The sequence below is a fragment of the Labeo rohita genome, unplaced genomic scaffold, assembly GCF_022985175.1.
Source record: "Labeo rohita strain BAU-BD-2019 unplaced genomic scaffold, IGBB_LRoh.1.0 scaffold_425, whole genome shotgun sequence".
In the NCBI taxonomy this organism is placed as follows: Eukaryota; Metazoa; Chordata; class Actinopteri; order Cypriniformes; family Cyprinidae; genus Labeo; species Labeo rohita.
The window spans coordinates 1,227-64,783 of NW_026129343.1; the positions used below are offsets into that span (position 1 = coordinate 1,227).

General features: G+C 34.5%; 3 protein-coding genes and 3 long non-coding RNA genes across 8 annotated transcripts; 4 read left to right on the plus strand and 2 right to left on the minus strand.

The window, feature by feature from the left end:
• The first annotated feature begins 2,789 nt into the window (after positions 1-2,789).
• On the plus strand, positions 2,790-5,595 carry LOC127160684 (uncharacterized). Its single transcript, XR_007826821.1, has 4 exons — positions 2,790-3,587; positions 4,505-4,569; positions 5,132-5,182; positions 5,313-5,595. It is a non-coding gene; the product is annotated as an uncharacterized LOC127160684 (long non-coding RNA).
• A 278-nt stretch (positions 5,596-5,873) lies between these two features.
• LOC127160685 (uncharacterized) lies at positions 5,874-6,717 on the plus strand. Its single transcript, XR_007826822.1, has 2 exons — positions 5,874-5,948; positions 6,381-6,717. It is a non-coding gene; the product is annotated as an uncharacterized LOC127160685 (long non-coding RNA).
• Positions 6,718-27,397: 20,680 nt separating this feature from the next.
• LOC127160683 (uncharacterized) lies at positions 27,398-35,829 on the plus strand. Of its 2 annotated transcripts, none has more exons than XM_051103336.1 (7): positions 27,398-27,615; positions 28,663-28,724; positions 29,757-30,080; positions 30,393-30,455; positions 32,054-32,164; positions 32,288-32,330; positions 35,292-35,829. In XM_051103336.1, exons 2-7 carry the CDS (start codon positions 28,673-28,675, stop codon positions 35,359-35,361), a joined length of 663 nt encoding a protein of 220 aa, XP_050959293.1. In that variant the 5' UTR covers positions 27,398-27,615; positions 28,663-28,672; the 3' UTR covers positions 35,362-35,829. The 2 variants fall into 2 exon arrangements, with proteins under 2 accessions (XP_050959293.1, XP_050959294.1); XM_051103337.1 differs by lacking the exon at positions 35,292-35,829 and adding an exon at positions 33,014-33,455.
• A 1,918-nt stretch (positions 35,830-37,747) lies between these two features.
• On the minus strand, positions 37,748-38,797 carry LOC127160679 (uncharacterized). The gene is made up of 3 exons (XR_007826820.1): positions 38,664-38,797; positions 38,491-38,552; positions 37,748-37,818 (listed from the first exon to the last, which is right to left on the minus strand). It is a non-coding gene; the product is annotated as an uncharacterized LOC127160679 (long non-coding RNA).
• A 3,421-nt stretch (positions 38,798-42,218) lies between these two features.
• LOC127160681 (uncharacterized) lies at positions 42,219-44,165 on the minus strand. 2 transcript variants are annotated; one of them, XM_051103335.1, is made up of 3 exons: positions 43,825-44,165; positions 43,270-43,449; positions 42,219-42,814 (listed from the first exon to the last, which is right to left on the minus strand). In XM_051103335.1, the coding sequence occupies exons 1-3, from the start codon at positions 43,871-43,873 to the stop codon at positions 42,471-42,473; spliced, it is 573 nt and encodes a 190-aa protein (XP_050959292.1). In that variant the 5' UTR covers positions 43,874-44,165; the 3' UTR covers positions 42,219-42,470. The 2 variants fall into 2 exon arrangements, with proteins under 2 accessions (XP_050959292.1, XP_050959291.1); XM_051103334.1 differs by having other exon boundaries at positions 43,270-43,572.
• Positions 42,785-54,975, plus strand: LOC127160680 (SLAM family member 5-like). The gene is made up of 6 exons (XM_051103333.1): positions 42,785-42,846; positions 51,620-51,937; positions 52,147-52,437; positions 52,555-52,671; positions 53,005-53,072; positions 54,549-54,975. Exons 1-6 carry the CDS (start codon positions 42,843-42,845, stop codon positions 54,621-54,623), a joined length of 873 nt encoding a protein of 290 aa, XP_050959290.1. The 5' UTR covers positions 42,785-42,842; the 3' UTR covers positions 54,624-54,975.
• Positions 54,976-63,557: the final 8,582 nt, after the last annotated feature.

Below are 63,557 nucleotides of genomic sequence, written 5' to 3' on the forward strand. Positions count from 1 at the left end.
ATAAACTTAATTTTTATCATCATCACTTCATCTTCTCTTCAGTTCAAAACTTTCAAACCTCAGATGTGTATTATCTATTTAGAAGTGCTTGTGCTTTGGCTGCTCTGAGGTCTTATTATATTGCACCCTAGTCAAAGGGATGTTATTCTTATTGAAGAAGTAGTCTTATGTTGGACACTAGATGGCGCTCTATGCACTCTGTGTAATGAAATGCTAACATGGTCAGTCAGCTCCTGCTGTTAGATCTTGTCGCTACAATTGTAAAGTTATTAAAATTGGCCAAAATTTTAGCCAAACTGAACTCTCTCAAAACAGAGCAGTCTTGGATAACTGTTATTTATTTATTTATTTATTTATTTTCTATTATTATTACTATTATTTTCAACATAAATCAAAATGGCGGACAGGAAGTCCAGGAAACTATGACATAATTTGTATCTATGTTGTCAGCATGACCCGAGGAATATTTTGAGACCAGTTTCATTACAGCAGGCTAATGCAAAAAATGTATAAACAATTTTGGAAATTTCATTATTATTATGTTAAATTAATGGTGTATTACTTCTGACCAATTGGTGACGCTGTTACCAAATTGATGTGGCGTGGTCAGTGTGAGGTGACCATGGCACATACAAAGTTTGGTGTCAATATGTCAAAGCTTTGCAGAGATACAGCCTCAGATGCAGTTTGGCACCTTTCCAGCAAATTTGTTGATGCATTAAATGAAAACCATTTCATATATCAACACGAAATCCATAACTTTTTGCCAGCATGGTCTGAAGATAACCCAAACCAAATTTGGTAAAAAAAAAAAAATCGGACCAATGGTCTAGGAGAATTTCGAATAAGTAGTTTTTTCAACATTAATCAAAATGGCGGACAGGAAGTTAAGTTAAAGTAACTTAATAACTTAAGTTAAGTTAGTTTTGGAAAAAGTATCGTTGTTCTTGGAATGAACCAAGGAATATATTGAGAGAATGTTCATTACAATTGGCCAATTTATTCAAATGTTATTTGCATTTTTTTTTTAATTCTTTATAACTTTTGGCCACAAGGTGGTGCCACCCCCAAATTTTTGAGTACTGTCAGGGCATGGTGCCGAAGACACATACAAATAAGTTTCATAGCAATACGCCAATGCGGTCATAAAATATAGCATTTTTTAGAAATAACTTACAATTTTTTTAGCTGGTGAAAATACTAGTGGCCTACGATATTTGCACAGTACTGTGTGTGTGTGTATATATATATATATATATATATATATATATATATATATATATATATATATATATATATATATATATATATATATATGCATATGCAGAGATACATTATATATATATATATATATATATATATATATATATATAATGTGTGTGTGTGTGTGTGTGTGAACTATCTTCTGGATGCATGCTCTCTGGGAGACAGACATTGAAGAAACTGTCATTGCTGCACTGCCTTTGAGTCAAGAACACAAAAACCCTATGATTTTGAAAGTTACAGACTTCAAAACACTGTGTCCTCAACAATGGCTATGCGGAGAGGTAAGATGTTTTAAGTAAAATACTTGTTAAATAATGAACATCAATCATAACTCTGTTGTTGTTATTATTATCATTTTTTTCAAATGCCTATTCATATTAAAGTGACTACACTGTAAGAAAATGGTACACACATTGTTATTCATATGCATCTATGTACATGTATGTTTTATTATTTGGTACTACTTTGGGTGTAAAAATCAGTACAAAAATTACACTCAACTACACATATTTTTATTGGAATCATTTTAAGTTGTAATATGTAGAGAGAACATTGTGTTTGATCAATAACATAAATGTATGAACGTTTTCAGTAGTCATTTTAAAAATATATTCATTAAGCAGAAGACAATGCAACATACATATTTTTAAAAGGTATCTGTGGGCACACTGTAATGTAAAAATCAGGGCCGGCCCGTGGCATAGGCGAAATAGGCAAATGCAAAGGGCGCGCCGATCCCTATAGGGGCGCCAAAATGAGTGACCTGTTTTTTTGTTTGTTTTTTATCAATTCTATTTAACCCTTTCACACGTAAGTTTAAAATATTCTAGCTGAGCCTCCAGCGTGAGTTTTTTGAGGCGACCGTTATTTTAGAATGTATCCCTTTATTGTTTCCATGGCGACGCGTCGTGTTTGTCATGTGACCCAACGCAGCCACAATAGCGCTTTATGACACATGTATCACTTTTATATCGTTTTTCCCTTTTTATTATTAATATTCACAAACGTTCTCACTGTATTATGAAATATCTGATATTCCGATTCTGAAATGTTTGCAAGTGAATGTATTTGGAGGTTTAAACACTTTTATAATGAGCGTGTTAGTTGATCTATGCCGAGTGATGGGCGCCGCCATTTTAGTTGGCGCTGAATCAGAGCTGTGGGATTTACAAGAGGCAAATTCATCCTCTCCTCCCGAAAAACATTAAACTAAGTCTCTGGTGAGCTGGGAGAAGAGCAGAGTAAACTTTATAGTTACCTACACAATGTGTATATGATATCAATAAAACATGTCGTCAGATAACATTTGTAAGGATCATTATTATCGCTTCCATAGACATCGGCGTGTATTTTGCAAACTATAAATGCATCATTTTACTAGTACTTATGTGTATTTAAATGTCTGGAACCTAAAATAAGCATAGCTAACATTGGTCCGACGGCAACGTCGTGTCCCTGGCCAAAAATAGTCGCGGTAGGACGGCATAAATCCGTACAAATATGTAACACAGAATACTTCCTAAAAATGCATTCAGATACGTTTGTACATATCTACAATTCTCTGTGGTTGCATGTATAATTGTTACTTTTAAGTTTTAGCTTCGTGTAGTTCAGTATATACACTGTTGTGAACCAGTTGTGAGAGGACGTCCACAAGGTGACGTCCTTTACACGTGCATTTATAGTCCATCATGACCCTGTATGAAATCAGTATGAAATATGCTAAAGAAATTGTGCTTACATCTTGATTATTACTGTAATAATTTATTTAAGTGGCCCAAGTAGTTTTAAGAGGCTGCGAATAGACGACCTCGTCTAGTCAAGCATTACCCATTAAAAATAAAAATTAAAAATAAAATGAGTAAGTAAGTAAATAAATAAAAACAGGAAATCGTAATGAAATACAAGTAATTTGTATTTACATCTTGTTTAATGAATATTCACAAAGTGCTGTGTGGTTAAGTGATTACAAAGCCACTGAATTTTAGTCATAATTCTGCCCGTTTTCCTTAAATTGCAATACGATTTTATTATTTTAAGTTTATGCATATACATATAAAACAAATATCTCCAGTCACCATTTGAAGTCTGAGTTGGGTGTAGATTGCCAAAACTGTGCTGCCAAGATGTTGTAACAAATCTCGCGATAGGATAGATCATCTCGCGATAGGATAGATTATCTCGCGATGGGATAGATTAGCTCGCAATACAATACATTATCTCGCGAGAAAACTTTAACACGTTGTTGTCGTTCCATAACCAGGAGGAGAGCGCGTCGTTGTGTTGCAAAGCTTTACGAATTATTAAAAATCTACTGGTGGGTAAGTACATTTTGTAGTTTTTTATTAATGTGGTCGAATTGTACTTGTTTGACACGAAGGAAAAGGAAGAAATAATGCGCACATTGTCAACTGAAACGTAGTTTGAGTTTGGCTAAAATTAGCTAGTGTGCTAAGTTTTTTTTTAAATAATGCTTGAACAACAAATACATAACTTAAGTGCCAAGGGTATGCACAAAATGTTTGTATAGAATAACACAATCAAATGAAAGGACTTCCTAATCCACAATAACTTAAATGTACCGAATAAATACATCGATTTTATAGCTTTTTTTGTTTGTAATCTCCTTTATGGTCCTCTTATAAATATCTAATTCCTTAAGTGCCACAGAAAAAAAAAAAAAAAAAAAGTTTTCTAATTGCTGAATTTTGCAACGATTAGTAAGTAAATAAGTAAATTAATCAAGTGATTGATAATGTAAGCCTCATTTTTCAACGGCTGAGCCACATATTACATGTTCGTATAGTAAAAGAAAGTTACACACCACTTTGTCATTTATAAATCCAGAAACCTCCCACTGTAACCTCTTTGTGTATTGACAGTGCCAGAAAATATGAGGTACCGTTTCTGGGTATAATGTACATAATGAACAATTTACATCTATATTTTCAATAAATCTGTTTACAAATTATCAGGGTAAAATTTGTGCAGTATCTTAAATGAAACTTATTTTATTTTATTTTGTTTGTAATGAGATATTTGTTAGGTAATACCCAAACTTTACTCCAACTAATATTTCAGATAAACTTAGGAGATAACACATTGTTTACTAATTTCTTTTAATTTTCACAGTGTGGTAATGTGTATATAACTTTAAGGGATTAAGGGATCTTTATAAACATCTTCAAAATTCCATAAAGTGGTCCTTTATTTCTATTGCTTTTATTTTTTCCAACAGTGGATGCACAACATGACACCATCAACGTCAACAACACTCGTGGACCCGTGGACACATGTTGAGGTGTAAGTGCTAATGTTTAAAAAAATTAATGATCCGAATGTGTACAACCACAAAGTTGCTTTTTTGCCCTGTTACAGGGCAAGACAAACGCAGTCCTGTCAATTACAGAATAAATGTTAAAAGAACTCCATGTTGCCCTGAAATAACAGCTACAGCATCTAGAAAAATTTGAAGAATATGTTATGAATTTGAATGTCCAAGTGACACTTCTAAGATGTTGTAGTACTAATCAAATGATTACAGGTTAATGACACTTTATTGACACTCCAAGGGTGCAGTTCAGGTCACGATTCCGTTGTCATTGTAAGTAGTACATCAGACCTTAAGTAAACTTTCAGATGATCGTTCCCCTCGTCATTGTAGAGAAAACAAACACTGGGCAGTAGAAACAGTTTTGGTAGGCAGTTTGCTCTGGCTCAGATTTGCTCTGTTAAAGTCTCTAACCACAATGTAAGATTAACATTAGAAGACATTTCAAAAGATTAACTTCTGTGAAATTTTTAAATGCATTTTTATGTCTTTTGTGCTTCATTAATTTACATTAGAGTGCGATTTGTCTTGCAGGGTCACATAACGAACAGCCATCTGTCAGGCCATGTGCCACAACCGAACAAGGTATTGCAATTTTTGTCGTGTCTTTCACATAAAGAGGATGTCCTTTTTAAAAAAAAAAAATAATAATAAAAATAATGTAACTGCATTCAAATTCTTACTTTTCACACTTTTCTTTTTAATGTCTATATAGTATTGTCTCCAGTCCCAAATGCTTCATTGCCATCCCAGTCCCAGAGGACCCCCAGTGTATGTGAGAACTTTGCTGTCGCATCTTATTTTATACACATTATACCTTAATACCAACACAGCCTAATGTATAAATACATACATTTCTCTGAATCAGAATTCATACAGTTAAAAATATAGAGGCTACAATGTCTGTCATTGCTCAACAAGAGCTAAAGTACAGCCAGCTAATTTGACAGTAACTAATGCAGTAAAATTGCACAGCAGCCTTATTACTTTACCTTCACTTATAGCCAACCCTGGTCCTCGAGAGCCACTGCACTGCTTGTTTTCCAGCTGTCCCTGCCCTTCCAGCTTCTGATTGACAACACACCTGATCCATTACTAATCAGCAGTGAGTAAGGCATGGATAGTTGGAAAACAAGCAGGTCAGTGGCTCTCGTATTTTAACATTGCCATGATGCACACTACTGTTAATTTGTAATATTGACCATATGTTAAAATGTTCATGAAGTGAAGTAATACTGAATTATTTTTTTTAGTATTTTTTTAGTATTTTTTTTTATTCCTGTCAAATACTTAAAGGCCAAATGCAGGTGGCCAACTTTCAAAGCTACAGCTTTGTACTATGTAATTTAAGGTAATTTTGGCCTTATGACATTAAAAAAAAAAAAAAATTTCATGTTCCTTGTCCGTTATTTATTTAAGGGCCACCTGTCTTTATCAGAAATGTCCTGTTCATGTTCACACAGTTACACATCTACTTTATTTCAAGAGCACCATAGAGATATTGAAGAGGCAGTGGACTAATGCTGTTTTTATGTACACTAGCACACATCTAATGCAGAAAATCTTTTATTGACATAAGATTATTCTAGACTAAAATAACATATACTTATTGTTTACTTGTTACTAATGCTTCTTTCATGAAACTGAAAAAGTCTTGTTCCATTGTATTTTAAATGTATTTGTATAACCTTAAAGGCATTTTCAAAATAAGTGCATGTCATTTAACTCAATTTTGCCATTTTGTTTCTTAAATATCTTAAATATTCATGCTCTCTTCCCTCAGATGCTCTGAAGAGGTGGAGTCCAACTGCCACAGACTCCGAAATTGATGCATCAATGGTGGAACACCTAAAGCACGCTCCAGGAAGAGCTGGGGGCGGTGGTTATAAGAAATAAGCTGTTTTGAGAGACATTTACATGCGTGTTTACATTAATCCAGTATTTTTGTTTTGTACTTGTTTGATTTATAGCTGTTTAAAATTAATGCAAAACTGTTTCAATTAAAAAAAATGAGTACTGCCACAATAATAATGCTTCTGGAAGAGCAGGTGCTTGTGGAGCAACAAAATGATAGTAAACATTTTGGAATAATGATAAATAAATAAAAGATTATAAATATACATATGTGTTCACTTTTATCCGTTACCTTGGTTATGTTCTTGTTTGAATAATGGCTACTTAAAATTAATGTAAAGCTTTGAGAAAATTGGTGCATGCTTAGAATTAACTACATTATACTATTTCTATTTTCATGTTTAAATAGTAGCTGTTTAACAAATGGAAGACCTTGAAAAAAATGTAATATGCACAAAATATGTTGTAGTAAATTAGAACGGTCTAATTCTTGCTTAAGTCCACAAAATGTTTTATTGTTTGTAATGTACACGTGATTAAAACGTTTTGTAGACGTTCAGGTCTGACTGGACCGACTTTGGACCGTTTTTGAACTTGTAAGTTAAGGTGTCTAAACATCACGACATAACTGATTGCCTTTTCACGATGTTACAGAATGGGTGTGTGATTATTTTATATAGAGGCTTATATACTAAAATTATATTAACACATTAAATTAACACATAGTATAGAGATACAGAAGAAGACCCATTTAGACGTCCAGGGACGCACAGAAAAAGACGTGCAGTTCACGTCCAGATAACGTCAAAGACGTCGGTTCAACTTTCATTTTGGAACTATTTTTCAACCATGACGGGACGTGTCGGAGGGACGTCTTTTCAACGATCCTTACACGTCCAAATGTTTGCTGAGACGATGCATTGTTGTGGAAACGAACTAGGTAGTCACGACTGTTTCCCGAACAAGGTCGTATCTCCGTCGTTTGAACCACATTAGTTCAGCAATGTAGGACCATTGTTAATGACGTCACCGAGTAATAATTTATGCTCTTTAACTTATTAGAGATCTCTAAAATGCAGCTATATTAAACATGGCACCTGGTGACTAATTTACCATTTTTTGTTCCGTGTCACTTCGCTTTATTTGATGTTTGATTCATCGTGGGTTCCCTCTTACGTCATACTCCGGGGTTCCCGTAGGCATTTATGCGCATGCGCACTATGCAAAAACGTCGATTGCGGAGGAAGCTTAAAATTACATAGATTATATTTATATTTAGATCGAGTGAAAGATATAGATTGTACACCCGAAGCGCGCACAAGTACAGAGAAGCGTTTCAGACAGCGCAGCGAGTTGTTTCCTCTTTCACGTCTCCCTGCGTTTAAGGTGCATAAGCATGTGGGTTTGCGGTTTCGTCGCAATATTGGAAGTATTTCTGTTTTAAACCATGAAGGTGAGCCAGTGGATATCAAACTTTGCGCAATAGTTATACCAGTGAACGTCTTAACTTCAGTTTTAACTTTACAATTCAGTGAAGAGTTAAAAAAGTGAAAGTTAAAAATAAAAAAGCCGACGGAGTTTTCTAAAGCTGCATTCACGGCGCATATTCTCTTAGAGACGAATCTACTTCAACATGTGCTGATAACAGTATAATAATCGTAATAATTTTTATTTTAGGCCTATAATCCTCCCGGTCCAAGAGAATATTTTCAAAGCGTAACCGGTCCGTGGTGTAAAAGAGGTTGGAGACCCCTGCTGTAAGCCAACGGTAGTTTCTTACAATTCATGAAACAGTTGCAGCAGCAGCAAAAGTAATAGTTTATATCTAGGCCTACCTTTATATTGTCATTTGTTTCTTAGCAAAATAAACAAACGTCATACATTTTGTTTGTTCTTTGTGTCATGTAAGACTATTGTGAATCTAGCATAATACAATCTGGTAAATGTGCTATCATAATTATTTAAATATATATATATCGCAAATTTTGCACAAATTTTTGGAAATTACCACCACAAAATCAGACATTTGGATCGCGAAATTCCCGAAAAAAAATCGCGAAATCCTGGAGGGACTGCATTAGGTTCAAATGAAAAAAAGATGTAGGTATTTTTAAATTCCATTGTTTGTTGTATTTAATCAAGCTATATATATATATATAGATGCTGAGACTATTTGCAATTGTTTTTAGGAGGTTTTTCCAAATGCGCCACAACATTCTGGGCAGAAAAGATTGGTGCAATATCAGATGGAGGCCAATGAAAGTTAGCCACACAAACCAGCAGGATGGAAGTAGTTGTGGGGTTTTTGTTATGAAGGTGTAGAATTATTTTTAACATAAATGGACAATAAATGGACAAACTCATTCAGACAGTAAGGATAAATATTCTATATGATATAATGAGCTTTTCTGTTATTACTTTTATTTTGGTGGGGCAGTACTCTCAGAATTCCTTGATGTCCCCAACAATATTTCCATTGATGCAAGCCTGGAGGCAGTAACTGAAATTAGGCAACAGATGGCAGCTACTATTTTAGCCTCTTCAGGTATGAACAGTTGTTTATTTGGATAAATACAAAATAGTTTCTTCTTCAGTCATGATTGCTGCTATAAAGTGAACTTTAAAAGTCATCCTTGATTGTGTGGCAGAGCCTAATCAAAGTTTTTTCCAGCTGTGTGGCTGCAAAGAGACACCTTAAAAAGCACTCTGGGTGAGTATTAAGTAATTTCCAGTCTCTCTGTCATATTTTTTTAGAACCATTATAGGAAAATTCTTTTGTGTGAAATGATACATACAATAATACAAAACTTTTTTTTTTTTTTACAATTTCCTTATAAATCAGATTCAGTGTGATACCTGCTTGCTCTGGACACATACAAAGTGACCTGACCTGACACAGACGGATGTAGACTCAGTAACCAAAGATAACAGTCCATGGTTTTGCAAATTTTGCATTGTGTAAATGCATATACACATTATATGATACTTCAATTGAAAGACAATCATTGACCCAAACTGACCTGTGAAAGTTTTCACAAATCAGAATAGTGATGTAAGGGTCAGCTGAACCAAACGGAACTGGTTTCACAAATCTAAATACTTAAGTTAAGGGCTCAGGTACCGGTTAACTGATAACAACTATAGTGTGAAACCTTTATCAGAAAATAAGCCAAGGACTCAAGGAAGGGTATAACAACCAAACGTTTATTGTGAAAGATTACACAAATCACAATAGTCTATTAGAGCATTGTATGATACATCTAATTGCTTGAAAAACCGTTATTCACTTGAACAGCATGTCGCAACGGGAAAAAAAAGATTTCGGCCAGGAGGACAACCGTCACTTAAATTCACAAATCATGGAGATCAACATTCGGTTTTATTTTCATGTCTATGACATCGCATTGTGAATTTATAGCCAAAATAAATCTGAATATCAAACCGTAAACTATCTTTACTGCGGTCCCATACCTTTTACATATACACTGTTGGTTTTGTCTTAATCGAACGTAAACATCTGAGAAAGTGATTACATGCGTATCAATATATTGATATGTGCATTACTGTAGTTCAAGTACAGCAGCCTATTACGATTAATAATATGCTTTTTAATTTTTTCATTTGATTATTATATTTCTAACTTAAATGCTGCTTTTAAGGATAGGCCTACCTATAATCTACCTGAAAAATTTAAAGCAGTTTACTGTATTTTTTATATTTTATTTGTCCAATTCATTATTATTATTATTATTATTATTATTATTATTATTATTATTTATCATTATTTCTTTTATTTTTTTTCAATGTCAATGCTTTTTCCGCGGGTCCTTAAAAAGTTATAAATTTACTTATCAAATTAAAGGCCATAAATAGTACAATGGGGAAGAAAAGACAAGTATTGCCATATAGCGTAACGTGATTATTAAAATTAAAAAGGGTATTATTTTACTGAATAAATATGAGCGCTGCAGGTTTCAAAGTGAGGTGCAGCGATGCTTTGTGTACTGCCATTACCGGGGAAACCGTTATATTTATGAAAAAGCGCCACATGCTGGCAGATAATGAATTAACAATTTTGGAGGCCTTAATGTCAGCCATCAAACACTGAGCTGGACCAAAAAGCAACAGTGTGAACACAAAGAGGTCTGAGACACAATTACTGCTTAAGTGGATCAAAAAAGGATCTGAGTCCTCTTTCAGGCACAGCCACAGTGTGAACATAAAGAAAACTGGATCCTTTATCACTTGGTCCACCTCTTGGTCCACTTAAAGGGGTCTGTTCGGTTCTTTTAAAGATGACCCAAGTGTGAAAACACCCATAGCCTCACATCCATTTTTGCATGCTTTTCGTAGAATTTATTTGGGCGTTATTCAAGAACGGTTTGATGAATCAACTTGAATTCCATACGTTTTTGCCAGCATGGTCTAAAGATGATCTGAGCCAATTTTGGTGAAAATCAGACAAACCGCCTAGGACAGGTTCGAAAGAGTAAGTTTTATGAACTATTAAAAATACAGAAAAAACTGAACATTATGATTTTTAAATCAGGTGGTGATTCTCACCAATCTGAAAACTCAACCATGGACTCAGAAACTGAAGTTGTTGCAAGAGGTTCCTGGGGAAGACAATGACACAGCTGGATCTGATACTAGAAAAGGGTTAAGATGAACTTCTCATGGTGACAGGAGCATAAACCACATGAACATCCTCTTCAATTTCCTATAAAAACACATAAGATAAGCTAACATGAAGCAGGTTGAGATTTTGTTGCCATTGATTTTACTTGAGGATCCATATGTTAAATTAGGCATCAAACTTATTATTCATAAGTAAAAACTGCATATTAATAAGAAAAATGAAACTGACTTTTGAAAATGCATAAATAACAACAGTGTTGACAGTCTCTAGCTATTGTAATCATGGTATCAAAACAGACCTGTCACCCATTTATTTAGTTCTCACATTGCTTTTGCCTTCCTGCCTTCAGTTCACACAAAGGATTTCCCACGAGTCAGAGCCTGTTTGTGCAAGTTATTTGGTCGGTGTTATAACTGGTGTTTGAGGAGAGCATGTTGAAATTAAATGTTATTTTATGTTTTTTTGGGTGAAAGTAAAGGTTCATAAGTGTTTAACGTTCAGTTATGTGGAAGATTTAGAAGAGTTTCTAATATGTTCATTTTTATTTATTTATTTATTTGTGGATATCATTGCACTGAAGAGTAGAGCTCGTAAGGAAAATATGCATTTTTGTAATAAACAAATCCATCAAGACGTTTTTAACTTCAAATCTGTCAGGGTTTGCTACTGTGTAGTGCGAGGAACAAGGAGATGAGGATTAAACACAACAAACAGTTGTTAATTATCCACAGAATGGGTAACACATAGCAGGCAGGAACACACACATAGAACCACATTGACGTTTAACACCAGACTGGAAACAAGGGGCAAAATAAACTATAAATACTCTACTCTACAAATTAATTAATGAGACAAACCTGAATCAAATGAACAGAATAAAACAAGGGAGAAACTGGGTCACCGAGCACATGGGAAGAAAAACAAACACAAACATCCAGATCTGTGATAAAACCAGTGTCAACCAACAGAATGAGCATTATTATGGATTATGAACTTGTATTTTTAACAGAAACAATGTTTTAAATAATGTCTTGATGGATTTGTTTCTTACAAACATGCAGCTTTTTGCTTCATAAAATGTTAATTGATGGACCTGAGTCCTGGATTACTTGAAGGTTATTGTAATGTTTTTATCAGATGTTTGGACTATGTTTTGACATTCTGACAGCACCCATTCACTGCCACCTCAATGAGATGTTATGAGATATTACTAGATATGAACATATTTTATATATAGCTGTATAAATGCATTATGTCAGTGTCATCAACTGGCAGGAATCATTCATCAGTGGCGCTTTTACTAATATTAACATTGGAAATATTAACTAATCCTTTAAACTGACTTGTTAATGTGTTACAATCTGTTACTACAGTTTACAATCAGACAATCACATGTGAACTGATACAGAGATGCACAGCATAAATTAGGAATGAATGATCTTACCGATTTACGTGTGTTTCTTTCGTAGGATGTTGGATCATGTAACATAACAGCAAAAGTGATCTTATCTTCACAAGTCTGAACTGTTTGAACAACAGTAACAGATTAAAACAACAATTTCAATCTTAATTAGTACTCAATCTTAATTATATATATATATATATATATATATATATATATATATATATATATATATATATATATTACACATTTCATTAGGGCTGTCAAAGTTTAAGTATTAATCCACAACATTAAGTTTAATACTGCACATTAACAAATTTAGAGACTAATTAAAAGTGATGACCAGTTTTATAGATAATTGCTTGATTTTGATTTTTAAAATAGCAGTTTTAATACAAAACTTCTAGAGGTAACAGCCTCTTGTTGTTTTCCTGGAGACTGTGGGTTCAGTTCTATAAGGGTAAAGACAAAAGTGAATGTGTCTAGCCTATAACAAAATACAGAGATCCCTAAATAAATCATTAATATCAACACTGCTCTACCTGAACATGGCCAACAAAGTTCACAAATGTCCAGATGTCTGAGTCTGGTTGCTGATGGGATTGTTGATCACACAGCTGTAGGTGTTTTTATCCTGATATTCCACCTCCAGAGGTAGAGAGAGACTGATGCTGAGATCAGACACACTGATGCTGGACAATAAACTGTTTCCTTTGTACCAGGAGAGAGTCACATCACTCACATTCACCACTGAACACAACAATGAACAATTCTGATGAAGATGATGATGGTGATGAATTTTGTGAAAAATCTCTAGTAATGTTAGGAATGGGCAGATGGACTGAAAAATATAAGAGAACAAATGGATAAATGTACACACACAAAAACATTATTTTCAGTGTAGTGTTGTTGACAGTCACTAAGTTTTCCTTCATCTCAAACTTTATAATGATTACACATTTTAGTAAGTTGGTAGTTAAGTGACTAATGTGGGTTCACTACAAGTTAAGCTCAGTCAACAGCATTTGTGGAATAATGTTGAATTTACATTTGCCCTTCCTTTTATTATTTTTTTTTTTTTTTTTTTAAAGTCTTACTACAGTAACATACAATGGAGTTTAGTTGAAAATGAATAAATAAATAAATAAATAAAATAATAATAATATATTATGTAAAGTTAAATACAATTTTACAACATAACATAATGGTATAAACCCTAAAATGACTGTAAAAACAATAGATTAAACCATTTTATATCTCAAATAATGTGCAACTTTTAATAGATGAGTAAATGTCACTGCACCCCCCCAATAAATCAAAATTATCCCACGAATGCTGTCAACAAAAAGAATAATAACTGGATAATAAAGAATAATAAAAGACTAATGACAGAACAAATGATCTCTACTCACCATAAACAGAAACACTGAATGTTTTTGTTGACAGTTTTTCCCCATTAATCTCTAGTTCATAACGTCCAGCATGTTGAGTTGTGATGTTTGTGATGGTCAGAGATCCAGTCTGTCTGTTCAGCTTCAGTCTGTCTTTGAATCTCCCATCAGGAAAGATTTGTTTTTCTCCAGTTGATTTGAGCTATGAGAGACTTTTCAGCTCCAAATTTCCACAGTATGTCATCGTTTTTATGTATTGCAGTTACATTATTGTATGTAGAAGCACAGAATCTCCCTCCATTACTGACACTGACTCACCAAACACACCTGGAAAATGTAAGAGGTTTTATACAGATTAAGGCTCTTAATGGTCCACAAAGCTGATTTAATTGAACTGAAGAACATCCAGAACAGCAATGTAAAAACAAAAGCAACTGTAAATGGAGATATCAAACAGACAGATTTGTGTCAACCAAACATTTAATCTTTAATAATTTCAAAAGTTATCTGCTGTGCAGCAAAATCAATATGTAAAGGACATAATTTATTTTAAATATAAATACAAAATGATAATTACATTTTAAATTAAAATAAGTACATAGATAGATAATTTAACTTAATTAGATAATTTAGATAAATTAAATTCTGCCTGATATTTTCAACTCCTTTTTTTATTAAAGAGTATTAGATAAAACACATATTAAATCTCACTCTTGGTTTCCACATATATGTCCAATTAATTTATTTATTTATTTAAATGTTCATTCATGTTTATAAGATATTTACACATTTTTATGCATCTTTTCTAACAAAAGACACATGAGGGTTGTAAGCAGTTCAGTGGAGGTTTTGTCTTTCTGAGCCAGAGATACTGACATTACCTAGTACTAATTTCCCTTATTTCCAATGAGTTTTAACATTTTTTAATTCATGACTTTTCCAGGCTGGAAAATTTCAATTTAAAATTCAGAATGGAGACCTGAATTTAAAGTAAGATCTCTTGCAAAAATAATTAATCTATTAAATAAAGCCATAAAAATGTTGTTATAACTTACCAGTCAGGTGACACCAGAACAAACAGAACAAAGCAAACATGTGAAACATTTTCTTCAATAGTTCAATGTCTGATCTAAGAAGACTATTCACTTAAAACACTCAAGCTATATGTGAATCCTCCCATGACAGCGTTTGACCCTCCTAGTTCATATGCTGTATTTGCATATGATATAATGTTAGAATTATTTTTTTTCTTTCTCTGGCTTATTAACAGTTTAACTGTTCTTAATTGGTGAAATATTCTTTATTTTTGTCATTTAACATACTTTTCAAAGGGTAACTGTGTAAATATGTGACTGGGTTGGCTACAAGTTTTTAAATATTGTGTGAATTGTGGATGAACTACATTTCATTGTAAAATAGAGTCTAACCCTCATGATTTTAAAAATGTTGTTTAGATGTTTAATGTTTAATGTTTGTTTAGATGTTACATTGTTTAAGTTTAAACCTTGTATGATCTCATGGTGATAATTTACCGGTGTTCATCTGAGTCAAACCGAAACCTGCTGCGGTCTGATTTCTACAGAAATAGTTTGATCTGTTGGTGGACAAACAGCTTGTAGGTGAGAATGGACATTCAGAGCATGTGTGTTTAGTTTGTAGGTGAAGGGCTTCTTCCTGGCCTGACACTATGAACTTTTTTTTTTTTTTTTTTTTTAATCTGGCACTGTTAAGAAACTGCATCTGACACAGAGGCAGAAAAAAAATAACAACAAAATCATAATTTTCACAAGTTTAGAATCACTTTTTGAAATTTCTACCAATTGTTCAAAAAAATATATGTTGTCTCCAACCTTTCACCATTCTGCTGACTTGTTACTGTGTTTTATTATTTTATGTTATTACTACTTTCTTAAGATTTTAGTAAGTTCCCAGTCCGGTGACTGACTAGACATGTCATATTTGGCCAAACCTCTGAAATGGGCCAAACTATTGATGTGAGTATATCTGCTAAACACACACTAAAGACACTGATAGGCATATTGTTTACATAATCCTGCTGTTATCAAACCATACATTTGAACATAAAACATGTAATGGCATTAAACTAATTTTCTGCCCCTCCAATAAAAATATGTAGTTAACACTGTTTGGTTGTATGTGTTTTAGGGTGGTATATGTGAATCAGGATGTGGTTTGTGTGATGTTCTTTAAGACACAAAGATCATTTGTCTGATGAGTGAATGTTTAAATATGTGATTAAAATGTTTTGCCATTTCTTAAAAAAATTTTTGTGTGTGTGTGTGTGTGTATGCATGTGTGTCACATTTAACTATCTATTTTTGTCAGTTTTCACCTATTTTGCCTATATTGTGGCTTACATACTTTCCTGTTTGTTGTACTATCCCAGAAATGATCTATAAATAACAAATGTTATTCGAATGAAAAATGCATAAAACTGGTTGGTTTCCTGTGAACACTGATGTTTCCTGTTGTATAGTGCTGTGATGCTATTATTCCAAACACTAGATGGCACCAATCTGTATCATGAAAGTGATGACCAAAGTAAGGAGGTGTAACTATGAGTCAAAGATATTATGAGTAAAGAGATCATCATTTATGGTAATAATAACTCTGTCTTTTATAGCTTCTTAGCGGAAATACATTGATCAGTCACAACATTAAAACCGCCTGCCTAATATGGTGTTGGTTCCAAACAGCTCTGATGCATCAAACTTGAATCATGGACTTTATAAGACCTCTAAACATGTTCTGTATTCTTTGTCACCAAGACATTAGCAGCACATCCTTTGAGTCCTACAAGTTGTGAGGTAGGGCCTCCATGGATGGGATTTGTTGCTCCAGTACATCCCATAGATCAGGGGTTCTGAAGTTCTGAAGAGCCAGTGATATGCAGAGTTTAGCTCCAGCCCCAATTAGACACACCTGAACCTGCAACCAGCTAATAAAGCTCTTACTAAGCTAGAAACTTCCAGACAGGTGTGTTGAGGCAAGTTGGAGCTAAACTCTGCAGGACACTGGCTTTCCAGGACTGAGGGTGCCTCTGCCATAGATGCTCAGTTGGATTGAGATCTGGGGAATTTGGAGGCCAAAGCAACAACTTGGACCGTTTGTCAAGTTCCTCAAACCATTTCTGAACAATTTTGCAGTGTGGCAGGGTGCATTATCCTGCTGAAAGAGGTCAATGCCATCAGGGAATACTATTCATCAAACCAGGCAAACTTCATCCACTGCTCCAAGTCCAATTCTGACACTCACATGCCCATTGTAGGTGCGTTAGATGTTGGATGGGGCATCTTAATCTGCTAAATGTGACTGCAGAGCATAAAGGTATCATAGCGCATTCTATAGCGAAGTATACTAGCGGCAAAACACTTTCATAAGATTAATTTGACAGCGATTTATAATTTAAGTATTACAATATAGTATTATATAGTTATACATTATAGTAATTACCAGAATGACCCATTAGTGAAAGCTTGGGCAAAGGATTAAAGACAAGAGAACATTTGTTGGAGATTGATGATTTTAGATTTATTTTCGTAATAAATAATATAAACATGTATATTTTATACAATGTTGCCTGCACTGCAGGAATGTAAACTTTTAAATATAATAAACAGTTTTAATACGGTACTGTAAACATGTAAATATATATAACTATAACTTTGAACAGATGCACTGCAGTAATGTAAACATATAAATAACTTTGAACATTTGTACTGCAGTAAAGTAAACATATAAATATAACTGAACATTTATAATGCAGAAATGTAAATATAAATAACTTTGATACAGTGTTAAACATTCCTGTACAGTGATGTTGTGTAAATACAATATTAAATGATTATTTGTGTGCGTTTTTTTTTTTTTTTTTTTTTTTTTTTTTTTGTTGTTGTTGTTGTTGTTGTTGTTGAAACCAAACCAGTAGGTGGCAGCAAATGGCTGTTTGAATAAGTGAGTTCAACAGATTCGTTCAAACAACTGATTCATTCAGAAACGAGGCAAGCAACTGCCTTTATGAATGGATTACTGAATCACTGACTCATTTGATTCGTTAAAAAACGTGGATTTATTCAGTAACGAAACGCTGTGTTGCTCGGAGACACATAACAGTTCTGCAGGCTGCACAAGCAACATCTGGCACAACACAGGTCGATCGGTGCATCTCTATTTAAAACGTTAACTTTGCTTAGCTAAAGTCTTGATTGTGTTCTCCTACTCCCAAACTATGCGGCTTCTCTGACTTCCTCATCGACCTGAAACATGTTGCCCTCACGCAGATCTCTCCTGTCACCTGATCCTTACTAGAAACTGAGATATTACTTATAGTTAGTAACGTTCATAAAGTAAAATCCAAAATGTATATTAATAAAAATAAAATAAAAAAATCACATAAGATGCAAACAATGTACATAAAATGGAACTAGATAGATATATAAATAATAAAAAATAAATAAATAAATACTTACATAAATAAATATATATATATATATATATATATATATATATATATATATATATATACACACACACACAAATAATGCAAAGACATAAACTGTGAGAATCGATATTCGTATAACATTATAGCATGAGAATACTCACCCTCAAAATTGTCGATGTAACTCTAAATATATCATTTGAAGCCCTTCTCTTTCTTACTGTTGAGCTGATTGCCTCACGATACGATTAACATCATTCACAGTTATCCAGGGAAGCTCTTGTAAACAGCCAGTGTAGTTTGTCATCCTCTTCTGCTCCAGTATCACACAGTAATCGCCAATAGTGAAAACGGCTTGTAGTGCACCGGATGTAACTGAGCGGACTGAGACCAAGCGCGGAAGTGATCGTGCATAGAGTCAATTACAGCAAGCTTGACCAGATGACCAATCAGAGCAGAGTAGGCTTATGGAAGGGACTATTTTACAGACATTATGCTCAAAACAGATTCTAATGAACTGTTTCTAAATAACTGACAAATAACTTTTCTGAGAAAATTACAATGTTTTGATGCATTTAAACTTGTTGTAGGCGAATATTAGGACACTCCAGGACAAGATCTGAGGAACCACTTTTATTAGGGATGTGGTCTCTGCTTTGGACACTAGACAGTGATGATGTGTTTGTGCTGAATTTGTTTATTGTGTGTGATATTGTAATTACTGTGCAAAGCACTCCATATTTAGTTAAATTTTCTACATAAAACATAAGCATGCATACATATTCTACATAAAGATAAAATAAGGATACATAAGGATAAAACATAAGCAATAGATAACATATAAAAGAGCACCGAAGGGTGGGATCAACATTTATAATGACAGTTATATAAATTTCTATATAAAAATACATGTGATACAGATAGTTAAGAAAAAAACAAGACATGGCAGGAAATAAATGTGAACAAAACCAAAAAGGTGTGTGTGTGTGTGTGTGTGTGTGTGGCATTGTCCAGTATGACCTCTAATATCAGTTCCAGATATGGTGTTGTGGTTTCCCTCTTCCCCAGTTGAAGACATACTCTTGAGTCTTGGGTTTTGATTCCAAAACATAGATCAGAGACAATAAGCCTGAAAAAAAAAAAAAAAAAACTGCAGACTAATCTGTCGAGTCTCTCTTTGAAACCCCTTATATACAGTTTTTCTCCTCAAGGCGTGTTTCTATACATTCCATACATATGGTCATTGTTTAACTTTTTTGGCTGTGTCTGCGAGAAGCAGACATGTGGCCTAAATGTTATGTTCCATGGCCAAAGAGGCCCCATCATATATTGTGTTTAATGTCAAAACAAAACATGACTGTTTCATGTAATGTCAGCACTGTCCCCTCATGTACAAATGTCAAACTGAGTTATTGGGAGGTCCTTGGAATTACCATTATAATTTGAACCAGACGCTCTTCCTTATCATAGCTTTGCTAGTGGGCCCCTAAAAAATAACAAGAGACATGCTTGTGCAGCACAGTTAAATGGAAAATAGAATTATAAGGTAAAACAATATTGTACATGATTCCTTTATATTTATTGTCACGGGTGAAGAATCACACGACAAGGTCAGCTGAGTGAACAACCCCGGAGGGTGGATTTTATTAACAATACTTGTGACGGTGAGTGAGAAAAGCGGGGTATGAGGCTGGTGCGGCTGGTGCTCTGTGTCCTCTTCGGGTGGTTGAAAGTGGGTGGCCAGGCGTGCTCCAGTGTGGGCTGTCGGTCACTCGCTGCTTTCTAAAATTAAGGAGAGAACAGAGGTTAGTTGCCGTGCTTCCAGCTTGGGTCCTTCGACGATCTGACTGAGCAGGAGAAACAGTTTATAAGCTGTGCCGCTGATAAGGAAGCAGCGGTGACCGATCAGCCGTAACGAGGACGTGCAGGTGTAGATCGTTTGTAGCCAGGGCGACGCTGATGAGCCCGTAGACGCTCGTCACATTATAATGGTAAAATAATTAGTACATGATTCCTTTATTTTATGGTTAATAAAATTGTAAGGTCCACGCAGTTGGCCCAGTGGAGGTATCCAATGGTGGATGAAGGTTTCTTGCGTGTTAGGTCTTTTCAGCACGCAAAGTTATTTATTTGAAGTTAAATTCAATCTGACTCCATTTTATTATGACCTTGAATTTAGGTTGTCATACGAATTGGTTGTTTCTTCATTTGTAATTGTTATTATTCTAACATTTGCTTATTTTATTTAACTCTTTACTTTATATTTACTCTTTCATTAGGAACCAATGTCGCTCAGGGTGCCTCACGTCGGCCGATTTACATGGGCCCCACGATCACAAACCCTCCAGTCTGATCATTAGTCAGAGGTTATGGCTAACTATTTAATAGACCGCCTCATGCTTGTCATTTTTTAATCAGTGGTTCTGTTTAGCCCCCTACAGTCACCTATGTAACAACTTAGTTAAAGCTCAAACAAAATCAGAGGTTATGGCTAGCACTATGAAGAAATCTCCAAGATGAATCTAGGAGTTAGATGCATACCTGACTTAAGAAAAACACTGTAGCGTCTGGACCAATCAGACATACAGTTATTTGTTACATTTAACAAATAATCTTTAAACCCAACAAGCCAGCTATATGCTGGAGCTCTGGAGACAACCCCCCCAAAGCAACGAACACCCCAAAAGGGCTCAGTTGCCAGGACGACCATCTGATAACAGGTTTTATTGCCCAAAATAATGCACATTTGCCCATGCTATACTGGCCCATAGGAAAGACACAATGCCTATAGAAATAGACTCTTTCCTATTCATTCACAGACAAACCTTTCTTTGACCTTCCTATCACACATAGGCCAGGTCATTGTGTACAGTATTACTGCATTGTATTTTAATTTTCTGTTGTATTTGTCTTTCTACTGTTTTATGCATGCGTTATGATAGATGACTAGTCGTATAACCCACCTATGCCATGTTTGGTCTCTTCGAATTCGTATTTTGATGATCTAAAAGATGGTGTATTATATATGTTGATACCTATGAAACATATTAGTGTTTTAAGAAACCTTAGTAGTTTTTGCATCAACACCCAATCGAATTACATATGCAAAATACCATGCTCACAGACAAAGAGTCGTAAACTTTCCCTCCAAAGGTGAAAATTGCTATTGGCTCTCGGACCTCCTGGAGGTGTAGCTTCCTGAGAACTTAAATGGTCACACAAGTGATCCCCCTTCTCTCTTCTCTCTTCGCTCTCTTCTTCCGATTGCTGCCCGTGTGGAGGAACCCATGGGGACCCTGAGCCGGCACAGGGCGTGCCCGGTGGGCCTGACAGGCCCCAACATCTAGATCTGTGGTTCTGGACCACAAAGACTTTCACTCAACCCTGGAATTCATCTTCATGAAATGTCCTCGAACAGACATTTCTCTCTTCCGTGTTTTTTAGCTTTCTTCACTCGTCTCACATGAGTTCTTTCAGAACCTAAGAGGATGAGGAGGATGAGCTAGAACTCATCAGGACTCTAAGTTGTGCCAGGCCTTGCGGCCTTGTCTTTCCATTCCCCAAAGACCACAGGACTTCAGCTGGGTCCCTCTCAGCTCTTGGTTCTTCTTCAATTTTCACATGGGAAGAAACTCCCAGTCACCATCGAGTCAGAACATCTTTGGAGTTCATCACTCTTCAGACCCAGAAGAACGTGATTGCAATTCCAAAACCACCACTGCTCCAACCATCAAGACTTTCACCTGAGACTGCATTCGGACACTTGTTCATCGACCAAGGCAATGCAAGTATCGTACATTTAACTAAACAAAACAGAGGTTTAGTATAAGCTGTAGACAGCACTGATGGTTTCACTCAGGTGGTTAACTGACTTTTTTCATAGCTACATTCTCTGGGCTCTCTAACTGCTTCTCACTGACCCTTCCCCCATGTATGAGTGATTTCATGTTTGTTTGTTTAGATTAGTTGTGTGTTAGTCCTTCATTAATAAACTCTTGTGCACAAATTAAATGAGTTTTGATTCTGATTCTGCCTTGCAAATTAATGTCCCTTTACGATTCCGATTCGAGCTACATGCTCTAATGCAATAGTACTTTAAGAAAGTTATTTTCTGTGGCCAGGAAAATATAATTGCTATAAAATATTATACTGAATGTTCGCTGGACAAAGATATTAGTTGATGGAAATGTAATCCTGCTACAGTTACTACTGGCAGCTGATATAAATAATTGTAATTAATCATAATAAATTGTAATTATTTATATACTTTTCGCCTTTGAGCTAATTTGCCCAAAGTGTAGAACATTATATTATGCTATTGACCACTTTATGTGAGCTGAGTGAGAGGGGATGGGTGAGGGGAAGTGGATGGAAAGAATAGGTGGAAAGGGACTTTTCTGAGTGAGATGTAGAAACAATCGTCTGTATCCTAATAAACTGTGTGTGTGTATTGTCCGTCTCAGAAGATCCAAGTGTCTGAGATTCTTTAAACCTTACAAGGACATTTATTTTATTATTATTATTTTTTTTTTTATGTATCAGTTTTTTTGTTGCAAATGACAAACAATGAGTTGCTATAGAAACCTTAACTTAGTCTAATATGTAGACAACATTGTCTTTGTTTGTAAAAAATCTTACAAGACTAAGATATCCAGCAAACAGATATAAGTGGTTGAACATATTCAGCCTCAAGACACAAACCTCAAGAACGGTTGCAATCAACAAATGATAAAAAGATGAGCTCTTTACATCACAGTGCAACAAATAACTAACAATAATGACAAAACAACAAAAAGTTTAAATTAAGTCAGGAAACCGCAAAACAATAATCCTGTAACAGTAACTGCATAATTTATGCATGCCAGGAACTCACAAAGCCTTATCATTTCAACAATATGAAACTCTTTGTTCAGAACTGTGTTTGACTAGTTGGGACAACATTTTGGGTCTTTTTTTTTTTTTTTTTTTGGTCTGACAAGGGTTTTATGTCGTTTGAAGAAATTAGCTTTTTTTTTTTTTTTTGCATGTTTCGTAAACTGGAAAATATGCATTTGCATTTTTTACAGTGTACGGGGGTACTAGACGGTGCTAAATACCATTAAATGAAAGCAAATGCAATTGAAGATCTGGCAAACTATCCAACGTGTTTTTGCAGCGTTGAACAATGTTGATTTCTTGAAGGTAATGGCATCAGAAACATTTTAGTTTGTCAAAATTCAATCACCTCTGAAAGCGCCTGATCGGATTTTAAGTGCAGTGTCATATGTGAGTGTCATCACTTAGGTGTGGAAGCCCTCTGTTGGTAAGTGGGAGGAACCACAGAGGCAATTCATGACAGCTAAATTATAAACAGAAACATGACCATTTACTCTTTAATTTACTGCAGAAACATTGAACCATGATGGCAGAAGCTGTTTATCACAGATGAAGAAAAATGTAAATTTAACATGAATCGTTTAAAGTTTACACACAAAAAGAATTGGTTCTTCAGCAGTTCTTTGTGGTAGTTGAGGTGCTATATAGCACTGTTAAGTGGTTCTTTGTTCTTCCTATAGGGAACCTGTAATGGTTCTTCAGCGGTTCTTTGGGGTGGTTAAGGTACTATATAGCACCATCTTTAAAGATATAGGTTCACCTATGATTACCACTTTTAGTGCTATTTAGCACCATTTTTTAGAGTATTAAAAGTATTAAAGGCTCTAAAACATACACTGACAGCATTGAGAATAACACTGACAATAAATCAGCATACTGATAATAAATGAGAATGATCTCTGACAGATCATGTAACCTTGGTGTAATGATGCTGAAAATTCAGTTTTGCATCACAGAAATAAAATATATTTTAAAGTATTGTAAAATAGAAAACTTATTTTAACAATATTATTGTAGTTTTTTCCTTGCATTTTTGTTTAAATAAATGCAGGCTTGATGAGCATATGACACTTTTTTTTTAAGAACATTAAAAATCATACTGATCTACCAAACATTTTAATGGCTGTTTATATGTACCTAACTGTAGCAATCATCACTCTATCTGTCTTTGTCTGCATCTGACTGTATCATTGTTTTGTAAAAAAATATCTAATGTATTTTCCTCTTTGTTCTTTTTCAATATTTTTAGTCACTCTTTGCATCCTGAGATAGGACAGCATCTGGGGCTGAACTGTTTTCATTTTTTGATCAGAAGTTTTGTTGGACTCACTTGGGACCTTGTAGTTTGGCCACCTTGGACTGTTCATGAAGCTGTGAAAATTCATCACTGTCTTTGTGGTATTTAGAACCATTTAATTATTAAACTTTGGCTCAATGTTGGTTCAACTTAAAGTTATGGAGGGTAATATATGTTTCAGGTAAATATTTTCGTATTCAATTTATTTTGGAATTCAAAATAATACTAAATGCACTGCTTTATGACATTTCTTTCATGCAAATATGAGAGTCATATGTTAAATAAAATTGTATCTATTTTTCAAGATTAAGATGTGTCAAATTATTATTATTATTTTTTTAAATAATAGGTGCACTAAGTTTTACACTATACAACACTTTATGCAGTTAAATATTGTTTAAACCTTATGCAGTTAATGAATTGTTTAAATTGCCAGTCATTAACATTCAGTTTATCTGGAAAATATATACTGCATATATAGAATACACAAATTAAAGTAATTTACTGTAAAAAAAAAAAAAACAACAAAAAAACAAAAACCAAAAAAAAAAAAACAGTTGTTTTTTGCTGTAATTAGGAAAAACAGCATAATGCTGTAAATGCAGCAAAAAAATTACAGTAACTGGCTGGCAACCTTGCTGGCAGTATTTTACTGTAAAATTTACAGGATTTTTTTTTACAGTGTAGTATTTATTTTACCTTCTCCAGTTGGTGCAGAATGGTGCTCTGTTGTAGGAGTCTCATTGACCAGAGCATTAGGATGCTAGGTGGGCAAAGCGTCGATGGCGAAGCATTGATGATGTGTTATTGAAATAAGATAAAGTCTGATTAAGCATGATATTTTATTAGTAGTGTCCCGACTTAAGTGTTCCCACACTTGAAAACAGGGTCTCTTGCGTGCATTTTCCATGTTGATATTAAACAAACAATGTGAGCTGAGGCGTTCATAATGACGGCGTTCAGAAGCAGCAAACAAGTTTGTAGTTGATAGTGATGTTACGTTCTGTCCCGAAGCTTCGGAGCGTGTGTCGACAAATCCTGGAAGCTTTTGGTGAAGCGCTTATTGGGGCTTGTTTCGCTTTAGAGCAATGACGTCATTGATAACTTCCAAAGCCCCGACTCCTCCTAAATGTTTCAGAAAGCGGTTCAAATGAATCTTGCAAAGTCACAGTCCTCTGCCCAGTTAAACCCAGCCACTTTTCAGTTTTATACTAATATGAGCAAATACTTGATTTACACACATTTGATAGCCCCATTCTTTTCAAGCCAATACGTTTATTACGTCATATTATGTTGTACAATCATTTTATACCACCAGAAAATACATATTCATATAAACTGATTAGTATATGTGAAAATTTTTTTTTTTTTTTTTTCACCGTCATTTCAAAGCCTTAACTATTGCAAAATACAGCGCATCACAGATCACATCAGATCATCTGTAATGTATCTGCTGGTTTTACACTACTTGCCCACCATGGTATTGCGAGCAAATGAAGCCTCGAGAAATGAAACCTTTTGTGCACCACTTGGCTGAAAAGCTTAATGTTTCATGAGGCTTCATTTCGCCATAACTATTCGAGAAAGGGTTTTTATTCTTTTTGGGAAGTGGTTGAGTCCGCAAGGTGTCTTAATTTACATTCAGACAACAGACATTCAAACGTTATTGTTTTTTAATAGACATACTTCTTTAACACTAATACACCACGTAAAAAGCTACATACATATAAGCATGACAGTTATGGATATAATTCTAACACTGCAATAAATAGATAGCGGGTATAGCAGAGCGCAGTCGACGCGTCCTGTGTTTGGGCCCTGCATGACGGGTCAGTGAGCTAACGAAACTTAATTTCCAAGGCTAAGGTTAGAGGGTTGTGGCCAAAGCCTCCGTCCCAATGTTCATATTATCCATCCTAAATAGTATGTGAGATTACAATAAATGTGTCCCAGTATGCAGAAAAGAGTATGTCAAAGTCCCCGGATGGTCTACTGAAGTGTGGATCCGTGCACACTCTAATGGCTAATATTTCACACAATTCATTGCGCTTTGGCAAAGGATTCGGTCCAGAACTACAAACACGAATAAAACGCGTTGAAAAAACTACAAACATGGCGGATGTGGGCGACCGGCGGTTAAGAGATGTTTAGAAAAAAGAGTTTAAGTTACTAATAATCAACATTTAACCTGGTAAAAATATATATTTATTTAACGTTATATGTGTTATATTCCATCTGTAACAGCAATGTGAAGGTTTTATAAACATCCGTTTGGTCGTACTTTTAAATGCGTCATTATGCAGAAAATATGAGCAGAGTTTTCGGCATTTAAGACTGGCAGATCTTTTCTCTCCAATACGGTAGAAAGTTAAATTAAATTAAATGTGGAGGATGTTAACTGTGACAAGATGATTGACAGGCCAGTTTACTGTGACATGGTAAAGACACAGTTGTGTGACGTGATAGCATGTCCCAAAGCTTGGCTACTCTTCTACTACACACTCAAAAGTGTGTACTTTTTTTTTTTTCACCAAAAGAATACATACTTTAAGGGTGTAGTATAAGTAGGCACATTGGGACGCAGCACATGGTTGTGGCTAGAGACGATACAGCTTAGACCGGAAACTAACAATGAAATTATTTTTTTTTCCTACCTATTAGATGGTGTTTAATTAACGTCTACACCTACCCCAACCCTAAACTTAGCCCTTACTACAATACAAAAACAGTTTTATTGTGTGACAAAAATAACGTTAGATTGATGTGCGCATGCCCAGTAGCCAGAGCTGTCTCCCTTCTAGCCGGTAAAAAGCTAGCCGTTATTTTTGTCACACTGTATAACAATAAAACTGTTTTTGCATTATAGTAAGGGCTAATTTTAGGGTTGTGGTAGATGTACACGTTAATAAAACAGAAGCTAATAGGTAGAACAATTAATTTCATTGTTAGTTTCCGGTTGGAACTGTATCCCTTCTAGCAACACGTGTTTAGCCTTATTTCAAGCAGTGCTCCGGAACACTGTTTCAAAGCAATAGTGTGTCAAATTACCCATCCTTAAATTGCTGCATATGTAATAATATTGTGTGACCACTGACCACAAAGTAAGTCTATTTTTTTTTATTTATACCTGTGATAAAAGTTCGCAGTAGTGTTATATATGCGTTAGTACAATGCAGACATGCCAAGACATGGCAACATATCGAGATGTGACATTCGCGTCTGACACTCCCAGGGATGGGCAGCTTCGGTCCTGGACACTGTCCTGCATAGTTTAGCTGCAACCCTAATCAAACCTGCCTGTAGCTTTCAGGTTATCTTTAAGACATTCATTAGCTTGGTCGGGTGTGTTTGAATAGAGTTGGAGCTAAACTCTGCAGGACAGTGGCCCTCGAGGACCAAAGTGCTAGACCCTTGCTAGACAGCAGTGATGGGCACTTTCGAAGCACTTTGTGAAGCTGTAAAACTTTGTGAATCATTTTCAAAACAGTGTGTGGTTTCGGAGCGTGTTACATGAGTCACGTGATTTCGGTAAACGAGGTTCGGTCTGATGGTGATTCATAAAGATAACCACTTACTTCACAACTGAATGAATTAGCAATGACTTAATCATGAGTGCGTTTACATGCACTCTTTTAATGCGATTAAAATGAGATTTTGGCAATATTGCGATTAAACTTTACGTCATGTAAACGCGATCTAAATAATACGATTAAGCTCATAAGCGCAACAAGCATAATCGTATTAATATAGGTGACGTACGCCGATTTTAATCGAAATATACAGGCTTGTAAACACCTTTATATATAATAATCACGTGGGGTAAAATATCTTTCTCTGTCAATACACAGTATAAAGCTGATAACTTCTGACTGACATCCAGGGAGTGTACTCATCCAGTAACGTTACCTAACCAAAACCTATCAATCCAAAAGTCTCTCCATGTCATACAGTGTATATGACAAACCCTTATCAGTCTGCAGCGCCGCTTCAAGTCAAACACATCCATTATATCACCTTCATTTTTGTAAATTTGGCTGCAGTGGCACTGGAACAAAACCGAAAGCTTTATGTTCCGTTGAATTATTATTATTATTTTTCCTCATTTAATTAATATTGTTATTTATTTATTTATTTATTTTTTCTCCCAGGCGGAATGCGATGAAAATGAGTTCTGGCAATTCGTGGCATTTGTGTGTTTTGGTCCTGTTTGGTAAGACATGTTTTTGTTGTTTTGTTCTCTTTTCCTTTGTCAATGTTTATCAGTTTGCACTTGACAGACATCAGGGGCCAGTTGCATAAAAGGTTAAGACTAGTCTTAAAAGTAAGTCAGCTATTTTTTTTTCTTTAAAGCTGGTCATCATTATTTAAATTCAGTTACATAAAAATGTAGATTAGTCTAAGCTGAATCTAAAAAATAAGACTGATTACCCTTTGGCTAACCGCTAGTTGGTCAAACTAGTTCTTAAGACACTGTCTTAACATGGAGGCTAAGTTTATGCAACTGGCCCCAGGTTAGACACGTTTAGACACGTTTCTAAAGGGTGCAAAGGAACAGAAACTAGAGCAGCATGTAGTTATTGAGGCACTTTGCCACAACACATATCAGACAAAGGAATATTTTATTAAATATTCCATAATATTTAAAATCAGCAAAAAAAAAAAAAAAAAAAGCAGAGAAATATAAAGGGTCATGTTGTTATGTTTGCAGTTTTAATAATGGATGGTAAATATCTTGTTGTTTTAGAGCTTAATTAGTCCTGTTTTCATTAATAGTAGACTCTGGTCTAACACTTTAATAGCTGCCTTTTGTATTTAATCATTGTCTTAATTCTTATTATGCTATGAAACTACTGTGATCTGTTTTTTTTTTGTCTTCAAGCACTGTTTTTACGTCCGTGGCAAAATTCTCTGAATGTTACTGTAAAAAAAACTCTGAATGTTACTCCACCAACTCCAGTTTATTTCTAAAATATTGCTAAATAAGTTAAACACTGCAACATGATAGTGTAAACAACTGTAAAAGCAGAACTGTACTTTATTTGCATAAAAATAATGTATAGGAGGCATTACAGTGTATTGCCAAAGCATTTCTAATGTTTTCATTGAAGCAGCAGTAACCCACCAGTTGGGATGATGATCCTTTGATCACTTTATTCATGACAAACCATGCTAAAATGTGAATTGTGGTTTAAAAAAAAAAAAAAAGAGAATAATTTACGATTGATTTTGTTCATTTCTTAAGGTGTGTCCGGTGCGGATGGAATCACAATGTCAGTGATGGAGGGAGGTTCAGTCACCCTACCCACTAATGATACAACAAACCCACAAAAAATTATAAAATGGTATTTTGGAATCACTCGCATCGCTCAAATCGACAGCGATTTTATCTGTACAGATGTAGAGTGTAATAAAGGTGCTGAGAGATTCAAAGACAGATTGAAGCTGGATGAACACACTGGATCTCTGACCATCATAACAATCAACACCACAGACACTGGACTGTATTATCTTGAGATCATCAGCAGTGGCAGCCACAGTGACAAGACCTTTAATGTTACTGTCAATAGTGAGTCATGCAATGAATGTTTAAAAGCAAGTTAAATGTTTATTCACATAGGGCTTTTTTTTTTTTGTCATCTTTTTATTTTATTTTTTTTTATAATTATTGGGTTTTATTTCTCCTGGAATTATGTGTTTTACAAGTACAATATAGATAATTTTTACTTATTAGACAAAGGGAAGAAAGAGTATGTAAAGTGTTTTTTTTTTTTTTTCTTCTTCCCCACATTTCTTTCTTTTATTGTGATCACAAGACCAGTTATCTTATTGTAGAGTTTTCTCTCCAGAAAGACCAGTCAGCTGTTGGTTTGTGTTTCAGGTGTTTCTGCTCCTAAAGATGAAGCGAAAATGAAGAGAAACCCAGTGAAGGAGGGAGAATCTGGTATAGTAATTATAGTACCTTGTCTGCTATACCTTTGCACTTTAAGTTGTCTTGTGAAGTCAGCATTCCAGTGTTTAGTTTCCATTTGCTCTTATTTCCAGCTATTCTTTTTTAGTTTTTATTTACTTGTATACTCCTAGTATATCCTGGTAAGGAAAGGAAGGAAGGAAAGGATGTGACGTGTGGCCAAGTATGGTAACCCATACTTGGAGTTTGTGCTCTGCATTTAACCCATCCAAGTGTACACACACAGTAGTGAACACACACACACCGTGAACACACACACACATATATATATATATATATATATATATATATATTTCCAGCTCACAGTGCTGTAATGTTGTATAATATATGTATATATATATATATATAAGGGTTGGGCGATATGGGTTTAAAAATTAAAAATTTATCACTTCAATTTCTTCAATTTATCACTTTCCTATTTTCAGCAAAAATAGGGTGTTGTGGGCATTACTGCATACACGCATAATGTAATGACTGTTTAATTCACTGGAATGTGAATCAAATTATTTGTACTTTCTGTACTGAAAGCTCCTAACATTAAGACAAATTCCTTGTGTATGAAACACACTTGGCAGTAAAGCACATTCTGATTCAGGAACCGGAGGGCGCCCTTGCGCAGAAACTCCACATATGATTTATAGTAGAAGTAATAGTACTGACAACAGAATCTCTAATCCAGCTATCGTTGTAGCTGAATAAACCGCAGAAAGAGGAATTTTAACTGAGGAAACTGGAAGAGAATAAACTTACGATGGCTACAATATATGGTTTGTCTGTGTTCTTCAGGCAATCTTTGGTATTTAATAAGGATAAAGTATATTTATAATGCAATGCTAATCGACATAGCCTTTATAATACTATACAATAGTATGATTTCTGCCTCATTCTGTGATATGAAACCACGGCAGATCACAAAAGGTTATTCCAAACACTTGACTATGTTATGAAGTTAATTTGGAGAAAAAGCATGTCAATAAATTATATCTTTGTTGGACAACAGGTTTGTAAACAGGCTCAAATATACGCAAAACTGCATCACACACTTGCTACTAGTACAGTTAACGTGATTCAAGGCTCAGTCCCCGTTTTGTCGCACTGTACACCAAACCAGTTTTTTAACCAGTTCCAGATTGGAGGTCCTCATTTAGTGACACATTAGTTTCACGTCCGCCTTCAGCCATGTCACTATGTCAACAACTAGACTTTATCGTTATTATCGCGGGAAGACTAATTGTTATCGTGGGGAAATTTTTTTACCTGTGTATCGCAAACGATAACATATTGCCCATCTCTTTTATATATATATATATATATATATATATATATATATATATATATATACATACATACATACATACAGTAGTCAACATTTGATGTAGATTGAAACCTTTTATCAAAGTAATCCTAAAACAAAAACAATACCGGTTCTTGTCTTAGGACAACTTTGATGAACTTTCTTGATCCACTTCAAATGTTGACTACTAAATGTATATAAAATGTAAAATGCTGGATGGATTATCATTCTCGATGTAGTAATAATGACTGTCTGTATTTATCTCTTCCAAATCCAGGTCTGTCTACAGTTGCTGTAGCAGGAATATGTGCTGCCACTGCTGTTTTTGTTCTGCTGTTGATTGCTAGTGTGTTTTGCTATCACAAGCATCGTCAAGCAAGACGAAATGGTGAGTTTTACACACAGATGAATTGACAAGATGGAAATATGTGTGGGAAAATAATCTGAAAATAAAATTTTAAAAGATGAAACATTTTGTTTTTATATTAGTTAACCGAAGTAATGTGTTTAGTTGAGTTGCAGGAACAGGACCCAGGACGCAGAACATTAATCAGGTAAGATACTGTGTGTTCTCAAGCTGTCTGTCTGAGGAAAAAAAAACAACAACTGTAACTTTACAACAGATTCTCACAATATGAATACATTTCCATATTAGTGACATGTTATGCAGTGTTATTTTATTATAATGTAGTGTCTATTGAAGCTTTCATTAATAATTTGAATTTGTTTCAATTTGTATTATTATTTTTATTTGTATATGTATTTTTTACATGTCTTTATAGTTTTTATTACTTTTATTGAGTTATTTATTATTTTAGTTGCTTAAATGAAACTAAATGAAAATGAGATATATTTCCTTGGCAATTCGCTAAAATAAAGTACATTAAAAAAAATATTTAGCATAATATTTTTATGTTGTATGCTTCCGTGTTAATTTTAGTTTAAATCTTTATAATTTTCTTGTATTTTTGTCATATTTATTAGTTTTTGTTTTTAAATATGTCTATACAGTTTTTATTAAATTTATCTCAATTTTAGTTATTATAGAACAGCAAGTAACATTTAGTAACATTCAGTAACATTTATTTTAACTAACAAATGTGGTGTTTTTTAATGGCTTTAGTTTAGTTAGTTGTAATTACCATGGTCTGGTCTTTTTTTTTTTCATCATTATTATTATTATTATTATTATTATTATTATTTTTATTTGTATTATTATTTTTTTTTATCTCTCCAGTGGCCTGTAGCACAAAGCGAGATGAACAAACTCAGAGTTGTAGAGTTTTGAGTTGACAAAACCCGATAAAGCCAACCTGGTTTAGTTTAGGTTCACCGGGCTCACAAAGCTCGATATAAACGTTCTCTATCAACTCAGAGTTTGTGATTTAACTCTGGAGATTTAACTCACCAAACAGCCAATCACACAGAACATGGAGAGCGTCAGCAACGCGTCCGTTGGATTTACTTCTCGTGAGAGTTGGTGCAATTTACTTTTCTGCTGAAGATTAAGAGATGTCATTATTAAAAAAAAATGATAAATTTAAATGCATTTACAAGGCAGGAATAAACAGAAAATATGTGACTATGCAAAGGAATCAATTGAATTTAATTATTTATATATAGTTTTACACAGTGCTCAAAAGGAAAACATAGGTTAGTCATTATAAAAGTTGGATATATTAAAGCTATCTGTATGTATATATTTAATTTAATTTAAATGCAGTAATATTGCAGTAATATTGCAAAATGTTATTACTATATAAAATAATGTTTTTTATTTTATTAAACTTTAAAATAGAATTTATTCCTGTGATGCAATGCTGAATTTTTATCAGCTGTTACTCCAGTCTTAAGTGTCACATGATTCTTCAGAAATCATTCTAATGTGCTGATTTATTATCAGTGTTGGAAACAACTGTGTTGCTTAATATTTTTTTTAGAACCTGTGATACTTTTTTCTGGATTCTTTGATCGTTTAAAGGTTGAAAAGAACAGCATTTATTTAAAATAGAAATGTTTTGTAACAATATACACTACTGTTCAAAAGTTTGGGGTCAGTAAATTTTTATTCTTTCTTTTTTTGGATGAAATTAAATCCTTTTGTTCACCAAGGCTGTGATAAATTAATGAAAAGTGATAGCATAAATTTACATTGTTATAGAAAAGATTTATATTTTGAATAAATGCTGTTCTTATTAACTTATTTATCAAAGAATCCTGAAAAAAAAAGAATCACAGGTTCCAAAGAAACTGAAGAATCTGAAGAATGTGACACTTAAGACTGGAGTAACAGCTGATGAAAATTCAGTTTCTCATCACAGGAATAAATTATATTTTAAAGTATATTAAAAAAATTATATTGTAATAACATTTTGCAATATTACTGTTTTTTTTTCTGTATTTTTGATCAAATAAATGCAGCCTTGATGAGCATAAGAGCATAAAAAAAGTCTTACTGATCCCAAACTTTTGAGCAGCAGTGTATATGAATATGTTATATAAATTACAATATCAATTACAATTAATATAATATATATAAAAAAAAGCAAAAGTCAGGCAATTTTATTTCTAAAATGATTTGACTGTAAAATGCTTTAATTAGGAGCTAGAGATACAGGGGAGTGGCTTCACTGCTTTAGATATATGTAGGGTAGCTGTGTAGCGTAAATTACTATGGTGACGAAACCTGCTGAAAACCAATCCACCTTCTTGAGCCTGAAAACCTAGAGTTTGCTCAAACTAAACGCGAACTTACCTGGGTAAAACCCAAAACCGGCTTTGTCATTAGTGAGTGAGTATAATTTAGTTATTGACTGACTTTGCCCTTGAACTTTAGAATACAGTCCAATATTATTGTCAAGTTAATATTATTTTTAATTATTTAATATAAATTCATTTATTATTATTGATGTTTTCTCCTTGCTCTCTTAGTTTTGATCATTTGGAATGTTGAACAGATGTATTTGTCCAATGTGATTTGATTTTATATATATATATATATATATATATATATATATATATATGTGACCCTGGACCACAAAACCAGTCTTAAGTCGCTGGGATATATTTGTAGCAATAGCCAAAAATACATTTTATGGGTCAAAATTATAGATTTTTCTTTTATGGCAAAAATCATTAGGAAATTAAGTAAAGATCATGTTCCATGAAGATATTTTGTAAAATTCCTACTGTAAATACATCAAAACTTAATTTTTGGTTAGTAATATACATTAAGAACTTTATTTGAACAACTTTAATGGCAATTTCCTCAATATTTTGATTTTTTTTGCATCCTCAGATTCCAGGGTTACCAAATATTGTCCTATCCTAACAAACCATACATCAGTGGAAAGCTTATTTATTCAGCTTTCAGATGATGTATAAATCTCAATTTTGAAAAATTGACCCTTATGACTGATTTTGTGATCCAGGGTCACACACACACACACACACATATATATATATATATATATATATATATATATATGATTTTTTTTTTTTTTATGTGTTTGTAGAATAGTGTCACTGCCAGGGAGGGAGACAGGGAGTGCAAATCCAATGGACCCTACACTGTTTCATTTGTAAAACGGTGCTTTTAAACATCTTGTGCACATAATTGTGTTTACACATTTGCTGTTACCTAGTTTACATGAGTAATACAGATACATCATTGCAGATACCTCATGTAGTATGCAAACTGCAATATATCTTGAAGATTCCCAAGTAGTGTGAAAGGAACAGTGATCTGACAACTGAAATTGTGTAGTGCATGTGGCATTATTTTTTACTGTATATTTTATACTGTATGTTTGTATATACAAAATAAGTGTATAAGGTTTTTTTTTTTTCTAACACAATCTAAAGAGTTTGCTTTTTTATATATGTAACCTATTTATTAATTCCAAATGAGCTTTATTTTCAGTTAAAGATGAGTGAGGGTGACTAAAAAATACTTATGTGCACTGGTGAGTGCAAATCTATTAGCCAATGGCAGACATTTTTTTTTTTACTGTATATTTTATACTATTACACAAATATTGTGATATAACTGTTGCCCTATTCACCTATGCACCTTTTGTAATTTTCCGTTAATTTGTTATGTATAATAAAAACAGCTGGAATCTGTGACTTTGTGTAATTTATTTATTTATTTATTTATTTGAGTTCATTAACAGAAATGCATTAAACCTCTACCTTTAACATTGACTTTAATCAAGATATGAACACTGACTAATCACTAACTAATTATATATATATATATATATATATATATATATATATATATATATATATATTTTAAATATATATGTATTTATTTCATGTATTTACATTAGAATAAAAAGTTAATCAACACTAGATGGCGCTCATAGTACAGTTTACATAAGGTTTGTACTACACTCACTGTGTAGATTATATCAAGGGTACACCACGCAGTATGCTGTCTTATTATATAATGGGAATATAATATAAAGACAAAAGCTGTCCTACAGACTTTAAATCATCTCAGATTGTAATTTTACAGTAAAAACAATAACTGTATGTATGCTGTAAATAATACAGTATAAAGGGATGATTGTTCAATTAAAATCTTCAAAAAATGGTGGATATTAGTAACCTTAATGTGAATATACAACTACTAGCCACTTTATTAGGTACATTTTGCTAGTTTAATCATTAATAATTTGGGGTACAACTTTTCTCAAGAGCACTTCAGTTGCTGAGAAAAGAGCCAGTTGTCAAAGACAATTGTTTATTTTTCTTTAACACATTAAGTTGAATACATTAATTATTTTTATAATTTTCACCTATTGAGCCTATTTTGTGGCTTACATACCTTCCTGTTTGTTGTACTATCCCCAAAATTATCTATAAATAACAAATGTTATTCGCCTGAGAAATGCATAAAATTGAACACTGATGATTCCTGTTATATAGTGTTGTGATGCTATTATTCAAAACACTAGATGGCACCAATCTGTATTATGAAAGTGATGACCACAGTAAGGTGGTGTAAATATGAGTCAAAGTCTCTGGTATTAATAACTCTTGTCTTTTATAGCTTCCTAGTGGAAATACATTTATCAGCGACAACATTAAAACTGCCTGCCTAATATGGTGTTGGTTCCCCGTCTGATGCATCAAACTTGAATCATGGACTCCAAGACCCTCTGAACACGTCCTGTGGGCTCTGACAACAGGTAATTAGCAGTAGATCCTTTAAGTCCTGCAAGTTGTGAGGTGAAGTCACCATGGATGGGATTTGTTGCTCCAGCACATCCCATTGATGCTCAGCTGGATTGAGATCTGGGGAATTTGGAGGCCAAAGCAACAGCTTGAACCATTTGTCAAGTTCCTCAAGCCATTTCTGAACAATTTTTGCAGTTTGTCAGGGTGCATTATCCTGCTGAAAGAGGTCACTGTCATCAGGGAATACTATTCATCAAACCAGGCAAACTTCATCCACTGCTCCAAGTTCAGTTCTGACACTCACATGCCCATTGTAGGTATTTGCCCCAATGTTGGACGGAGCAATTTAATATGGTAAATGTGACTACAGAACATAAAGGTATAAATGTGTATTGTAAAAAGTGTAAAAAGTATACATTTTCCTTGCCTTTAATGGACAGCTATGTGAACTTATCATTGTGACGATGATGTTCATATTAATAGCTAATATTCAGTAGATTCAGCTGATTTAATATGATTTACTGTGTGTAGTGCAATGATCAGGTACGGTGTCATTACTTTAGTGGTTCTTTGACAGGGATCCTTAAATCTGACCTACAAATCTTTTTTTTACAAAGGATAAAACATGAGCAGTAAATGACAGACTAAAGAACACCGAAGGGTGGGATAAATGTTTAATAATGACAGTTATATACATTTCTATATAAAAAATACATACTTGTGATACAAATAGTCATGGCAAGACATGGCAGAGAATAAATGTGTCCAGTATGAACTCTACTATCAGTTTCAGAATTTCAGTAGATATGGTCGTTTTTTGGGCACATTTTCATACTCAGTATCCGTCTTGGATTTCTGCAAGGAAACACAAACACAATCAAGAACCTTTTGAATATGACAGAAAATTAATAGCAGACCAACTTTGGTTTCTAAATATCTAGGTTTTTACATTTACAGCAAAAAAACATATTTTTTTCTTTAAAGGTGCAAAGCTGAATTTTTTTTTTTTTTTTTTTTTTAACTGCTACTGGGGTGTCCCATCGTGCTCCTGAAGGGCCAGTATCCTGTTGAGTTTAGCTCCGACCAGTCTCAACACACTTGCCTAGAAGTTTCTAGTGAGTCTGAAGACCTTAATTATCTGGTTCAAGTGTATGTAATTAGGATTGGAGCTAAACCCTGCAGAACAGTGGCCCTCCAGGAACATGTTTGGACAACACTGTACTCCTGTACTACAAAACAGATGCAAACATGGAGCAGCTGGATGTAATGACATCAGTTTAGGGTTTAATGGCTTCACTGGGCATTTATTTCTAGATTGACAGTTCTTCTTAGCCAATGAAGCAGTGTGTGGTGTTTCTGATAACTTGAATGGGTGAATGTGTACAGCTCACAGCAGGCAGATTTTCACATCTTTTGATCTGCTCCCCACTCATAATGATGAAGGTCATAATGATGGCGGTTAGTCTCCTTCAGCCTGTTCACTGACACAGCTGATGCTGCAAAATTCAATCACACTAATGATCTTACCATTTTTCTTGTTGCTGGTTTAAACAATGCTGAATCCATTCTGTCCTCCTCCTGAGTGTCGACTGCATTAACAATAATACACAGATATGTTAAAACAATGTGTGTGTGTGTTGCAAATGTATTAATTGTAATTAATGTTTGTAGTTAATCGTTTTAATAATTCAATCCTTGACCTGTTTTTCTACATTTCCTGCAGCCCATCACAACTGCAGCTACAATCAAAAGAGATCCAGCAGTAGAAATCAGCAGAATGTAAAACAAGGGAAGGCTCTGATCTGTAATGGACAAAATATGTCTGTTAATCTAACCTCCAACAAGACTGAGATCTTAAAGGGATAGTTCACTCAAAAATGAAAATTACCCCATGATTTAAGCTTTTTTCACAAGAAAGGTGGCATTTCAGCAAATGATGTAGGATATAGGTGTAGCGTAAGCTCTGGTGAAAAGTGATGAACGTGGAGGCACTGCGAGAGAGCAAAAAAGAAAAATGGTCGCCGTGATTTTGCCAAGTAAGACATATTCCCGAATCAACATTACTATCCAAAAATATAGACTTGACCCAATCCCTACCCCTAACCCTAACCCTAACCATAATTTATTACTAATATCAGAGGGAAATGATAGCTGCCCTTACGAAAAAAAAGGTTTATTCAAGTGTGCTATTAGTATACTTATTTTAAACTAAAAATAGGAAAGTATACTTTCAGTCTACTTTTTACTAACTTCTCAGAAATGTGCTTTATATACTTACCAAAAATATATTAAAATGAAATTTAAGTATGCTTGACTTATACTTAGAAAAAGTCTAAATATGTTTGAGCTATACTTGTGCTCTGGGAATCCATGTTTTCATTGTTATTCACGAGAGATGCTATTACACATCTTCTGTACAGAATTTCCAAAACACAAGTGAAGAAGAAACCAAAACAGATGGTTCCACACTGTAAAACATGCAAATACATATTTTCCATTTTACAAAACATTTTGAGTCTCAAATACTAAAAAATGCTATTTTCTTGAAACTATATAAAACCCTTATCAGACCAACAAAATGACCCCAAATGTTGTCCAGCTAGTCAAACACAGTTGTCTGAATAAAGAATTTCATATTGTTGTCATTTTAAAGCTTTGTAAGTTCCCAGCATGCATTGCAGCATAAATAAATTTTCCAGTTACTGTTATAGGATTATTGTTTTGCTGTTTGCTGACTTCATTAAAACTTTTTTTGTTGTTGTTTTGTCATTATTGTTAGTTATTTGTTGTATTGTGATGTAAAGACCTCATCTTTTTAATATTTGCTGATTGCCACCGTTCTTGAGGGTTGTGTATCTAGTTTTGAGGTCTACATTTTTCAACCATTTATACCCATTTTTTGGATATTTTAGTCTTGTAAAATGCTTTACAAACAAAGACAATGCTGTCTACGTATTAGACAAAGTTATTGATAATGTTTTGTATGTTCAGATATTCATATAACAAAATATATACAAATAGGGACATAGTGGTATACTTGAAGTATGATTAAAGTTTACTTTAAAAAAAAAAAACTTATGGGTATGTTTTCAGTAAAAAACTACTGAACTAGTAATTTACTGAGGCTATACTTCGAAGTGTACTAAAAATGCATAAAAAAAAAATTAGTAAACTATCAGTATACCTATAAGTTCACTTTTAGTATATTTGCAGCACAAACTGAAAACTACTGTTTACTACTAGTTTGCTACTGTTATACTTAAAGTATACTTAAAAGTATACTTTTATATACTAGAAAGTGGGCCAATTTAGTCCCAAGGAGTATTAAAATAGTTAACTTAAAAGTATACTACTAGTACACTGATATTTGTATACTTACTACATGAAGTATACTTAAAAAATATACTTGAACTTTACTTAAGTATACTTAATAAAATAAACTTGAAGTATACTTCTTTTTGGTAAGGGTGATTAGAAGAGGGTGTAGAAGAATCTGACTGATCATAAGCCTAAAACTGACATTTCCTGAAAAGTTATCAATCAGTAATCAATTCTGATTGGTTGAATGAAATGTTGTTCCAGGATCAACATGGATGTTGATCCAGGCATGGATCGCGGAACGTACCAAAAGAAGGGGGGCCCGGGAAGGTGTGGGTGTGTGTGGGGGGTGGGGGTCTATAAAGTCTGTAAGATTATACATTTTACATGCTAGTCTACATTTTAATATTAAAAACAATACTAATAGTATAGTTATTAGTTGAAAATGTTTTATTTAAATTTATAAATGAGTCCATTTATAAATGTCTAAAATGTTATAAATGAGTCCGGGCTTCGGGACAATTTTCACGTCATAGTTTAGAGGCGGGTCGGGCTTCGGGCCTGTTTTAGGCTTCTCCTTATTTTTTTATACATACACCAATTAAAGTGATGAAAAAAAATTCCGCGCTGGTGGAAACAACACGAGACTTTCGCTTTTACTTTCTCGGAAAGTGTTTAGTGTCTCCGCCAGCAGCAGCAAATCAGCGCAGCTGGAAGATCCGCGTTCAAGCGCAGGCAGTTGGCTGAAACTTGCCACAATGCACCGGCAAAAGTAATAACAATGTCGGGGGAAATAGTAAGAAGATATTTGAATTATTTATTAATAAACTAATGTTTTCTGAGTTTTAGTTGTTTTATTTCGTTAAGTAATAATTGTAAGCTTTCTATAGATATATGTATCGTGTCTGTGAGGTATGTATTCGCTGAGTTTCGTTTCATTTTTGTGTAGCGCTCCTATTGAGTCATTAGAAAGTGCTTCATGTTTGCTTTCTTTATTTAATAAAAGCACCGTTTGCAACGTTTTGTGGATTTTGTGAGTGCACACAAATAAAACTAGACACTTAATAGTTCTGAATGATGTATTACTTATACCTTTATGAGCAGAAATGACGGAATATTTACTGAAAAAAATGCAGGTTATCGCGCTGGCGCCTCCATGTCCTGCAAAGCGGTTTTAGCTTCCCCTCTCCGCATAAACGATTGGATATGCGCCTAAAAGCATACATTTATCTAAGTTTAACGTGGAAACTAACATTGTTTTATACTTCAACTCTTTTAGGCCTTTATCTATAGATTTTATTTTAGACAAGACGTGATGATTTGAGAAGGCAAATGTTATCAAACAGACTGGGTCTGGTTGATCAAGCGGTCAACTTCCACTGACCGCTTGGTCGTTACTTGAAAAAACAAAAACTTAGCTTATATTTAATGAACAAAAATGCTCCAAACGTTTTTCTACATTAACTTAACAAAAGAATTAAACGAAATAAAATCACTTTGCCATTACATACAAAACTGAATTTTTGGAGAAGGGGGAAAAAAGTCGGACTCGGGCGGATAAGCTGTCGAGCCGGGCTAGGGCATATGAGGCCCGTGCAGGGATTTAATAAACATTTATCCCAATACTTTAGTTATTATTTAATGTTTGCAACACAGAAATATACCCTATACCGTGTATCCTGCTCGTGAAGCTTGTTTAAACAAAATCTTAACTTACATGAGCAGAGCTCTCTCTGAATCAGCGGTTGCGCGAAAGCAGGTTTAAATATTCCGATGTGATTGCGATTTCAAAGGTTTTATAGGCATGGCGAAATCATCATCATATAGCAGTAAGATTACGTGTGTTTGAATCGAATGTATTTTTCTATGTCCGGACCTCAAAAGTTACCCGGGCCCAGGCCCGGGCGGCCCCCCCGGTTCCGCGATCCATGGATCCAGGAACATGTTGTACTTGGTGAAATCACGTTCACCTCTTGGGAACGAGCGTACGGCAGAAGCTAGAAAGCTCATCCACCATTCACTGTCATTATGAGGCTTGAAGAAGCCAGAACTTTTTGAACATAACTCAGATTGTATTCATCTGAGAAACAGGATGGCTTGAGGGTGAGTAAATTGTGGGGTAGTTTTCATTTTTGGGTGAACTAACCCGTTCATGACTGTTTATTTTTATGTCAAAACCAGAGATCAGCTTAATAAATAATCCCTGCTATCATCACTATATCGTACCTGAGTGAATATGACATATTTGAGTGATATTGAAGATGTTGAGTCTGGTTAGTGACCGAATTGTTGATCACACAGCTGTAGGTGTTTTTATCCTGATATTCCACCTCCAGAGGTAGAGAGAGACTGATGCTGAGATCAGACACACTGATGCTGGACAATAAACTGTTTCCTTTGTACCAGGAGAGAGTCGCATGGCTCAAATTTACCACCACTGAACACAACAATGAACAATTCTGCTGTGATGATGATGATGATGACAAATGGTTTTGTGAAGGATCTCTGGTAATGTTAGGAGTGGGCAGATGAGCTGGAAAACATGAGAAGAAACTAGAAATATGGGTAAGTCTAGTCAACAATCTTCTTTTCAGTGTAGTGTGTTGACAGTTAGTGAGTGTTTCCATCATCTCAAACTATACAATGATTAAACATTTCAATATGTAAGTAGCTAAAGAAATAAAGAAACATTTAAGCATCATTTACTGCATTTTAAAAATATATGCAGGTATGAAGAGTTCAGATGCAAAAGCCTCTAAATCCATCTGACTTTGTATAGGTTTCTATGTAAGTACTGGTACTTCTGATTGGGCTGAGGCTGGAATTTTAGCGAGTTTGAAGTAAAAGTATTTGATGGAGGTATAATATGTGTCAGGAGCATTCACTCAGTATCATTATCTTATTTTTGACCAAGATGGCTTTTAGCTGGTTTTGCATCTGAACTCTTCATATATATACTCCATTTGCAAAAATGAGCTTTTTACTCACCATAGACAGAAACACTGAATGTTTTTGTTGACCGTTTTACTCCAATAATCTTTACTTCATAGAGTCCAGCATGTTCAGTTGTGATGTTTGTGATGGTCAGAGATCCAGTCTGACTGTGCATCTTTAGTCTGTCTCTGAATCTCCCATCAGGGAAGATTTGTTTCTTTCTCTTGATTTGAGCTATCAGAGACTTTTCATACACAAATTTCCACAGTATGTCATCGTCTTCATGTATTTCAGTAAGATCAGTGTTCAGAGTGACTGAATCTCCCTCCATCACTGACACGGACTCACAAAACACACCTGATGAACATACAAGAACAAATGAAGACTTTTATTAGTTTACAGAGCCAGAAATCAGTTCTAGCTTGTATCTAAATGTGAACTGACACCTTAATCTATACAGATTGTTGTGAGAACTAATAATACCTCACAATCATAATGATTGATTTGAGAAGGACAGCAAACAAAAATCTACTCATTTGAACAGTAGCATCAACTTTATTTCTCTGAAATGGGAATAAATAAAGCCATAAAAATGATTTTACAACTTACCAGTCAAACACCACCAGCACAAACAGAACAAAGCAAATGTGCAAACCATTTTCTTCAGTTGTTTGTTGAAAAATCTCTCAGCTGGAAACTCTTAGTCTCTTCATGCGGTGTGTGAATCCTCCCACAATAAAGCCTGACAGTCCTAGTGTCAAATGCACACACTCTTTAAACATGATGTATAATTTATAAATAATCTCATGGCATTTATTGAGACTTTAATTGGTTTTAATAAAGGAAAACATTCCTCAGTTTTATTGTTTAACCAGTATCAGATATAAACTATTAAATGCATTTTTCTGACAATTAAATATGTTAAAGAAGAAAAGTGGAAAATTGCTAAATTAGATTAGTCAATGTAAAGTTCAAAGTAAATCATGTTTTTTTTTTTTTTTATATGGTTTTATAATTTAGTTGTTACAAATGGTGAAAAAAAAGTGTCATCTCTCATTGTCAGTTGTACTGAAGTGTGACACAAACAACAAAGTCAAACCGAAACCTGCTGCAGTCTGAGGTGTGATTTGATCCGTGAGCCAACTTCTTGCATACATTGTTTGATCTGCGTTTAGTTTATAGGTGAAGAGCTTCTTCCTGTTTTGCTACTGTGAATCTCGCCATTGATCCCCTCACAGAACAGTTTCACAGTAAATATATAAATAAATTCTTACCTATTATGAATAATTAATAAACTACACAGACTGACAACTGAACATTACTCAACAATAAATATATAACACACCAATAAACTGAACAAAATACTACTACTTTAACAAAGAGTCAACAGAGTTGGGATCCATGTGTGGCTTTATTAAAAATGTAAGCAGTGATACAAACAGGCAGACATAGATCACCAGTAATAGTAATAGCCAAGGCAAAACAGAGACGTGGTAACAAAACAGGCATTTAAGATTTAATGGTCAGCAATCATTCTAATGTTCTTATTTGGTAGACATCTCTAATATAATGGTGGATAACTTCAATGTGACATGAGATTAGTAGCACTGACTGGTTTAGTGGCCAAAAAATTTGCACTTCTTTAGGCTATTGTTTGCCCATAACACTGATTTTGCCAACTTTGTGACTGTAGGATATTTTGGTGCTTTATTATGATGACAGTGCTTATAACATCATTTTTTTTTTATGACTAAATAGTTGCACTATTTAATTTGCCCGTTTACTAGACTTAGACTGTACAACAGCGCCATCTGCTGAGAAACTCTCCTTTGACATCGACATCCGCTGCACAACAACAGCCAGTAGTTGTGTTAGACCATGACATCTAAGGACGCAAGAGTAGGCTCCTCTGAGATGAGCAAAATCTGCGCAGAACCGATCACCGGTGATCACCGCGATATGCATGCCGGTTAGAAATGTGTCCGAGTTACGTCCTCCATGCTGACGTGTGCCAAAAAACTCTCGCGATGGCGAGGCAACTGTGTCGGATTGAGCAGTCGGGCGCAGTAGCTCTCCACCGACTGTGCTGACAAAAGCACGATGGGAAACGCCTGGATGACGACACAGCTTAATGTTGTTTGAACATTAGTGTGTGTTGGCAGTGTATGTACAAATCTACCCTATAATGATCAAAATCCATGCAGTGGTTTTTAATTAATCTGTAAAAATAATATCCCCTTTTTCAAATCGAGCCATTTTCAGATGCCTGGTGTGGCGTCACACCGACAGATGCCGCTCCCACAATAGTTGATTGACATGAGTGTTTTACCTCAGATCAGCTGTAACAGTCCGACCTCCATTGTTTCGATGCCGGAGCAGGGATGTAAGTTAGACAAGAATATCTCCGATTGAGCGATTGAGGTGTTGTGTTGCTGGATGTAAAAATGAACATAGTGGTCGTCATTTACTCCCGACATCTGAGCCGCTGAGATGCAGCAGATTACATTTATTTGTGAAGGGAATGCGCCTCCCGATCTACATAAATGCATCTATGTTCGCGCAAATCATTCGTGATCCAGCTTCACTTACAGCAGAAGTGAGTATTAAGGTTTTTTATGAATCTCTGCAATCACCTTCCCTAATAACGTGCTAGTTAGCAAGTTTTCCTGCTAAACGTGGCTAAATGTGGCTAAAGTAAACAGGCTCGTCACTCCACAGAGAGAAGAGGGGGCGGGGCGAGCAGAGCTCATTTGCATTTAAAGGAACAATCCCTCAGAATGGGATGATTTTTGGCAAGGTAAAAAAGGTGTTGTTTTAAATAACTATTAAGATTTTTTTACCAAAGTATATTATAGACTTTTTATTAAGACCCTAAAGAGTCATATAAACTTGTGGAAAATGGGCATCTGATGACCCCTTTAATAAATGAGGTAATATAAACGAGCGCATATTTACTTCCACCTTCACATGCATTCACACGATTTTTATTTCATATTATGAACTGGATGACTTAAGTCTAATGTTAGTAGCAGAAAAGAAGAATGTCTAAAATTTAAATATTAGCTCTCCAGTGATCACTGATGTTTCTGTTGAGCTCACAGTGTTTAGATGCTACTTTAGCAACTGTTTTTCTAAAAACCCACCAGATGGCGCCATTTAGAAGTTAAATCAATATCATTAAAAGTTAGATGACCAAAGCAGAAAGTTGTAAATGCCATTTAAAAATTTAATTTATACCGATTATTAGTCTGTCTTCACAGATTCAGGTCTGTCTTCTGATCCTATTGCGGGTGGATGTGCCACTGTTATTGTTGGCCTGACGTTGTGATTTACTATCAGTGCAGTAACACAAGCATGATAGAATGGCAAGCAGTACATATATATCTTATTTAACAAGATATTAAGGTAACACTTTACAATATGGTGGCACTAATATGCATTAATTAATGCTGAATTAATGTTCAGATAATCTTGAGTTAATTTATAACTCATGAAGAACTAAACCATTTATTAATGGTTACTGCATCAGCAACAAATAAACATTCTATATGATTCATAGATTAAATAATAAATAAATTATTATTACTTAAATGTGTCACAGTGTACTGGATTTATGGAGTTTTGTGGTTGTAATAAAAATATTCTGGCTTATTTTAATTTCCATAGAGAATTTATAGGCCACGCTAGTGGCAGGAACCATAAAATGCAACTTTACGTATTTTTTTTTCCAGTAGGGGGCATCAGAGACACTTTTTGACCCAGTTTATAATGTATTTTATTATTTCAGTAGAATATGACCTGCAATTGTGCCTTTTAATGCTTATTTTCATAATTAAATCCAGAATGTAAGGTCAATAAAATAAAAATCACCAAAGAAGAGGTCAAGGTCAGGTCTGTCCCAGTCAAGTCCTGAAAATAAGCCAAAAAAAAAAATCTATTTTTGAAGGGAAAAGGCCGTGATGCATGATTTGACATACTGGGTGGAGGGTAGGCATTGTGTTACACATGTCATTGTGTAATGATATTGTACATTAATGTCATTTTCATTAATTCTTGGACTTTGTTGTGTTCAGATACACAAAGCCCTTTTTGAGAAAACTGCTAAGAATTTCTCCTTTCTCTTTAGCTATAAGAAGAATCAGAATTGACAGTGGAGTCTTGCATTGCAGTCATTGGTGTTCAGGGAGAAGAGCAGTGCAGCAGTGCTGATTATGTTGGAAATGAATTTTCCCAGCCTCACTAGCTGCTGCCTGTCTGTCAGGAAGTTGATCATACACTGACGGATGGAGGAGGGTACAGAGAGCTGAGTTTATTGGGTACAGGGATGATGGTAAAGTGTTTAAAGTAGGAAGGGACTTCGCACAGCTCAAGTGATCCCTTAAAGATCAGAGTGAAGATGGATGACAGCTGGTCAGCACATGCTTTCAGACAGGCTGGTGAAACACCGTCTGTGTCTTTGGCTTTCGTTATATTATGTTTTCTGAAGACTCTGCATGAATCCTCACACAGATCTTAAAGGCACAGTATGTAAGATTTTTGCATTAAAATATCCAAAAACCAGGACAGTGTTATTATATTTTGTTCAGTTGTGTACTAACATTATCCCAAATGTTTCCATCTATTTGTAAATCTATTCATTTTTAACAATAATAATAATAATAATAAAAAATAATAATAATAATAAAAAAATATAAAAGAATGTCTGTTTTCTGATTATTTTTTTATAAAAAAAAAAAAAAAAAGTGTATAGGGTCGCTAGAGACCCGATGTGTGTAATAGTGTAAATATATTTTTGGTGCACAAAAATATGTAAATATCTGATGAAAAATACATGCAATTCACCTTAAGTCTTAGAGGTGGCACTGTTTGATAGACAACAATGACGTGCTGTTTGACTCATAATTATCGCAGGCATAAAACAAAAGAATATCTTCAGCAAACTTTAAATTGGTTTGAATGGCTTTACTGCAGAGCAATTACTGTATGCAATAAAATATAAATGTCACTGTCATTTGATGGTGGATGTGGTGAATAAGCTGCCAGCAATCGAAATAATGATTTTGAAGTGATTTTGAAGATTGTTTTGCAAATATGGTTGACATGGCGAATATGAGCCAGATGCTGAATGTACTGTGGAAGTGTGCTCTGATGATAACAGCAATGGTAAAATCATCTGCTCAAACTGAACCTTCCTAAGTTTCAAAAGGTAACGAAATATGCTTTATTTTATTCTTCTGTAATTGTTCTTAAAATATCAAGAAATTTTTTTTTTTTTTTTTTTTATCGCAGCAGTTAGAGATCCATCCATGCTGGATATAGGTCTGGGTTGGTAAAGACCCGAATAAGCAATAATGATTGCAGAAACAGTCATGCATTTAAGGGTTAACCAAGGATGTGGTCAGTGTCTGTGATTGTCAATGGCATCATATCCGCGGTATTCTTGGTTTCTGCTTTTACTGCCATATAAACTATGGCAACACAGTTTTGTGGACAAATGAGGAGGAAATAGTTGCAGTGTCTCACAAGTCACTTGTTTGTTTTGCTCCACCATTATGGAACATAATTGTTCTTTACTATTTGCAGTGGGTTCTGTTGACAAAGACTCCCATCATTCCATGCTTTGTCACAGTGTCATCAAGCTACGCCGTTGTTGTTTTTTGAATTACATACTGTGCCTTTAAGTTTAGGTTGAGAGAGAAGAGGAAGGGGGTACAGGGTGTTAATGGTTGTGTAAAGACAGTCAGAGGTGTGAGGTGTGAGGTGTGAAACTGGGCTTTTCTAACCTGCCACAATGCTGATGCTTCTTGTATGTGATGATGGCTTTCAGGCCTTTCCAAACTGATGCAGGGTCATTGGCTGAAAATTGTTTTTTCAGCTTTTCAGAATAGCTATTTCTGAGCCACTCTGGTCTCTTTTATAAGTAGGGTTCTGGTATGTTTGCAGAAGGCTTTATCCTCACTCCTCATCCTACTCCAGGGTATTTGAAATACTGACACCCATGCAGCGCTTTAAACTGGAACTAGTGTGGATGTAGGATTCTGACTTGGAACTGGATCCAGGACATTGCACGGTGAATGACAGATAGTTAGGAAGTTTGCTTGGCTCAGTAGGTGCAATGTTTTCATTACCCAAATAAAGCATTAAACATACAAATCTAATTAAACAGAACTGTATTGTAGAAACATGACATTAAAGTTTAAAAGTAGTTTCACACTAATTCTCACTGGGAGAAGACTTCTAATGACAGCTTTCATCTTTTCTGTCTAATATTTCTGACAAACAGAGTGATGAAGTGGAACAAAATTAGCATCAAATCATTTGTATACTAGCAGAGTATTCACAAATAATGCGCATTTGAGTGTTGGAGCAGATCAAAAACTTGCACTGATTTACACTTTTCAACACATTTGAGATGTTTATCAGTCTCGTTTCCATTTTTCAAAAGGTGTATAACTTCAGTGTGACCTATGACCACAATCATTGATGTCTGGTGTTTGGTTCCTTTGTATGTTATGGTTAATATTACAAGGGTGGAGTCATGAATGCCTCACATCAAAGTACTAAAGTAAATAATGATATTTTGGATTCAGTGGTGCATCTAGAAACAAGATAGCTGCTTATGTGCAATAATCTTCAATCAGAACATTTTTGTAGGTTACTTTATTAATGAATTTTGGATCCACATATAATTTTAACAAGCTATCTTAACTTAAAACACTACTGCCAAATTTCATCATCAAGTGGATTTTTTTATTCCCAATTAGTATGGGAGCAACTGAAGCAGACACCAAATCTGAGCAGCATTTCCTGTCAACTTTTGATCGTCAGGTTATACTTCACATGCCTTATTATTCATACCAGTTCCAGAGTACTTGAAGCTAGTTTTCCTTGTTTTTCCTAGAGTAACCCTATGTTTTATGTATAAAACCAAGTCCATTGACTATACATAGTATGTTTGGGACACACTTTGCAACATTTAAAAACTCCAAGTTAAGTGAATGATCAATTCTACATCTAATCAGCAGTAATAGGATTGAAAAAAAGGGTTCAAAGATGTAACCAGAGATCAATTCTATTGTAAAGCAGCTCTGAAGTAACCAATAGTTTCATAGTTCTGCAGATGTCAATGGTATGACATATTTAACATTTTACAAAAAAAAAAAAAAAAAAAAAAACCCTCATATTTTAAAAAACAATTGAATAGTTTTTGTATAATGGAAGCTGTTGATAAAAATCCACCACTGGTTTCCATCAACAACTTTTAGAATGTGAAAATGTTTTTCATGTTATTTACTTTGATATATATGTATCAAAATCTTTAAAAAAAAAACTCTTACAAATGTAACATTTGAATGGTAGTTAAATGTGATAACCATGTTTCTGTTTTTCTCCCTCTGTGTCAGACACAGTTTCTCAACATGGTTTAATGTTTCATCAGATTAAAGAGTACTCTCACCTGCAAACTGAACACATCTTCTCTGAACACCCATCCTCGCGTACAAGAACTTTGTCCACCCAACAGCTCAAACCACACTTCTTAAGAAAACCAACCGCAGCAGGTTTCAGTTTGACTCAGAAGCTGAGCTTAAGTAAAACAGTTACTGTGACAAGGCAGTCAGTTTTAAGTTTGTAGTTTTTTTTTTTTTTTTTTCTCTTTCACACACAAGTGAAAACTGAATAAATATATAAAACATTTTAAAATCACTATAGTGTTAGGCTCTTTTTTTTTACAATAAAGCAGTTCATAAAACATAATATTCACACCATATTCTTCTACTTTTTTAAATGTTTAACACAGTCAGACAATTACCTTTCAAAAACTATGAATGTTAACTGATAAAAATGAAAAACATTCCCTACAGTTAAAGAATATTTTTAATATGCCCTAATAAATGCCAGAAAAGCATTTATATGTAGCTATACGTGACGTGTGTGTGCGTGTGTGTGTGTGCGCATTAGGAGTGTCGTCAGATTCTGTCGGGGAGGATTCACAAACTAGACAAACATGTTTTAGTGAATAGTGTTTTTAGATCAGACTTTTCGCTGAACTATTGAAGAAAATGTTTCTTATTATTGTTTTGTTTTGTTTGTGCTGGTGGAGTCTGATTGGTAAGTCATATATGTTTTTACAACTTAATTACTTTCTGTTTTAGGGTAATATAGCTGCTGCTACTGTTGGAACTGGCCTGTTTTTATTTGCTGTTATTTCAGAAATTTAAAAATGTTATTTTTTTTTAGGCCTGGAATAGACATGAACATATAATAAGTTATGGGGAACCCTTTGTATTTTCTTTTGTATCTTCGCTGGATGTTCTTCATAACACGTTTAATTGTTACAAACTAGAACTGATTTCAGGAACAGGAAACCAACAGGAGACTTAATCTGTTCCTGTATCTTCCCCAGGTGTGTTTGGCGAGTCACTATCAGTAATGGAAGGAGATTCTGTTTTTCTACACACTGATGTTACTAAAATACATGAAAATGATGACATACTGTGGACATATGGAGCTGAAAGGCCTCTGATAGCTAAAATCAATAAACTGAAAAAAATCTTCAACACATCCACTGGTCCTGATGGGAGATTCAGAGACAGACTGAAGCTGAACAATCAAACTGGATCTCTGACCATCACAAACATCACAACTCAACATGCTGGACTCTATGAACTAATGATAAGTGGAGTAAAATCAACATCAAAAACATTCAGTGTTTCTGTCTATGGTGAGTAGGGATCATCAGTTCTGTCCTTGACAAATTCTTGTTTTAATAAATGGATGTTGTCATAAATCCTGTACATGAAACCTAACTATCATATTCATTCCATAGTTTAAGATGACAGAAACACTCACTATCAACACACTACACAAAAATAAGATGGTTGATAAGATGATTTTTATCCATATTTTTGTTGATTGTCTCATATTTTCTAGCTCATCTGCCTGTTCCTGTAATTATCAGAGAGTATTCTCAAAACCATTCATCATCACAGCAGAATTGTTCATTGTTGTGTTCAGTGGTGAATGTGAGTGATGTGAGTCTCTCCTGGTACAAAGGAAACAGTTTATTGTCCAGCATCAGTGTGTCTGATCTCAGCATCAGTCTCTCTCTACCTCTGGAGGTGGAATATCAGGATAAAAACACCTACAGCTGTGTGATCAACAATCCCATCAGAAACCAGACCACACATCTGGACATCAGTGAACTCTGTCACACATTTGAAAGTATAGTGGTGATTGTGTCTGTTTACTAAGCTAATCTCAGTCTTTTATTCATATTGATACAGATTGATGTTTCTCTGTCATTGCAACATTTTCATAAAGCTTTTAAACCCCTTATAGACTCAGGATCTCAGTCCGTGCTGATCTCTGCTGCTACTGCTGCTGGATTTCTGTTGACTGTAGCTTTATTTGGGATCTTCCTGATCTGCAAGAAACACAGAAAAACTGCTAGAGAAGGCAAGTGTCACCTACTGATTTATGGAAGTATTACAAAATATATTGTAAATATTTGAATTGATTTATAGTCCTTATTATCATTAATCAGTTCCTTTACTAAACATGTGTTCTTATTGTGTTTAGCAGCATAGGGTACGTTACACAGCAGCGATTGCACTAAAAAAAACGTTTGTTGTTAAAAAAGTGTTGTTAAAACGATTCCCATTTACAAGGATCTGCAAAAATGACTAAAAACTTACTTGCAATCTGAAACCCATTTTCAAAAATAGTACAAAATAATACTGTGGAATTTTGTTATTTCAGTGCATCTGTTATCATTGTTTGTATCAACAGTTGAGACTTGTACCGAAGAGATCACTTACACTGATCAAGTGTTCTACAAAAGAAACGCACAGAAATGGGTAAGATCAATTTAATCTCCATGTGTCTGTCTCATTTCAGCAGTGAGTACAATTTTGATGTGTCATGCTTGTGTTTTTGTCTGTACAATGAAATCACACATTTACAAACACACCAGCGCCAGATCAGATATTTATAAAAGCCATAATCATCATTCAGTATGAAAAACACTAAAAAAAAACATGCTGTCTATGAATGTTGTTCATAGTATAAATAATTGTTTATTAGTTTCCATTAAAGCAACTGAGAAACACTGAAAGAGTCCAGAACTCTAAACTTCACTACATTATACACTAAAGGCGCTCCAGGGTAAAAGACGCCTTTGATCTTATTTTACTCTAAACCAGATGGCACAAAAATGTGGCATTTCCAAAACATCTGCTTTTCAAGATGCACATGCAAATTTGTCTGATCCTTGACACGATTGCGGGCAGCAGCGCAAAGTTGATTCTGATTACTTTATCTAATATTTGATGTTTTTTTTTTTTAAATGGTGTAGATTTAAGTAGCAAATGAAAATCACTAAAATGAATGCATATATTTTGAGACAGATGTCTTCTTAATGCTTTTCAGTTTTGTTTAAGATAATTAAAGCAACAGTTTTTAAATAGCAAAAGAATATGTAAAAGTGTGGTATTTAGGGTAAAACGCGCCCCTGCTGTTGGGGCTAAAATGCAACATAATTAACATGATAATTAACAGATGGCTGACTTTTCCATTTGTTGCCATAAAATGGTTAGATTCTGATGGTAAATTCCATATATTATGCTGGGTGTCCATCTTAAAGATAATCACCATGTTTAGAATAAAACCATCATATTTAAAATCATGCTATTAATCATATCATATAATAAAATATCATTTGTTGTTACTACTGTAAATCTATATTAAATTATTATGGCATCTTTCAGAATCTTTACTTTTTAAAATGATTTTGTTTCTGTACTTTAAAATGTATTTTTTATTAACACATTTTAATGACAACAATAAATAACTTAGACATTATTTAAAAAAAAAAAAAAAAAAGAAAAATAGCTAAAGTATTTATATCAATACTGTGTGCCTTTTGCCCCATGCTAGAGATCACTTTCAAATAACTTTTTTTTTACACAAAACTCTTTGTGTGAATCATTGAGGTTTTAATGTCATATTACTTTATTACAAAAAGGGTCACAGGTTTGTTCATATTACTACATTTCAATATTTTATTTATAAGCGATTAAGTTTCTGTTGGAAGATTAACAATTCTGCTCTTATGTTGGGTCACCACAACACAAATGTCAATCCAACATCTGATCCCTGAAACAAAGCCACTGAGAACCACTGATATACAGTAAATAAAGTAGATGCTTAATGGTGTTTCCTCAAGCTGCATCATGTTCAAATAATGATTAAAAAGCTTGATTTCACATTGAACCTCAGTCTTCCAAAAGTGAATTTGCAATATTGTGTTACATTTTTGTGTGTTGTGTTTACAGAATATTAAAGAGGAGGATCGTGTGGATTATGCACCCATCTCCATAACACAGAGAGAGGCAGATCCAGCTATATGATCATTTCACGAGGAACCTCCTGAGACAACCTTAGAGTCCGAGTCTATGATTGAGTTTTGGGATTGGTGAGAATCAGTACTAATTGTCCAATAAATGTAGCACAAATTCTGGCCAAAAAACTTTATGTAAAGACTTTTTATTTTCATTTTCAGAGGTGTCTGAAGTGTGATATCCAGAGTTGGACTAATGAAATAGTCTCCTAAAACTTTCTTCAAGGACTTTTAACAAATGATCTAGGGTGTTTTCACACCTGGCCTATTTGAAGCATTTCAGAACCTGATGCTTTTTCTCCCATAATTTGGTTTGTTTAGAAATATATGAACATGGCAGTCATGTTTGAAAATAAACTCTGGATGTTTCAGTTGAGGGGAAAAAAAAATGACTCAACAGACCAGCAAACCCAGATTCATCAATTCATAACGGTAAATGTATTATATTAAATTCACACACACACAATAATTCTGCAAACAAATGATTTCTTTCTTTCTTTCTTTTTTTTTTTTTTTTTTTTTTTTTTAAAGACACTCCATAGATGTTTCTTACTTATTTACACACTTGTGGTGCCAAACTGTTGTATAAATGTAACATCACACTTTATATCACAGCATGGCTGTTTACTTTCAGCCGAATCATCATTGTAACAAATTAAGTCCCTGTTTTGAACCAAAGCAAATGATCTACAGGTCAGAAAATGCCTTAAATATTGTGGCCCATTGGATAATTTTCCTGTTTGACTGTTAAAGTCTCAACAAATAGAGACTGTGTGTAAAAATTCAAAATGCAGATGCAAAATACCCAATCAAAACTGTACAGAGATGTGGTTTGATCTGTTGGGTGGACAAGCAGCTTGTTCATGAGCATGTCTATTTTTGGATGTTTGTGGTTCATGTCTGTTTGTGAATGTGTTTCTAAGGCGTCAGTAATGTGTTCATGTAAATAGCATGTGGTTGAAGGGCTTTTTTTCCATTTCTGTTCATATGAAGCTGACCGTTTAACCTCTGCTCTGCACTAAAACAGCATCACTGTGAATCTTTTTGTATGACATACAATTTCTGTCAATGTAAACTGTGAAAATATCTTATATAATGTGTCTAAAATATTAAAACTTATATATTATAACTTATTATATACATGACCTTCTATACTCATGCTGTGATTCTGCAGATAAACTTTTTTTCCCCCAAAAGTTAGCAGAAATTATTTCTAAGAAGAACTTTTCTTGATCTTACCCTTACCCTATCATGCACATGTTTGAAAGTCTTTAGTATCCATTAAAAAACATTAACCAAAGTCAAAGAAAGTCTGTTCATCAGCAGCTATATTTGCAGCCGGGCAGTTATTTCAAGCATGAAAGACCAAACCCTATCTCTTTGAATGGGAAAATTCTGAAATCTCAAAAACGACTTGCCATGCTTACATTTAAATAATATATTTTAAATTAGTAACAACATCTGACATAAACTGTCTCATAAATGTGTGTGTCACATGAACTGCTCCAAGGTTTATACATCTAAGCGCAGCTTTATTTTTAAAACAGGTCAAAACCAGTAAATCCAAAAGATAAATAATTCCAGAAGGCCAGAAGAAAAATTCACAAAACAGAGGAATTTTTTTTTTTTTTTTTTTTAAAGTATAAACAAGACCAAAAGAACTCAAAAAACAGTAACAATACAAAACCTCCAAGACTTTAGGCTCATTTGAGATGCGCCTCGCCTTGCCTCGCCTGAAATGTAGGCGAGAGTGCGGCTGCAGTGAGGGGAGGAGTGAAATAAGTGCAGTCAAGACAGACAGTTTCAGACCTCTCGAAGTAGAACAGATACCCACGAGATCAAAGGCGGATATCTGTGTTGCTGATAAACATGATATAATTTCAGCTTATTTTTATATGAAAATAAATATGATGAACAAGACACTCAAAGTGCTTGCTATTTAATTCCATACGAAAGGCGTATTTATCATCCATTTTTACTTTAATACAAACGTGTATTTTAGATTTTTATAGAAATATGACAACAATCACATATCTCACGCAGAGATCGCACTGTCCGACTTGACGCCTCCGTTTTCAACTCCGATAACTACTGTTGATCATTGGTAGCCATTTGATGAAGTCAACAACACACCTAAACACAGTTTATAGGCAGGACCTAAATGATCTACATGAAACAGGCAAGGCCGCATTAACCATTTGGCTAGGCATGGCTGTAGTAGTAGGCCCGTGATTGGCTGTGGAAGATTGACTGGCCATCCGCCGATGTATGAAGCGTAAATTTAATGCATTACCATTAGAGATTAAAACTTCACGTTTGAATTAGGTTTAAAAATCAAATACATTTATTATATATTTTACTTTTGAACGACCTGTGCACGTATCTCAGGTGATCGCTGCGCCTAATGTCCGCATTCTCTCATCACTTCGTTCTGGCATAATCTGGAAATGGTACGCAATAGAATTTATCTTCGATAAGTAAAAATGTCATCTTTTTTCTAAAAACAAAGGGGGCTATCTGAAAAAATGAGGAGAGGGGAAAACATGAGTTAGTCAAATCCCCATCTAGGTTATTTTATCTATCTAGCTGATAATGGTGTCAAAGTTGTGGAATAGCAAGTGGACCGGGCACATGGAGCAGATAAAAACACAGCGTCATCGTTCCCGCAGATTTAAGTTTAGTTTGATTATAAACTTGCTGGATGTATAGCCTATTGCTTTTTGTGTTTGAACAACGTATATTCGCTTATGGGTTGAGAGATAACCTGGTCATTATAGTCATTTGTGTCTTAAAAATGAACGTAGTGTAAGGTAAAGCACTAATAAAATTCCTCTAAAGCAGCCTAGATGCTGTTACCATTTGTGTCAAACATTAGAAAGAAATCACTCACTGTCCTTGACTAAATCACTAAATTACGTTTATTTTTTTCCGTTCTATTGTAGGTTTACTTGTCTTCAGTAAGCTTGTTTTTATTAGACTAGTTTTTTTTTTTTTTTTGAATTATGAAATTTGAATGCAAAAAATGTATAGGATAAAAATCTATTTAAAGAATATATATCATTATTTATATATATCATTATATATATAAGTATATAATTATTGTGATTGGGGGGCCCTGCAGTAAGTCATAGCCCCGGGGCCCCGTGAGGTCTTAATGCGGCCCTGGAAACAGGGTTGACAGATTTTCACAACAACACCCACCCAATTGCTCCTCAAAGCTAGCCCAAACACGTTTCGAGGGGGGTTCCCGGTAAAAATAGCGTTTCGGGGGTAAAATACAGTTTTTTTATTTTATTTATTTATTTTTTTTTTAATACAACGTTATTGGGGTCGCTTCTACCCGCGGACATGTAAACAACCCGCGGCAACAGTGTTAAAGTAGCTCAATCCCGTGGAAAAACGGGGACTTGGCAACACTGAAACGAAAGCAACTGCAAACAATCCTCTCACATGAAACAGATCAATGTAGTCTGGGAAATAGAATTCGTAATAGAATGGCCGTGAAGGGAGAAGAGGGCCCTCTAGTGGCTAAAGAGGGCACACCAGCTGGACACTGACAAGTTTTAGCGTACATTTAACATAATACTGTTGCATAGAGTGCCATCTAGTGTCCAAAATAAGACTTTACTAGAACAATAATAGCTCTACATTTTGCCAATAGGCTGTTGTAAATAAAACAGCCAGAGGTCAAATATTTGATACACCACTGAACTTTTACAGTAGGTGTATTTGATTTAATGCACAGACCAATCGTGGCTAACTTGAAGCACTGGATGTTGGTTAGAAAACGTAGCCGTGACACCACGTCACTGTGATGCATGGCATCCAAAAAATAAATAAATAAATAAATAAATAAATAAATATATTAAAATATATTTAAAAGAAAAAAGAGACTTTTTTTTTAATTGTATTTAACACATGTGAACATATATTTGAATAAACTTCAGCAATTAACATATATTACACTTTATTACACACACACACACACACACACACACACACACACATATATATATATATATATATATATATATATATATATATATATATATATATATATATATATTACACTTTATTAATTCATTATAAATCTAGTTTTGATCTCTAGTAGGCAATTTGTATTTAGCCTAAAAGTAGGCTACTTCAACACTGGAAAATGTATTTTCTTACCTCTGAAATGCATTTAAAAGTTTATTTTGGTACACAAAGGTTAAGATAACATATTTTTCTCTTTCAAAAATACATCTTCAGTGCTTTTTAATGTTTGCATATGGAACCGAGAGTGATTCGAAAACATCCACCTGGCTCATTCGGCAGTTTCTTCGGAGAGGTTGTACACTGATGTAGACAGCTATTTCACGATTAGCCAGACTACTTACATGTTTCATGTTTATTTTGACACCTTAATTTCTGTATATAGGCCTACTAAAAATATATTGTGGTATTTTAATAATTTGGGCTGTTTTTTATAGTAGGGCTTCACACATGTAGCACTGAAACCCAATTGTCATTGTTAGGATTGCCAGTGATCGCAACGCTATCTCGCAGCAATTCGTACATAAATTCGTACGTGGCTATTAATAAATACGAATTCGTACGACCTCACTAGATTTTGTAGATTTTTGGTAACTCGAATTGCCGCGATAATAAATTACTTATATCATATCAGATTTTTCGCCCGTACAGTACATTTTGTGAACCACGCAAAAAAAAAAAAAAAAAAAAAAAAACTTTGTTAAGACAAGCGCTGTATTCGCAAATGTCTGTTTAGCCATGACTTATATATACCCTTTTATCAGAACGTACTAAGTCCCCTGAATATGATTTAGATTTTTTTTTTTTTCCGGCACAAATCAGTGGATGCGCGATCTATCGCTAGATTTACACAAACTGCCTGAACCCGCGCTTTCATTTCGATGTCAACATAGCTGTGTCCCAAAGTGGAGTGCAGGCACTCCTAAGTGCATGGACTTCGAAGGCCACGCCTACGAAGTGCACGAAGGACCCTCCGAAGTGCATGAGACGCTTCACCTTAGCAGGGTTTCCTAATTGCGCCAGTAGGTGTTCCCGATTACCGCTCCTGTCGCATAGCAACGGTGCGAGAGTGGCGCTGCCATCCTGACAGGTTTAGACGTTTAAGTTATGGAGCCAGCAGTGGTCATATTTGTTTTTATATTTTATGTTTTACTGGAGGAGATGGTGGGGATGTACCTCAGGCCTCAGAGCATGGCCGGGTAAATTATATTGTTTTGCTGCATCCTTGCCGGATTACAATTGTAAATGCATTCATTGCGTTTGAACCGACTTGAACAATGTAATGATACATATGAAAAAAATACAAAACCATGCACACCCCCACACACACACACACATATATATATATATATATATATATATATATATATATATAGATATGTTACCAAGATGCGATTTTATAATAGTTTATTGTCTTGATGGTGAACATATTTAGAAACCCTGATTTTAGTCAGTTAAGTAACCATAAAAATACAACTGTGAATAAATAAAAACAAATTGTGCATTGTTCATCTCAATGTTCAGCGGCAGCAGAGTGTTTGACATACCTTTTTCCACTGTCCACCGCATTGTCCACCGAGTTGCTGAGCAGTTGGTGGCCATTCGCCACCAAGAGATTCACCTCCCAGAAGACCCCAGAACACATGGAGGCAGGGCTGGACTTACAATTGATGTTGTTTTTCTAATGTTAAACCTAAGCTATGTTGTAAATAGTTGTAAAAAGTATTTTCAGTAACGTATAGAACAATTTGTTTTAATGTGAAAAAATAAAAAATAAAAAATACAAAATGTACAAAAATTATTCATTTCATTCTTAATATACATCACAAAAATAAACTACAGAAATTAGGTTGTTTCATTGACAAAGTGACAAAAAAAAAAAGATATTAAAAATTTGTAATGTACGTATTTTTTTCCACTGTTTTCTCTAATAGAGAATGGCGAATGATTTATTTGTTAACTATTCTCTCAAGAAGAAAAAACAGTCTTTCCTTGCTCTCCTGTGTCTCTCTCTGGAGTTTGATGTCCTTCCTGAGTATGCTCCACCAGCTTCCACTCACTCCCTCACCTGTCCCAGGAGTCTTTCCCCAGCAGGCTCACTTTGTCCAAAATAGTCCTACAACAAGAAAAAATGGAGACACTTATATTATAAAGAAAGGTTTGCAATCTTAACATTAGAAAATATAGTGGTTGTCTTATTGTTTGTGTGAAAAAAAAAATGTTTTAACACTTGTTTTCGCTAGGTATTTCAGTAAATGAAAACACAATACTTACATTTCAATGTGAATTCCACAACAGAACTCTCACCTGTCATGTTCTTTAAATATAAATTCCATCGTCATCTGCATGCAAGTGATTCTGGGATATGGTAGCGTGCGAAGTGTCCATCAGATGTACACTTAATTTTCCTGGGAATCGGAGACCGCATTTGAAGTCGCTTTCGAATTACGGCAGCCTTCGTCGCGCCGCGGTGACGCATTCGGCCTTGGAATGAGCACATTGGAGGGTGCATCCTGAATTGGGACATTAAAATGCCTCACTCATATATGTGTGAATTCGCTACAGAACGTCAGTCTTGCGCTTTCACGTTGTATTTTGCAGCTGTTGGCAATTAAGAAAGGAGCTGAGTGTAAAAAAGTGAGTTTGTAAGTTTTATTTCAAATCCTCATAAAACTATGTAGCTATATACAGTGTAGGGATGGGACGAGATCTTGTGACGATATCCTCGCAAAACATTTTGCAGTGTTTACATTAAAGCTGCACGATTATTAATCCTTAAAATATCGAGATCTATACTTCCCACGATTCAAACACCCACGCGATCTTATTCCTGAATGAATTAGGACTGTTTCACATTGGGAGTGTCAGGGGACCCTGAGAAACATTTTGTTGCTGACCATGTTAATGAATCAGAGGGTCGGGTAAATGTGAATGCAGAAAGAGCAACACAAACAGTCTTTTCAACCACATTATAATCATCTGTGTTACAGACATTTAAATAATAGAAGTACTGGGATAAAAGTTTATAGTTTGGGTATAAACCTATAGCGATCAAAACGAAAGTATCTTAACACTTGTACGTATTGTAACGCTTATCCTCTTCCACCAGGAGGTGGCGACAACTGCCCGTTTAAAAAAAGTATGTCACTGAATCATTCATTAAGGAGATTTCAATAGTCAAACAAGTCTGAAATGAAATGAGACACTGACTCCTTTATTGAATGTTTTTTTTTTTTTATAAATAAATGAATATGTGTTTTTAAAAGACTTAAGCAATGAACAGTTTGTCAGAACCACTAGTAATAAATTACATTATTTTGTTTAGTTTTCTAATCTTTTTTCTCCAGAATCATGAGAGAATCATGGTCTCCAATTTGGGATTCTCAATTTATCCAGAATCCTGAAGCTCTTGTTTAAATGTTGTTTATTACTGCATATAATTTATTAACCCTTTCAGTGGTGAGTTTAAAATATTCTATCTGACCCCCCAGAGTGAGTTTTTTTTAGGCGACCGTTATTTTAGAACGTTCACTTTATTGTTTCCATGGCGACGCGTCATGATTGACACGGCAGCCACTGTTGCGCTGTATGACAGACGTATCGCTTTTATTTCATTTTTCTTTTTTTATTCAAAATATTCAAACACTTGCTTACCATGTCTTCAACTATCTGATATTCCGATTCACAAATACGTGCAAGTGAGTGTATTTTGCCGTTTTAAAACCTTTATAAATTATCTGGATCGTGAACTATATCGTGAGATGGGCGCCGCCATGTTTGTTCGCGCTGCCGTTCAGAGAGTCCTGTCAGCCGGATTCACAGCACGTAAATTCACCAGTTTCTCCCGAAATACATGCAAGTAAGTAGCTGGTGAAGTGGGAAAGGAATGGACTGAATTATATCATTATGTGTATCTGATATAAATCAAACACGTCAGCAAATTATACTTCAATGGATTGTTATTGCTGCTTCCATAGACATCCGTGTGTATTTTACAAACTCTAAATGTATTGTTTTACTAGTAATTATGTGTATTTAAATTCCTGAAACCTAAAATAAACGTTAAGTCGTTGAAAACACTGCTCAATTGTGATTATATGACAAGCGCAGCAAGCGTCTCTCTGTGGCTCAGCGCCAGACAACGCGCGAAAACACATTTTGAATTTGGCAGTTGCGTGACGTCACCGAACGTTCTAAATCCCATTTGTGGGACCGTACTCCCAGGGGCACAGAAAATAGAATCCCATATGTGGGACCGTACCGCTCAAAGGGTTAAAATAGAAATTTAATTTCATAAAGTTCAACTTGCATCTACATTTTTTTTTTTTTTTTTTTTTTTTTTTTGCATTTTGCATTTTGCATTTTGTCTTTTTCAGTTGAATACAAAACTATTTTCCCTATATATTTTATCATTGAGGATTTCTTAAGAAAAGTTTAAAAGTTAAAACTAAAAATTGTATTGTCATTTATTAGGCAAATAACAAATAACTAAATTGTCTTTATTTACACATAATAACCAAAAAACTAATAAACCAAATAAATATATATATGAAGAGTTCAGATGCAAAACCAGCTAAAAGCCATCTCGGTCAAAAATGAGATAATGATGCTGAGTAAATGCTATTGACACATATTATACGTACATCAAATTCTTTTTCTTCAAACTCGCTAAAATACCAGCATCAGTCCAATCAGAGGTACCCGTACTTACATTGGGTGGTGGTCCAATAAATTTGTTAAGCGCAGTCAGGGATGGGCAGTATTTCAAAAACATGTATTTGAAATACAAAATACTATTTTGTATTTAAATACATTTAATCTTAGTATTTTTGTATTTTCAGTCAACCTCTCCTGTATCAACAAGTATACAAAATACTAAATACAGAAATAATAAGATTAAATGTATTTA

Coding starts and splice junctions, on each gene's coding strand:
- LOC127160683 (XM_051103336.1), top strand. CDS start 28,673: ATGAAAATGAGTTCTGGCAATTCGTGGCATTTGTGTGTTTTGGTCCTG. Junction 30,081..30,392: donor CTTTAATGTTACTGTCAATA/GTGAGTCATGCA, acceptor TTTGTGTTTCAG/GTGTTTCTGCTCCTAAAGAT. Junction 30,456..32,053: donor AGTGAAGGAGGGAGAATCTG/GTATAGTAATTA, acceptor TTCCAAATCCAG/GTCTGTCTACAGTTGCTGTA.
- LOC127160680 (XM_051103333.1), top strand. Junction 51,938..52,146: donor ATTCAGTGTTTCTGTCTATG/GTGAGTAGGGAT, acceptor CATATTTTCTAG/CTCATCTGCCTGTTCCTGTA. Junction 52,672..53,004: donor CAGAAAAACTGCTAGAGAAG/GCAAGTGTCACC, acceptor TTGTATCAACAG/TTGAGACTTGTACCGAAGAG.
- LOC127160681 (XM_051103334.1), bottom strand. CDS start 43,873: ATGGTTTGCACATTTGCTTTGTTCTGTTTGTGCTGGTGGTGTTTGACT. Junction 43,573..43,824: donor GTGCTGGTGGTGTTTGACTG/GTAAGTTGTAAA, acceptor TATGTTCATCAG/GTGTGTTTTGTGAGTCCGTG. Junction 42,815..43,269: donor ATTCAGTGTTTCTGTCTATG/GTGAGTAAAAAG, acceptor CATGTTTTCCAG/CTCATCTGCCCACTCCTAAC.